We start from the raw sequence: 72,089 nt of genomic DNA, 5'->3' as shown, positions 1-72,089 counted from the left end.
CCCCCACCGCCCGCCCGCCCGCCTCCTCCTCCTCCTCCTCCTCCTCCTCTCCCCGGGCCTGCCCCCCTCCTCCTCCTCCTCTTCTTCATCCTCCTCCTCCTCCTCCTCCTCCTCTCCTCCACCTTCTCCCCGTGCGCTTCTCTTCTCTCCCTCCGTCTCCTCGCACCCCTCTTTTTTATTTTTATTTATTTTATTTCATTTCATTTTTTGCACCGCCGCGTGTCTTTATAGAAAGGTGACCCGGGGAAAGGAGTGGTGGTACTGGGTGGGGTGGTGGTGGTGGTAGTGGTGGGAGAAGAATAAAAGGGAGGGGTGGTCTAAGAGACAAATAAAGAAAAGAAGGAAGGAAGGAAGGAAGGAAGGAAGGAAGGAAGGAAGGAAGGAAGGAAGGAAGGAAGGAAGGAAGGAAGGAAGGAAACTCAAAGCTGTAAGCGATGCAGAGATTTCTACGCTGGAGGCCCCCGGGAAAAGCAGCTGGGAAGCGGGGGTGGGGGAAGAAGGCAACGGGGCTTTCCCCCTTTATTTCTTTCTTTTAGCCCCTCCTCGCCAGGGCCCGCTTCGGCGCCAGGTTCTGCTTTAACTTTGGGATGCAACATGTGTAGCGCGGAAGCCTGAACAACCTTGAACGGAGACAGATGGGGGGCGGAGGGGGGAGAGAGAGAGAGAGAGAGAAGCTAAGGTGGTGGTGGGGGGGGGGGCGCCTGAGCGGTGAATAAAGATCGGAAAGAAATTTTTTGGAAGGGAAGGAGAGGGCAAAAGATGTTGCTGGTGCTTCCGCGGGCTGCTTGGATTTTTTTAGCGCTTGTTTGATTTCCCGCAGGAGGAAAAGAAACGGGGGTGGGTGGGTGGGTCGGCGGGGGGGGGGGAAGGGGGGCCCGAGAGGCTAGGGGAAAAAAAAAATAACATTACAATATTTTTAAAAACCAAAAACCAAAAAAAATCAAGAAAGAAAAATACAGACCATCTCTTTTTCTCTGTGTATCTCCAGAGGCGGAGAACATTTTGCTCCTCTCTTCAGTTTCCTGGTTTATCCTTTTCCTCAGGAGTTGTCATGAAAAGGTAAGCTGGATTTAATTATTTAATTCCTCGTTTCCCCCCCCATCCCCCTCCTCTTTTTCTGTATTGAATAATGTACCTTCCCCGCAGCCAACGTCCCGGTGCTTTGGAACAGAGTCGCAGCACGGAGGTTTATTACTTTGGGGGGTGGGGGGTGAGCTCCTGCTCCATCGCTGCCTCTTTGGGGGGCCTTTTTTTTCTTTTGGTGGGGACAGGGAAAGAGGGGAACCCTTGGTGGGAAAGGGTTTTCTTTCCCTCCCTTTGGAAAGGAAAAAAAAAAGCATTTCCCCCTCCACCCTGATGTCACAATTTTGTCCTCTGCCTTTTCTGTGGGACGGACGACGTGCCCCCAGCCTGAGGTTTGAGTTCAGACTTCTAAAAGCGTATTATTGCCTCCTCTTACCTGCCCCCAGGGGCTTGGTTTGCAGGGGGAAAAAAAAGAATGGGTGACGGCCCCTCCGTTAGTCCCCTTCTCTCCTCTCCCCCCCCCCCGTTTCTGGTATTCATGTGTTGTGTGTGTGTGTGTGTGTGTGAGAGAGAGAGAGTACCCTCACCCATGGTTTGTTTGTGGCATTGAACATCCAGACTGCAAGGGTATGAGATGCCAAAAAAAAAGGTGTGTTTTTTTTTAACCTCATTACTGTATTCTGAATTAATCCATATGGGTCTGGAGCTGCAAAAGAATCAGAAAGACCAGAGATGTACACTACAGAGACTTCACTGCAGCCTCTGCCTTTTCTTAGCAGAGAAGGGAATCTGTATTGGTGAAAAGGGGGAAAAAATGCAGCTTAACTGAAGGGCATCTGCTTCCTTCTCCCCTTTAGGAGAGAGAAAAGGAGGCGGGGAGGGGAGGGGGGGAAATGCCCATTTGATTTCACCCCCAAAGAGTTCCTTTTCTCTTCTGGTGCTCAGTGGCCTCCGGGCAGGGAGGGCAAAGGGTGGCCGACACGAAGGTTGAAAATTGGGAATGATCCCCTGGGCCCTTTGGGAGTGGGATCCAGGAGCAAGGTGCTTTGAGTTTTAGAGAAGGAGAGATGGGCCTAATGGTTATGGGGCTTGGGCTGAGCCTGGAAAAGAAAGGATAGTGAGGAAGAGGTGTCTCCTGAAAGTAGTGGGGGATAGTGGTTAAAGTGGCATCCAATCCCGGCATCTTTAACTCTCTGTTGGGGGGGCTTTGTAATTAAAGTAACAGAGCATCCTCCCCACTGCAAGATTCGTTCACAAAAGGGAGGGTGACTGGGGAATTGGAGCGTTATAGCTCCAGGGGTGGGTAATGCTGGGTTTTGTCCAGCTTCCAAGACGCGCACAGTCACAAACACGCATGCACACACACACACACACACAACATGCGTATGGCAGGGCCTTAATTAGCTGAGAATGCCATTTGATGCTGGGATTGGAGGCGGAAAAGAAGACGCCCCCCCTTGGGGTCTGCTAGAGGATTCCACTTGAGGGGGTCCCCCAAACAAAAGGATGCTTGGATGAGAAGCTGGCTAAGGTGAGCTGGTGGAGCTGGGCTAGGGTGACCCTTTCCATCCATCCCCAAAGGTGGAGGAACCACACCTCACATCAACAGGAGGAATGGCAGCCAAGGGCTGCTCTGATGGCAGGTCTTGGGGTCTGCAATGGAGACAGAAGTGCCCAAAGGAAAGCCAGGTGTGGAGGGCTTAGGAGCGTTCCTTTTCCAGTTCTCTAGGCAGCAGACTGGCTCCTAAAGACGCAACTCTTCCCCACATGAGCCGGGGTGGTGGTGGTGGAGGGGAGAGGGAGGTAGAATGCATGATTAGGTTGATTGGAGGTTTGTCTAAATCGGCCTCTTAATAAGAGGGTTGACAGGTAGGATGGGAATTAAGGGAGGGGGTTTTCGTGAACAGAATGGAAAAGCTCAGAGGCTGAGCTGCAGAGTAATTTATCTCCTGGTCATTGGAGGGAAAAAAAATCCCGTTGCTGGCACTCCAAAGCAAAAGGGCTAAGGGAGAATGGAAATCTGCTGGTTTTCACTTCTCCCTCCCCCCCCTCCCACCTCCACCCCCAGAAAGACAAACATGCAGAAAGTTGAGGCAGGGTGGGAAAGAAGCCAGGGCACCCCGTTGGTTCAAGCTGCATGTTCCCCCAAATGATCGCACTGCCTGGTTCCCCATTTCTTAGCTAATGTCCTACAGAAGTTTGGGTTCCCCAACTTCTTGGTTGGAAATCCATAGCTGACCTCCCCACCGCTCCCACTCCATCTACTGGAGCCAAAGACCTCTTTGTCTAGAAAGGCAGATAGTGGCCAGTTTCTTGGCCAACTCTCTTCGTAAGCTCTAAGCTCGCTCATCTCCAGAGGACAGGAGGGGCACTGGAGATGGCAGCCTTGCTCTTTGGCTTGCCTGGCCAGTGGACCTGCTTCTCTTGGGAGTGGGGAGGGGCGCGCGCGAAGAGGCTCAGTCATTGTGAGTTGGTGCCAAGATGCAGTGGAATTCTTGCAGATGTTTCCAAGGCATTCCCAAATTTGGGCTCGGGTCCCTTTTGTGACGCCCTCCTAGCTCTTGGCTTTAAAAGGCACCTGGGAAGGGTGTGTGGGTGAAATTGGAGATTTTTTTTTAAAAAAAACAAGACTGTGGGTTTTATAAAAGTTCTCTCACAATCAGTCAAATAAGTTGAGTGGCCTGCAACTCTTTTGGAACTCTTTGACTCTCAGCCATGGGCGGGAAGGAAAAAAAAAAAAGGCAAAGCGTGGAGAACTAAGAGATGGAGGAAGGGAACAAAGATGGAGTTAGGCAGGAGATCACAGAGATGGTGATGATGTCAGAGGTCACAGGTCAGGTGCCATTCTTTGAAGAACGATAAAGCAGAAGGGGCTGAACCAATGGGGGGAAAGGTGAGGTTTCAAGGTGTTGTCGGTGTTTGACGAATGATAGTAAACTGTTTATCTTGGCTAGCATGTTTACATTTGTCCTATTGAGAATGCTCTTTCATCCATTCTGTTGCTACCAGACAGTTTTTCTACACACAGCCTACGAGTGACTTGTGGAACCTGTTGTCACAGGATCCTGTCAGCAGGGTGTTAAGCTGGTCTTTAAAAATGGGGGGGGGGGGCGGGAGAGAGAGAGAGAGAGAGAGAGAGAGAGAGAGAGAGAGAGAGAGAGAGAGAGAGAGAGAGACTGTATTTGAGGGGTTGATGGAGGGTGGGTTCAGCCAAGAAGCTTAGGTAGCGGAGGCAAGCCATCTGTTAAATTGCGAGTGTGAGGGAGAAGATAAAATCACGCCATAATTACCACTGTGATTTCCTCTGGAAACTGTTTTCAGAATGTGTGTGTGTGGGAATCCCTAAGGAGATGCTGGCTTAGGCTGAAGGATGTGTGAACTCTTTCTGTTCTCACTACTCTTTCAGCCTTGTTTCTTTTGAGGGTGGGTATCTGGATAAGGCCCAGCGGCGTCACACCTGTCTTGGGTCCATGGTGCATCTTTTGTGCAATCTCACCAGCAGTCAGTGGCTACCCAGTCACCCGTGTGTTTCTGCCCCCTTTTCTCCTAGGACTGGAAATGGAGCCCCACCCCCCCTCCCAGCGGCCTCCATTGCAAAGGGGGCTGAAGCCATGTTTCCTTTGTTGAATTCTGGAGACTAGGCTCAGATGGATCGTTGGTCTGGGCCAGGCTAATGGTGACTATGATATCTGAGTAATTCCATGTCTGTGAATATTTGCATTTGGGACTCCACATTGCTAGGTGTGAAGTCCCTGAGAACACGTATTTGTGAGCTTTCATACATGGAGGCTGGCTATCCACCTGTGATGTTGCTCACGTCTTTGTGAAATAGGCAATTCCACACCTGTCTCTGTTAATGTGTTGGTGAACTCCTTGGCTTCTACAACAGGGACGCTGTTGGCAATGTCTCCTGACTGTTGGCTGTATGAAAGTGTGCTTGTGGCCCTGCATTTAATTTGGGCCTGAATTACTCCTCGGGTGTGGGCCTGTGTCTTGCACATGGTTTGTTCCTTTCCTCTGACTGTGTTTGTGTGGGCTTCTGACTATTTTGCTCTCCGATTATTTGCTTCAGTGATTGAACGCTTTCTTCACTGTATGTGATTCTGCTTTTTATACCATGAGTGTTGCCAGCATTAGGAGCTATCTCAGTTCAGGCCGGGTTGGGTGTCTGTTTTTGTGCAGTTGTTTCTCCTACTACAATGTGTATCTTTCCTGATCCCCTGTATAATCATGCAAAGGTTGGCTGTACATTTAGCTTAAGCCCTTTCCCCCCATACGTTATTCCACTCGTTGTTAAACTATGAGTCTCCAGATGTCAGATTTCAAAACTTAGCTGGCCAGCCCATCTAGAGGAGTTGTGGAACGCATAGCAGTCTTCAGCAGTTTCCCTTGTATAACACAGTGTGAGTAATCTAGTCAGAGGGCACCTTCCTCGATATAGTATCCACCTGAAATACTCAAGGATGATTATGTTGGATGTGAGTGACCAAACCGAGCTGGAGAACCTCGTATGGAAGGACCTGAATGAAGGAGAATGGCAGCTTCTGTTGGTGCAGCTGATTTTCACTTTAAATAATTTCCTTTCTCACCAGAGAAAGAGGCCACATTGAGATTGTCCCATGCTCCCAATGTACAACTGTCAGCTCTTTCCCTGTTATTTGTGGTGTTTTTCTCACCGATTCATACCTTGAGAGAAGATGTTGACTCGGGTGGAAGTGTCCTAGTAACATTTATTTTATTTTATTTTTATTTTTATTCCATTTATATCCCGCCCTTCTCCGAAGACTCAGGGCGGCTTACAAGCTTACATACCTAGTTTGGTGTAGTCCTTAAGGGATTCCCACATATCCAGTTTACTGGGTTACACGAATACATACAAGCTTTGATGTTCTTATGGCCATGCTAAAATAGTATAAAAGTTTCTATGCACCCAGCAAATATGGAATAAAGAAACTGAACAGAAAGAAATATAGTTACTGCCAACCTGTGGTGTTTTAGCCCAGTCTTGTATCACGGCTCTCCAAAATATATCCACCGAGTGGACTTATTTGTATAGGTAATATCTTTTTCCCCTGCTTGCTATATTTACTAATGTCCTTATTTCTCCATTGAGTACTATATTTTTATGTTAGTTTTCATCAGCTGTATTTCTGAAGAACGTAGCATTACCCTTTTGATTAGTAACACACATATATATATATCTTATGATTCATGTGTGTTGAATGGAAAATATGCGCAAATATTCTTTGCCACTCTGCCCAGTTAATTGACATTGTGAAGAACATGCATAAACGAACAACCTGAACTAAAAGTTTGTACATTGTCTAGTCAACGTGCAGTGTCTTCAGGTTGGCTGGTGATTAACAGGACTTTTCATTTCATTGACAGTAGGCATATTTTCCACTTAGAAAACAGGCAGTGTTATTAGCTAAGTGTGACTAGTCCATATTTTCTAACCTCCCTTTATGCATATTGACGGGCTGGTGTACCCAGGTCTCTTTCTACAATTAAGTTGTTATTTACAGTGTTTGGGGGAATGTGCACAGTGGCTAGAATTTATCACGTACATTTTCCCCCTCTTTAACCACATATTTGGAAGATAGATGCTTTGTCAGTAGAGTTCTGATTTATATCTACATATTTTTCCCCTCGGTCACTAGAGAATTTTAGATGCATGATTTCTGACTGTTCCTGCTCGGAAAAGCTGTACTTTCTTTAGCCTGACCTATACTGTATTTTTGTATCCGTCCTGCAGAATACATAATGGAATTTATGTTGGGACTTTGGGATGCTGTGCCAGGCTTTCAAGTGTCCTGTGTGTAACCTTGTAAGAAGATGTGGTTATCCACGCTGTGTGCACTGACATAACAATGCCTGTGTTGTGTTTGTGTAGCCTTTCAGCCTGTAGCTAGTCATATTTTGGTCTTTATAGAGGGATGCACGCACAGGCACAGGCTAGTTTAAATATGTGTACTCCCCCTCCTTGAGCGAACAGTTCATAAATGCCATCAGAATGCCTTCTTTCTTGCTCACTGCACTTGCACAAAAACCTAACCTAGCATCTAAGTCCAACTCTTCCCCTGCATCTTCTGTGCAAATGAACATTGCAAACTGCCGTCGGAGACTCGGGATGCAGGAATGAGAGCGAGACCCATTGAAGCTCAGCACATCTGCAGGGCATGAGGCGGCCGAAGGCTGCTTAGTGAAAACCGTGTTGGCATGTGCATGTTACAACCGTTTTGAAACCCAGACTCTGCCGTAAGTGCTGGTTTATGAGACAGTGCCCACTTTCTTTCTACCTGCTTGGCATAGGGTCCACGGTGCTGCTGAGTCTTCCTTCAGCTGCTAGACCTGTGGATCTCTGCTGGTCCTCTTTCCGTTGCTTCTTCTCACCCTGAACCATTTTTTCTGGTGTGCACATGGTCTGTATCTGTATCTCCCCCCCCTCCAAACCCCCCTTCTCTCATTTATCTTTCACTGCCATCAACCCCCCACCTGTTCCTCGAAGCAGAAACCTGGAATGGCTGCCAATGCACCCCCCCTTCCTCCAGATGTTCCCGTTACCAAAACAAGCCACTAATGGACACTTATGAAAAGGTCTCCCCCCCCTCACACAAGGGGAGAGCGGAGAAGGCAGCAGCAGGGGGACGTGGTCAAAATGGCCAGCCACAGCTGTTTGAGTGAACCTGGGGTCCAGGTTCCAGGAAGCGGGCAAAGATCAAAACAGCTGGAAATGGACCTTGCTGAGGGGAGAGATGAAAGCAGTGATTTGAGTAGGCGTCTTGTTTTACCTCTGCATGGAGGCCAGTGCTAGAAGATTGGAGCAGCTGAGAGCGGCAGCATTGGCAGATGACCTGAGGACTGCTAGTTTCAGCTTGATCTGACCTCATCCAGAACTCAGCCACAGCACACTTGTCTTGAGCATGTGTAGAGAGGTCCCCACCCCTCGTTTCTGAGCAACTGCAGGTGCACCCCCTCCAGAATTAGGGGACAAGAATTGTGGGCTGAGGGGATCTCTTTCCCAAGCAAATTCCAAGAAGGCTTTATTTTATTTTGGGGTTTTAATGAGAGGGGGCTGGGTTGAAATCTCATTTTGTTGGTATGGTTCCGACCCCAACCTCTGAGCGGCTTCATCTCAGGTGAGTGAAGTCTGCAGAAATACACCCTACAGATGCCAATCATTATCTCCATCTTCCAGAGTCAAGACTTAAAACGCGGTGGCTAAAAGATAGGAAAACAAGGGGCTTCCATAGTTGTGAGCAAAACGTTTAAAGCAGGGAGGAGGAGGAGGAGGAGGAGATAGAAAAAGCAGGACCCAGAGATACGGATGTGGCAAACCAAAATAATCAAGGTGTCAGCAGAGATTCTGTGCTCAAAAGCCTGGAGAGCGTGACTGTGTGTATGCTTGTAGTTTTTAAATTAATTACAGCAGTGGAGAAGACTGGGGGTGTCACTCGATGGGATTAAGGGTTTGTGGAAGGTGTGAAATTGAGGCACAAAATCCCCAGACCCCCTCATCTCTCCTCTGGCCTTGGGAACCCGACAATTGGTTCCCCTTCTAATTCTTTCCCTTTGCGGGCTGTCTGAGTCCTCTCCCCCTCCCTCCCCAATTCCTGCAACGATCTGGGGGATTTTATCCCTGCAAGCTTTGGCAGGTGGAAATGAAACTTGCCGGCTTTGATTAAACCTCTCTGAGGCTTGTGTGTCTCGTCCAGGCAGTGTGGCTGAAAGTGAAGCCAAGTGTGATGATCCTAGGGGCTGACCTCCCCCCCCACACACAGATACTTTTTAACCCTGAAATGGGGGCATCTCCCAAGTATAAATGCAGATGCCAAGGAATGAGGACAGGTGGGCTGTAATTTAGAAAAATGGTATAAGTTGAGATGGCTACATTGATCAGAGAAAAGATTTTTATCTACATTTATTGGACTGGAAACAGCTTATAGACTTTTTTCTGTGAAAAATGAACTCCTGATGTATGGTTTGCTGATAGATAGGAGAGGCTTTAGAAAGCAGAGTGTTATGTTGTAACCACAGAGTAAGAGGTAAATTTATAATTGTACTTATAACTGGCATAAAGAAGCTTGCAAGCTACTTCTTTGTAGCTGCTTTCTTTTCTATTTTTCTTTTTATTTCTTTTCTTTCCTTTTTTTTCTTTCCCTTTCCTTTTTTCTTTCCTTTCTTTCCCTTTCTCTTTGGAACCTATCTCTTTCTTTTCTTTTTAATAATAATAATAATAATAATAATAATAATAATAATAATAATAATAATAATAATAATAATAATAATAATAATAATAAAGTTGGAAGGGACCTTGGAGGTCATCTAGTCCAACCCCCTGCTCAGGCAGGAAACCCTATACCATTTCAGGCAAATGGCTGTCCAGTCTCTTCTTAAAAACTTCCAGTGTTGGAGCATTCACCACCTCTGGAGGCAGGTTGTTCCACCGGTTAATTGTTCTAACTGTCAGGAAGTTTCTCCTTAGTTCTAGGTTGCTTCTCTCCTTGACTAGTTTCCATCCGTTGCTTCTTGTCCTGCTTTCAGGTGCTTTGGAGAATAGCTTGACTCCCTCTTCTTTGTGGCAGCCCCTGAGATACTGGAACACTGCTATCATGTCACCCCTCACCCCTCTCGTTCTATACCAGTTTGTATCTTTATTTTTTTTTAAAAAAAATCTTTCCTAAATTCATGTGTAAAAAAAAGTGAATAAGAGATAATATAAAATTGTCAATAATGATGAAGAAAGCAGGTAGAGTATTTGTCTTGGTTTGCTTAAAACCAAACTGTGAGGTCACCCTCTGAAAACAGCTGGCTGGAGATGCAGAGAAGCAACAGGAAACCTCTTCTGCATTCGACAAAGAATGAAGAGGTGGCGTTCTCTGCCGTGGTTGATGACAGCAATACAGTTAGAAGGTTTAACAAGAGATTTTTAAACCTCCCATAGAAGGGACATCTGTCAGAAATTATAAAGCCAGGTGGATGAAATGGAGCTCCTGTGTTCAGAAATGGTGTATCTCTGAACATAATTGGTTGTGTAGGGCAAACAGAGGGAAGTTGATGGAAAAACATCTGGTTCAATATCTTGGATCTTAAACTTGATGGACTTTTGTTTTGAGCCAGCAAATGCTACAGTCCCTCTCTAACTAAGACATTCATCCCAATGGAGTACATGATTTATAATCTGGTTAATGAATTTACCCACTTTCTGGGTTCACCAGCACACTGGATCATAATAACTAATCCAGAGAGATGCCTTTGTAAATGAGGTTCTCAGCGATTGGTAAACTGATGCACGCAGACATGCATCCTCCTAACTAAGGTTAAAATTAATTTGTTTGTGTGATTGATTGTATGCCATCCAGCGGGTGTCGACTCCTAGCAATCACATAGATAGATTTTATTCATGACAGTTTGTCCCGAGCCTGGTCCTTCAGGTCGTCCAATGGCGCGCCCATTGCTTTTCTAATGAGTTCATCCATCTTGCTGCTGCTCATCCTCTTCTTTTTTCCCCTCTACCTTTCTCAGCAATAAAACCTTCTCCAGAGAATTAGGTCTTTACATAAATGTGTCCAAAGTAAGATAGATAACTTGAATTTGGTCATTTTTGCCTTGAGTGACAGTTCTGGGTTGATTTGTTCAGTGATCCATTGTTCGGTTTTCTTGGTGGTCCATCGTATTCTCAGAAATCTTCCCCAATCCCAATGTTTGAAAGTGTCAACACTCTTTCTGTCCTAACAGAATTTAGCATACTGTGTTTGAATTGATCTTGTGTGAACAGATCAACCTGGATTCCCACCAGCTTAGCCCAAAAGAGAGTTTTGGAGTTCAGTGGGGCTGTCTCTTTGCCATCTAACACTCAGCCTGAGTTCCCATGTCCTACATTAGAGCAGCAAGGTTGCTGTCCAGGACTGACCCACAGATTCCTATACTTTTCTAGCCTTTCTTCCCAACTTCATTTGGGATTTTTTTCATAAGGAAGAAAAAAAATCATAGGAGAAAACATAAGGAACCAATTGCTAAGAAAAGTGTTTTGGTCTCTCTGCTGCCCAAGGCCTGTGGACTAAGGGCTATTGCAGATGCAGATGGAGACAGGTGCCTTCTGGTTTTCTTAACTTGCCTCTTGTAGCTTCAGCCTTTCAGATTCTGCCAGTGAAATATACAGTCTTTTCCTTCCAGTGTATTTCTGTAGTATAATATAACCCTTGGCTTGGAAGGGGACATTAGACCATCTGGTGCTCACTCCAGGAATTCAGATTAATGCAACGAAAGCATCCAGAGAGGTGGCTGTCTAAACCAGCGTTTTTCCTCAAACTTAGCAATTTTAAGATGTGTGGATTTCAATTCCGATGCTGGCTGGGGAATTCTGGGAGTTGAAGTCCGTAAATCTTAAAAAAGTTGCTGAGTTTGAAAAACGCATCAAATGAAAAGGGAGTCCATCTTCCTCTTTGGGATGTTGGGTCATGATCCAACTACAGGTAGTCAGTCCTCAACCTACAACCACAGCTGAGCCGAAAGTTTCTGCTGCTAAGCAAGACAGTTGCTAAGTGAGGTGTTGACCCATTTTATGACATTTCTTGGCCACAGTGATTAAATGAGCCACTGTCGTTTGTTAAATCGGTAACATGGTTGCTAAGTGAATCTAGCTTCCCAGCTGACTTTGCTCGTCAGGAGCTCGCAAAAAGTGATCACACGATCCTGCAACTGTCATAAATAGGAGTCAGTTGCCAAGCATCTGAATTTCAATCATGTCACCATGGGGATGCTGCCACGGTCATAAGTCAGTTTTTTCCAGTGCCATTGTAACTTCGAACAGTCACTAAATGAAATACCTGTACTCTTACTATTGAGAAGGTGTGGGTTTTTTCCCCCCCTCTTAACATCCATTTGGCATTGATCTTCCTGTGTCTTCAGTCCTTTATTCTGCATTCATCACTGCAGGGTGAAGGAGAATTGAGATGGATGAGTGGGGAATAGCTCAGAAAATGGAGTGGAATTTCTGTACTGTACATGTTGTAATTCAATTCCTGGTCTGAACCAGAAATCAGAAAGAGTCCGTAGTACTTTTCAGGCTCACAAATTTTATTAAAAGGCATAAACTCAGTGGAGGCTCACGAAAGCTTATGCCCTTTAATAATATCTGTTAGTCTGAATACGTGCAGCCGAATCCTGATTTTTGACTATCATAAACTCACACAAACGTCCTCCCACATGGTCTAAACCAGGATTGTTATTTTTTTTTTTAAAAAAAAGATAATTCAGAATGCCCAGGCCAGGTATTTCAGATGAATGACACTGACCTTTTGAATTCCACCCGCCTTTGCCTTCAAGTGATGAAGTACCTCCTATATACCCTTAGTATTTTGGCAGCATTTATGCTTCTTGCTGCAGTGTTAACTAACAGCATATTAGTTTTGCCAAACATAACAAAGCCACAGTTGTATCCTGCACCCTATCAAGAAGGTTCTGCAGAAATGCACCTGAAGAATTCCTAGGTTTGCAGAGACCCCCTTGGGAGGCACATGCCCAACCGAGGCATCGCTCCAAATAATGGCTGTTCTCCAGCTGCAGGTTGGACCCCAGGTCAAGCTGCCACACCCTAAGTCAGCTGTCTCTTTTAATCTCAGCTGAGCGCCATCGGCCGGGCCTGTGTGCCAGGCAGAGAGGCCCTCTGCCCAGATGGGTGGCATTCAACCAGCCATGTCTTACACCTTGAGGCCGTGTTCTTTTCTGCGTTCTTCCGGCTAATACACGCGCAGAAATACAAAGCAAGGAAAGGGACAAAAACACAGCACGACTTGGGGCCCGAGGGGAGGAAGAGAAAAGGCAGGAAAAATCAATATTTCCAGTAGGAAGTAAAGAGAGAGTGGTGGGGTGGGAGTGGAGAAGGAAAGAGAGGGAAAAAAAGGCTCTTGAGAGATGGGGGAAAGAGGCGGGGTGAGGGAAGTGGGAAGCAAAGATTGAGAATAATGGAGCAAGAATTAGGAAGGTCTCTTGGTGAATTGAGAAATCCATGCAAACATGTGAGTGTAAATACAGACATTAGCAACTCCGGCTTTCCTTTCATTTTAGCTGGAACCTCTCTAAGCCGGTGGCAGGCTAAATCCAGATTGAAAGTGAATTATTTTTTCACAATTTTTAACCAGCTCTTCCTCGGAGGGTGCCAGTTGAGGGCACATCTTTTTCCCCTTGATCTCACAAAGATTTGGAGGGGGAGGATTAACAGAGAGGCAGACCAGTCAAGAGTCACCCCAAGGACCCCTGGGCTTCTTCAGCCTCCTTCTCCAATCTATATGACACTATCACAGTCCTTCATCTCACACATTTAAGAAGTTCAAGGAGACCTGGAATCTTTTGTAGCATGATGAGGAATTATCCCTTCTTGTTTGTCTGTATAATCTCTCTCTCTCTCTCTCTCTCTCTCTCTCTCTCTCTCTCTCTCTCTCTCTCTCTCTCTCTCTCTCTCTTTCTCTCTCTCTCCCTCCCTCCCTCCCTCCCTCCCTCCCTCCCTCTTTTCCACTTACCTCTGAGTAGTCTTTCTCAGCCTCAGCAATTTTAAGATGGTTGGACTGTAACTCCCAGAATTCTCAAACCACCAGTCCACTCTTAAAGTTGTTGAGGTTGAGAAACATTGCCCCAGAGAGATAAGCTGACTCTGTTTCAATTTGCAAAAGATTCACAACTACCCCAGTAAGAAAGCCTATGATATAATTCCCATTTTACGAAGAGGGCATGATGGAGTTGTGAAAAAGCAACTTTCTTGAGGCTCTAGGCATCTACAGCAGCGTTTTATTTTATTTTATCCTTCTAATTTCTATGGCCACCCATCTATTCAAGGAGCTCTGGGAGGCGAACAAAATAAAAACCAGGGTTTCCATTCAACCTTGGCAACTTTGAGAGGGGCGGACTTCCCTGAATTCCCCAGCCTGCTCCCAGAGTTTTGGATGTTGAAGTCCACCCCTCTCAAAAGTTGACAAGGCTGACAAACGTTGCATTAAAGCGAGAGAAGTCAAACAATTGAGCCACAGTAAAACTACAAAACACATAAGGCCATATCAGAGCCCCCATCTTGACTTCAGTCCCTGCGAAGAGCTAGGTCTTCACGGCCTTGCAAAAGGCCAACAGTAAGAGCTGTTTGTATTGTGTAGGGTGGGAAGCTGTTCTGTAGGCCAGGTGCCAGAATGGAGAAGAAATTGACTCTTCAGCTACTCCCTCTGTTCCTTCTGGATGCAAGTTGCCCCCTTCCCCAGCCTTGCTGCAAGAGACTCTTCTGATCACTGCTGCCACTGGTTCTATACAGCTGCATGCCATTTGGTGGTGGCCAGCAGCAGAACCAGTCTATCATCTGGCTTAACACATTAAAAGGCATACGAAAGAACTCTCTCTCCCCACCTCTCCTTCCAGGATATCCTGACTTACTATTATTATCCCTCTTTATTGTGACTCTTGTCCCTTCTACCACCACCACCACCACCACTGCTATTCAGGATGGCCTCCGGATACAAAAATAAGGATTCCTCCCCCCACCCTTCCCCCCCCCAAGTGATGGAGTGACAGAAGCAGAAAAGGGAAAGGCAGCATGGAGGCAGCTTGGGGATGTTGGTCTCTGCTCGCACATGGCCCTGATGAGCTGGGCAGAGTGCTGTTTTTTGATTGCGCTCCCAGGAATAGAAACACTTCTATGATTGCAGAAATTGCTTCCTCCTCTGCAAAGAGGCAGAAGAGATGGGTGCTTAACCGCTTCTCCATTTGGGATCGAACTTGTAGACCCGTCTCTGCAGTTCAGGTCTCATTCTTTTATGCCCCTGAAGGAGATCAAGAAATCCCAGATTGCTCTGTGTTCCATCTTAGGTAGACAATTTAAGGGGTCTGCTTAATTTATGCAATGCTGTCAAAACACCAGGGGCTGTTTTCTCCCAATGTTGGTGTGGTCTATGGTGCATTTCTACAACTTGTATTTGAAGGAAGAGGTTCGGTTTGCTTCTAAAAATCTAAACATAAGCAGTACATTTGAGAGGAGAGAGAGAGAGAGCTCACACTAGCACACACGCTTCGCCTGTGGTGAGAGAAGGCAACCTTTCCTGAAGTCACTTGTAATGATGGGTTTGACAAAGATGTACAGAGGCTTGACACAACCTTCTGTGTATTTCCCAGCAGATTGCACTAGCAAGGTGCTGTCTGCGTATGTGGCTAGGGACACGGACATATCTTTGTTGTGTATATATGTGACATACATGTCTGTCTGGTGTGCCTTTACTGAATACTGTGTGATGTTGATAATGGAATTCTGAATTGTAGCCTTGGCACATGGAAATGTACGGAATTCATCTGAGTGCACCTACAGGGGTAGGCAACCTTGGCTCTTTTAAGACTTGTGGACTTCAACTCCCAGAATTGAAGTGGCTCAGGAATTCTGGGTGTTGAAGTCCAAGAATCATAAAAGAGCCAAGGTTGCCTACCCCTGCCCTATACTGTCACCTATCCAAACAAGACATGGTAGGATGTTGAGCCTTGCAACTTGATTTCCCAGGGCAATATGTATTTTTCTCTTGAATTGTCATCTTTTGTTTACATTGTTCAGAAAGCATTAATATATTTGTTTTCATGTTTCATTCCAGAATGTGATGTATTATTTTTCTATTTTTTAAAGAATTTGGTTTCTGGTGGTTTTGTCTGTATATGTGTGTGTTTGTGGGTGTGGTATACCCTACACATAATTAAAGCACTGCTCTAAATGTCAGGCAAAACACATCTGAGAAGAACTTCTTCTAAAAAAAAACACCTTTACCTTGAATTAAATGTTTCCTGTTTGCAGAGTTGTCTTATTTTACATCATTTTGCATAGAACACTAATGATGACTAGCCTCTTAATTGTTGCTGAAAGTCTATTTGATTTGCCCCATTGTCACTTCCCAGTCCTGTAAAGAGAGAACCCTTTAACTGAAGATTGTATAAACCTTCTTCAGAAGCTATAATCCTAATAGTGGGAGAGCCAAGGGGGGAAAAACCCCAAATTTAAATGTAATTTAATGAAAAGAAAAACATTATTTTACCCATATATTTAATAATTTTATCTATGTAACACATTGATGGCATTTGGGGGGGGAGGGAGATTCAAGGATTTGAGAGAAGTGAAGGCCTAATTTTTGGATTCTCAGAGCTGGCAACCCTCCTTTAATTATTGTTGCTTTGAGTTTGATTTTTTGGGTGCAAATGTAAAACAACTATTTTGCAATTTCTTAAAGCAACTAGATTGCTTGGGGGAAAGATGTAGCTGGTTTAAAGAGTTGCAGACAAATACTGGGCAAACCCCACTCCTTACTAGCAATGATGATGTTACCTAGTTTGGGTAATGAAAAGTCTGCAAGAAAACAACCCAAGTTCAGAGAGCACCCCAGGGACCCCCCTCATTTCAACCCTGAACTACAAATAGTCTCCTTTATTGAGACAAATACTGTGTTTGCATTCTGAAACATTTCATAGCATCTTTTTGGAACTGAATCCAAAGACCAGCCTAGCCTTAGTAATTGCTGGATAATATAGCACTGGTCTTTAAGCTGTGATTCCACCTGGCTGTGGCAGGTGAAGGACTGGGATTTGGGGCCTGACCTCTCTAAATCATTTCCATTTAAGCTGCTGCTGTAAGTACTTAAGAACAAGTGCCCGAATGTTCTTGTTTTCTTCATCCTCTTCATCCCCTTTTCTATTTCTGCCATTGATTGATAGGACTTCCTTACTGCACTTGTAATTTATCTGTAGCGCTTTAGGGGTATGGCTATTAAAACTAATAACATATTCAGTGTGGCTTTTGATTTTAGTCCTGCTGATGGAGAGGCATTGCCTCATCAGCATTAACGTGCTGTGGCATGGTACTGTAAGTCCACCTCAACCATTTTTGAGAACCCATTTGCAATTGCTAATACAGATGAACCATAAAATTCCACGTATCCTCCTCATCCTCATTTTAGCCGTTGTCTATCCACTGCAGGATGAAGGCCTCTTCTGCATGTTTCCAACCAATACAGTCCTGAGCCTTCTTTTGCTTGCTGATGTCACCGATCCGTCTTGCTTTAGGCCTCTTTCGTGGACACTTTTTATGAAGTGCGATCCATTCTATGACTGCCTTAAGGGGTCCACCTGCCATCCGTTCTTCTTGCTATATGACCAGCCCATTTCCGTGTCAATTCTTTTACTCTCTTGATGATATTATATACTTTTTTTTCGGATATATCAAAAAATAAATATGTAAAATATAGAATATAAAATCCCACATATATTTCGAATAAGAAAGCAGAAATTTAAAATATAAAAATATCAAAAATTAAATATGAAAATATGAAATATAAAATTCCACATATATTTTGAACAATGAAGCAGAAATTTGCTATTTAGGGTGGACCACATATAAGGCCTTTATCACACAAATTCTTTTTTTATCTATGTATATAGGCCCAGTACCATCTTCCTTCCTTCCTTCCTTCCTTCCTTCCTTCCTTCCTTCCTTCCTTCCTTCCTTTCATCCATCCATCCAATTATTTATTTATTAATTTGCATCCCTTGGCTTTCCACTTTGGCTCATATTTAAGCCATTAACCAAATGCATCGATCCAAAAAAGTTAAACACATATTAATTTGTATGAAAATTAATAAAATCACCACACAGAAGTCAGTTAAGAAATACAGGTCTGGCAGAAGAGATGCGTTCGGAGGCCAAAAGCAGTTTCCAAGGTTGTTGATAGCAAAAGCATCTTCAGAGGAGCCTTTGCTGATTGCAACAGCTACCTAGATCATTAAGGGAAGAGACTTGTTTTGATATTCAGACTCTAAATGGTGCAGGGCTTTAAAGGTTAGAACCAATGCCTCAAATTGTGGCTGGTGAGCAGCTGGATACTAGTGCCAGTCTTTTAGCACAGGTACCAAGTCCTTCAGAATTTTGTAGCAGTCAGCAGTAGCCATCAAATCCACCCAGTTTCATTTCTCTTTTCTGGACAAAAGAGTTTCATGTTGTCTTGGTAAATGCTATTTCTCTGACACCCCCCCCCCCAATTTACCTATGGTTTAAACCACCACAGTTGGGATTACACAAAAGGGCAGAATGAGATAATAATAATAATAATAATAATAATAATAATAATAATAATAATAATAATAATAATAATAATAATAATAATAATATAAAGTTGGAAGGGACCTTGGAGGTCATCTAGTCCAACCCCCTGCTCAGGCAGGAAACCCTATACCATTTCAGGCAAATGGCTGTCCAGTCTCTTCTTAAAAACCTCCAGTGTTGGAGCATTCACCACCTCTGGAGGCAGGTTGTTCCACTGGTTAATTGTTCTAACAGTCAGGAAGTTTCTCCTTAGTTCTAGGTTGCTTCTCTCCTTGACTAGTTTCCATCCGTTGCTTCTTGTCCTGCTTTCAGGTGCTTTGGAGAATAGCTTGACTCCCTCTTCTTTGTGGCAGCCCCTGAGATATTGGAAAACTGCTATCATGTCACCCCTCACCCTTCTCTTCATTAAACTACACATACCCAATTCCAGCAACCTCATAGTACCATATAAGCAATCTCCTTTGCTCCCTTTAGCCAAGCTTTTATACTCAATCAGCTTTAGTTGACCAGTTGCATCTTGGTTTGTTTTAAGGCTATTTCGGTTCAGACGGTAAATTCACCGAGAGTTTTATAACTTTGTAAACTGCGATCTTTTTGTGAGGCCTGGAACTGTTACTTGGAGACAAGGTATAAATTTCCCACAGACAAGGTATAAATTTCCCGAGGAGCACTATTAATACAGGAGTAGAAATATCTGGTTAGCTGTTGCAGGACTTCTCTCCAAGAAAGCCTTTTTGCCCACGCATTTATGATGGCACCAGGCCATTGTGTATGCGTGGGCAAAGGGTAGCTTTCATTTCTTGGAGAGGAAGCTTTTTCTCTTTCTGTAATGCTCAGAACGGCTCGGTGGCATTGAAAAGGATCACAGACATAAAACAACAATAGAGAGCAAAAACAAGCAGGAAATTCCTGCTTAAGGATCAGGGTGACGGAGAGGCTGGAAGAGGCAAATCTATACCCAGCTTCAGTACAGGTAGTCCTCAACTTACAACCATAACTGAGCCCCAAGTTTCTGTTGCTAAGTGAGACATTAGTTAACTGAATTTTGCCCCATTTTACGATTTTCCTTGCCACAGTTGTTATGTGAATCACTGCAGTTATTCAGTTAGTAACACGGTTGTTAAGCGAATCTGGCTTCCCCATTGACTTTGCTTGTCCGAAGGTCACAAAAGGGGGAATCACCTGACCCCCGGACACTGCAACCGTCATACGTTGCCAAGCCTCTGAACTTTGATGAGGTGACCATGGGTTTGCTGCAAGGGTGAAAAATGGTCCTAAGTCATTTTTTTTTCAGTACCGTTATAACTTTGAATGGTCACTAAATGAATTGTTGTAAATTGAGGATCAGCTGAATTGAGGAGGACGGCAAGGCGGGTGCAGGTTTGCAGATTTGCGTGCCTGAGATGGAGTGGGCATGATATGCTAGGCATGTCTCCATACACCTGATCCTCTCCGGCGAGGGAGGGAAGTTGTAGACTAGGCATTTGTGGTTTGGACCTCTCTCTAACTACCACTTCCCTGTCCCTTTCTCCTGGCACGGGTTCCTCCTACCTGGATTCCCTCCATCACTGAGCACGCCGTCCTGGTGCCAGTCCATTCCCCAGCTGCTGGTATCACCATTTCCCAGGTATATCCAAAACCTGAAGGAGTGGAGAATGATGAACCCACTCTGTGCCAGAGAGGTGTGTAATGCTTAACTTGGCAGCAAACCCCTGTTTGGAATCGGCTCAACATTTCTGGTGAATTCAGCAGCGGCTAAAAACCCTTGTGAGACCCTTTGCCTTGGGGAATGAATTGATCTCTGCCAGTGTTTTTCAACCTTGGCATCTTGCAGATGTGTGGACTTCAACTCCCAGAACTCCCCATCCAGCCCTCCTGACTGGGGAATTCTGGGAAATGAAGTCCACCCATCTTCACGTTTCCAAGGCTGAGAAATACTGATCAATTCTCAGAATTGCAGTGAAGGGGAAGGGATATTCCAGAACAGAGTTCTTCATTCATAAGGAAGAAGTCAGACTCATGGCTGTTGTCTGCATGTCAACAGTCTCCATCATTAGGTTGTTGCTACACCCTTCTTTATGGCAAGCTCTATCTGAATACAGAGAATGCAGTCTTTGGAGCGAGTAAGTCCAGGTGAATTCACCACGGGCCAAGAAGCATCGCAACAGTTGACGACAGAAAGTGCTCCATCACAACCAGAGAGGAGGCTGAGAATTAAGAACCCAGACAGATGGAGATTGTACCTTCATCCAATTATATTTATCTTCCAACGCAGAAGTTTTCTGATCCGAATCCTTAGAGCTGTCACTTCTTCATGCTGGAAAGGAGTTGCCATACCAAATACAATTTGTTATTGTCGTCAATACATTCCCACAAACGATCTAAGCTGCTCCCTTCGCTGCCTGTCCTTTAGCATGCGAGTTCAGACATTCTCTTAAAAACAGATTAATGTGCGTTATGGTTACATTCCTAACGAAGGATCATCCAGTTCCACATGACTGGTGATCTGAGCATTGATTTGAGAAGAGGATTAACAGGTGCAGTCAGAAACCAATTAAGGGAGGCTTGACAGATTCAAACTGGAGCTGAAAAAATTGTAAAGGTATCAAATGATAAAGAGAAAGATGCCTAAGCAAGAACCATCGTATTGCGCAGAGCCAGGGTGGTAAGAATGAAAAAGACCTTGTTACACATCGCTATGAAGCTGTGGGCTTAGGTCCCCAAAGCAGGACTTTCGTGCCTATGACAGTGTTTCTCAACCTTAGCAACTTGAAGATGTGCGGATTGCTGGCTGGGGAATCCTGGGAGTTGAAGTCCACGCATCTTCAAGGTACTACAGCTGAGAAACACTGGCCTCTAGCATTGCAGGAGGTAACTGGTAGGTCAAGTGTGCTGGGCACATCCGGATGTGAATTGAGTTCTTCTGCTGTGGATGAGATCTGCATGGTTAACCTTTTCCATCTGTTGCCAAATCAAGAGATTTGGCAATCATCTGATGCAATTTTGCCCATTTTACTGCAGGGAAATATCAGTTGGCACGGTTGCCATCAGTGGGGCTTTATTTTGTTGGGTTTTTCCCCCCTACCGCGACCAATTGAATGTGCCAAGTGGCAGTGGACCAGGAGCAAAAAACTCGCTCTCACACTGCGGACTGCATCACAATAATACAGTGAGCCAGAGGGCCGGAGCTCATTTGCATAGTAGAGCAGTCCTGAATTAACATAGCTGGCATAGGATTTTCTTGAATGTGGCAGGTGGTGGCCATATTATTATACATTATAATCTCCGCGGCACTTGGTATGTGTAAAGGATTTTTACAATATCTGTCAGCTCTTCAATTCTCATTGCAACTTTATGGGCAAGGGAGCCAAAATCATTTTTGCTCGTGAGATGAGAAAGCTTCTTCTATCAGATATTTCATGTGGAAATGATGGATGGTCATTCACCACCACCTACTACCCCCTTAGGGTAAAAAAAACAAACAACACCCCGAAAAAAAAGAATAAAGTATCGTATCCGTAATATTTATTTATTTATTTACTTTCATGTTGTTCCTGGTATCAAAATAGGGTTGAAATGTACATTTTGTGAATGCAGATTCATCTTATGTAGCAGCGGATTTCTTTCAAAATCAGTTGATAAAAAAGATATGCCTTTTACTTTTATCTATGCTATAAAAAGAAAAAGTGGTCAGAAGTTTTCTTTCTAGCCCAGCCCATATTTTTAGCTTCCTGATAATTTGAAAAACTCTTTCTGTAACATATTTTCTGATTGTTGCGGTTAGAAGGTTCCTCAAATCTGAAGAATCCACGAATGCAGTGAGTCCACGACTTAACGATTGCAATTGAGCCCAAACTTTCTGTCGCTGAGTGAGACGTTTGTTAAGTGAATTTTGTCTCATTTTACAACATTTCTTCCCACAGTTTTTAAGTGAATCCCTGCAGTTGTTAAGTTAGTAGCACGGTTGTTAAGGGAATCTGGCTTCCCCATTGACTTTGCTTGTCAGAAGGTTGCGAAAGGGGATCACGTGACCCTGGGACACTGCAGCCGTCATAAATATGAGTCAGTTGCCCAGCGGCTGAATTTCGATCACATGACCACGGGGATGCTGCAGCGGCCGTAAATGTGAAAAATGGTCATAAGTCACTTTTTTCAGTGCTGCTGTAACTTTGAACGGTCACTAAATGAAATGTTGTAAGTCGAGGACTACCCATACATTGAATGAGTGCTCTTGTTTCATAATTAAAGGACATAGGAAGGAAGAAAGTAACCGTAGGTACTAGTAAGTTCTTTAAGCCACACATAAGAGAATACATGTTTTCCACCAATGCTGATTTTTTTCCCTTCATTCAATAAACTGTACTGTTTTATTTTGAGAGTTGTTTTCAGAGGTTTTTGTGTTCTTACGAGCATCCTAAAAATACTTCGTGTAATTTATGAAGCAGACTTGGAAGATGCTTCTCCAGTGTCTATAAAGTGTTTGTGCTAACGATCAATTGGGTTTGGCAGATTGCTTTGAGGCAAATGGAAAATTCAATGTAAACCATTCTGTTAATAATAAATAAATAATAATAAATAATAATAATAATAAATAATAATAAACCTTTATTGTCAAAGTACAACATGTGTACATTGAGATTAGCTGAGCCTGCCCCCCCCCCCGCTCTCTCCTCCCAACACAAAGTGACAACAAACCCTCCATCCCAACACAACATGTGAACCAACTACACCACACACCGGCCTCCCAAGTCAATTCTGCATAAGTTCACAGAGATTATGTCCCATTTAAAAGCCTAACAGCCCACGGATAAAAGCTATTTTTCAGCCTGTTGGTACGGCTGGCTATATTCCTATATCTCCCTCTCCCTCCCCCCCCGTCCCTCCTCCCCCCTCTCTCACAGAGAGGGAGAGAGAGAGAGAGAGAGAGAGAGAGAGAATTGATTCAGTTCTTGTAGGCTGCATGTTTGGGTGTGTGCGCGCCTGGTTGTGTCCTGTGCAGTGGCGTAGCGTGGGGGGTGCAGGGGGGGCCGGCCGCACCGGGCGCAACATCTGGGGGGGGCGTGCTCGCACTGAGCTGCTCAGGGAGCCCCAAGGGCTGCACAGAGTTGGCTTGGCTGTGCTCTCGAGCTGCTCTTTCTTGCAAAGCGAAATGAGTCCGGCAGGTGAGATGGGCGGCCACATAAACTGAATAAAATAAATAGAAGCGCCCAACTCTCCGCCCAGGCTCAGGCCAACCGCAAGCGCCCCGCAGGCGCCCTGGCAGGTTTGGCCGAGCGAAGACGGACCCGCTGGCCGGCCGGCCTAGCTTCGTGCGCATGCGTGGCTTTATTTAGCGGGGCTCACGTGCGAGCTTGAATGCAGCGGCTCTTGCAGGTCGGAGCCCCGCCCAGCCGCCCTCGAGAGGGACCCGGAAGCATCCCGCATGCGCGTGACTCTTCTTGGAAAGTCTACGCCGCTGCGGGGCGCGTCTTTTCAGCAGTGCCGTGATGTCACCGCCCGCCCCTCTATTTCCGCTTCCGGTTGCCTTGCCCCGGGTGCTGACAACCCACGCTACGCCACTGGTCCTGTGTATGTCCTGCGTACAATCTAATTCACTTTTGGTGAATGTGGGTGAAATGTCAGGAGGAAAGGAAATAATCAGCAGCTTAAGGTTACTGATATCTCACAACGACTCTTTGTGGAGAGCTGTGTGGGTAAGTGGCCACATAGATAGTCTGTTTCAGGGTAAAAGTGGTAATAAAAATTAGTAAAGGCAACATAGGATTCTTTGTAATATTTTACCTTGCGATAAGTATTTCCCTTGTGAAGGAGTGGCTTGCCAGGCGCACAGAGTGAGAGAGACAGGCGGTTAATTATAGTTTTAAAACTGCCCAGCCGCCAGTTGTCTAACATACCAAGGGACTCTCTTGGCTGTGAAGCACCTGGATGGTAAGGATAGAACTGGGGAGGTCAAGGATGTGTGTGTGTGTTTAGCCTCTGCCTTTAATTTGCAGGTTTCTGCTGACCTTTTTTTTCCTTAGCTGAGGTGAAAATAATCCCAGTTAGATACTTGCAATTTGTAGGCACAAAAGGGTAAATCCTCACTCCCTTCCTAGGACATCAGGGAGTTTAAGGATTGGTTGACACACCCACACACACAAAAGAAATCCTCCTGCCATACACAACCTTCCTGCCTCATTTCTTAGTAAATCAGTAGCTTCCACTAGTAATTCAAGAGTTTGGGTGGTAAAGCATCATAAAAAAATATCCCAATGATTAGAAGTGGTTTCTGCATAGTTCATATTAGAGAGAAAATTTATGAATAGCAAGATTATACGCTGCAAAGTTTCCTGGGTTGTGTTTCTAAATATAAATGGGAATTTCATCTTTGAAGGGCTTCTTGTCTCATACAGTATATTAAAAAAATGCCCTGCCCTTAAGCAGTAAGTATTTATTGATATCTTTTCTCTTGAGGACGAAAAGTACAGTCTCCCTTTATTCCCCCCCCCATAACTATCCTGTGAAGTAGGTCAGGTTAAGACCGAGTGACCCAGCATCAGCCAGACGAGATCCATGACCAAATTTGGTAGAGTGTTGGGTAGGAACGATGGTAGGAACACAAAGGCATGTTTGAAATCCAGAGATGTGGCTTTTGTTTTGTGGGACTTAGCCTTCTGTTTCTGAAGCAGCATTTCACAGTGTCTGAACGTCCACTTTTATGCAGTGAAAGAAATGATATTATGCGCAGGTAATCCTCGATTTGGATGCTTGGCAACTTGCACGTATCCACAATGGTTGCGGCATCCCAGGGACACGTGATCGCCATTTGCAACCTCCCCAAGCAAAGACAGTGAGGGAAGCCAGATTGACTTGGCAAACACATGATTCCCTTAATAGCCATGGTAAAAAAAAAAGTTCATAAAATTGGGCGTGACTCACTTAACTTCTGGTCCCAATTGTGGTCATAAATCAAGGACTACCTCTACATAACCATAGCTAAGTGGTTATCAGTCCTATCTCATTTGAATCAATTCCATTGAGCTACGCTCAGTCCATGTTACGGTTAGCTTGATTTTCTTTATTTGGCCCTAATCTTATCCACTGCTTCTTCGGAATAGTAGAAACGTAGCGAAGGACTGACAACTGACATTCAGACTCTGAATTGGGCTCAATAGATCTGGGTGAACTGCTCATTTTTAGCTGGAAATGATGGGATTTCAATCATATACAGGTTGTCCTCAACTTACAACCGTTTGTCTACTGACCATTCAAAGTTACAGCAGCACTTATGACTGTTTTGCACAGGACCGTTGCAGCATCCCTCATAGTCATTTAATCAAAATTTGGATGCTCAGCACCTGCCATGTTTTTATGACGGCTGCAATGTCCTGGGATCGTGTGATCCCCCCCTTTTGCGATCTTCTGACCAGCAAAGTCAATGCGGGAGCCAGATTCACTTAACAGCCGTGTTACTAACTTAACAACGGCAGTGATTTGCTTAACAGCTGTAGCAAGAAAGGTTGTAAAGTGGGGCAAAATTCACCTTAACTGTCTTGTTTAGCAACAGAAATGTTGGGCTCAACTGTAGTCATAAGTTGAGGACTACCTGTACATCTACAGGACTGGAGTTCAGAAGGGCTGACCCTTCAGGGGAAGAGAAATTGGGAAATGTGCAGTTTGGGAGAAAGAGTTATGTCATTTTGTATGATCAACAGGAGGAGAAGGATATAAAGCAGAGGTGGGGAACGATGGCCCTTTTATGACTTGTGGACTTCAGCTCCCAGAATTCCTTAGTCATCTGTGGGAATTGAAGTTCACAAATCCTAAAGGGGCCATGGCTCCCTACCTCTAATATAAAGCAGGGGTCTTCAAACGTGGCCCTTTTATGACTTGTGGACTTCAGCTCCCAGAATTCCTTAGTCATCTGTGGGAATTGAAGTTCACAAATCCTAAAGGGGCCATGGCTCCCTACCTCTGATATAAAGCAGGGGTCTTCAAACGTGGCCCTTTTATGACTTGTGGACTTCCAACTCCCAGAATTCCTCAGCCAGGCATGCTGGCTGAGGAATTCTGGGAATTGAAGTCCACAAGTCATTAAAAAAGGCTAAGTTTGAAGACCCCTGATATAAAGGAACTGGGCACCATCAAGCTGCCTTGGGAGAGGAAGTCTAGACTAGCCCAAACAGCAGGCCAAATTCTTTCCATTTGAGCTCTGAGGACACAATTGGCCCCCTGTCCCCTTTGATCTTCTGCTTCTCATTCCCTAGTCTCTTTCTTCTTCCAACCTTCTACAGGGGGAACTTAGAGGTCCTGCGAGATGAGCCTGCCCCCGGGCACCCCCGCTGCTAGGATGCTCTTTGTTATGGCTCTGGCCTGTGCCAGCCCTTTCCTGGACCTACGGCGACGAACCATCAACATCCCCATTATTTTCAGTGGCTCAACCTACACACCAGAAAGTGCCCGGTTCTCACTTGAGGATTTTCGCAATTTCTCCATGGAGATCAACCCCATCCCTGTCGTTCTGAACGACACCAACCCTCGTAGCCTAATTGTACGGCTCTGTGATGTCCTCTCCTCCTTGCACATCCATGGAGTCGTTTTTGAGGATGACACACGAACGGAGGACGTCGCCCAGATCCTGGACTTCATCTCAGCACAGACCTCAGTTCCAATCATTGGCATCAATGGAGGATCAGCCATTGTTCTTACTCCCAAGGTAACATAACTTTCCTGGGCTTATTCTGCTACCTGAATATACATGGAAGCTTGGTCACTTGTTTAACAGAAATCTGCTTATTCTATAGGCAAAACAATTTGGAAAAAGGGCCCTTAGGAGATAATTTAAATGCTAGATGTGCAGAAATGTGTATATGTGGGGGAAGGGATTTGGTAGGGATTAAGAAATACTAGCAGAGTTGAAAAGATCAATATTACCAAGGTATAATATAATTAGACTACATGTTCATTCTCCAGCATGATAGATGGAGAATCCACGAATGGGTTAACTCTGTCTTCCTGCCCAATTAGACTAAGTCAGTCAAACTTGCCACGCCTCTCCTGGGCCAGGACACCTCCCAGTCACGACTTAGTCTGTGCCCAGAATAGACATGGTAATTTTGGCTCCCAGAATCTTGCTGAGTCAATTCTTCTGAGTAATTAAGCAGGTCGTATATGTAGGTGGATCAGGGCTTGTATTGCAGGGGTGTGCCAATCTCATTCCCTGTCAGTTCCCAGGCGTATCACTGCTCACTCCACTCGTAGTGCTGCAACTTCTGCGGCTTGGGCAACACAGGCGTCCATTGAGGACATTTGTAGGGTGTCCATTGAGGACATTTGTAGGGCGGCGACATGGTCCTCGCCTTCCCCTTTCGTGAGGCATTATAAACTGGATAGGTTAGCCTCCGCAGACGCCTCATTCGGCCGGAGAGTGCTGCAACAGGTAGTGCCACAGGGTGGGACACAGGCCCAGACTGATTCCCTCCCATAGGGACAGGGCAGCTTTGGGATGTCCCATTCGTGGATTTTCCATCTATCATGCTGGAGAAGGGGCGTTCTCTTACCTGAATGCCTTTTCTCAGCATGATGATGGAGAATCCACACCCACCCCTTAGTGTCCGTCAGGTGCTGTGTCAGGGGTATGGGAGCCAACACGTCGGACTGTCGTCATTTGCTTCGCCTTCGTCATGACTGGGAGGAGTTCCTGGCCCAGGAGAGGCGTGGCAAGTTTGACTGACTTAGTCTAACTGGGCAGGAAGACAGAGTTAAGCCATTCGTGGATTCTCCATCATCATGCTGAGAAAAGGCGTTCAGGTAAGGCAACGCCCCTTTTCTGTTACAGATAGGAGCTAATAGTTCTAACAAGATGATCTAATTCTGTTCATAAAGACTTTGGGAATTATTTTTTGTGAAAGACAGGTTGCTGGGAAGGCCTGGGTTAAAAGCAGAACTTAAAACTGAACTTTTATCTCCTCAACTGAAAACATTTGGAAATTTGTAGACTAGCTAAAATGTTTAAAAATACTTCAAATGTTTGTTGGACATGTAATCAAAGACCAGGTACTTATTACCATATCTAGTGGTCATGTCCTAAAGCAAAAAGGTTTTGGCTTAAGATACACTTATGGTTAGAAAAGATGATTAAAAAAACAAATAGAATTTAAACCAGAATTGTTTCTCTTAGGAATGATAGGCCCTAACTATGACAAGGAGAGCGGATACTTAATGTTACATGTATTGACAGCAGCGAGAATTATGTATGCCCAATATTGGAAAAATGAAAAGTTACCGACTGAAGACGTATTAATTAAGAAAATATTGGATTGTGCAGAAATGGATAGATTAACTTTAGAGATTAAAGAGAAAGAACATTTAGTTTACTATAGAACTTGGAATAAATTTTATCAATAACTAGATAAGCGAGTTAGAGAGAAAGGAATGTGATATGCAATTTTGAATTTATTTGAGTAAGAATGACATCATACATTGAAAATTTAGTATTGTTTTTGATATTTTATTATACCTATCAGTGTTATTGTTAGCTTTATTATCTTTATTTATGTACATTTACCCAGACAACATGCTGTTTGCAAAATTTTGAATGTTATTGGGGGAAAACCCCAACCCTCAACCCCAACCCTTCCTCTACCCTATCCCAAACCCCCATTTCCCTATCCTCCTTTTTAACCCTATAAAAACTAATAAAAATTTAAAAAAAAAACCCATTTGGAAATTTGTATGTTTTATTTGAATCTGGATAGAAAACAAGGGAAAAACTCATTTTAAGATTGTAAGCTGCCCAGAATTACCTTGTGATAACGTGGGCGGCCAATAAATTTTACAACTAAATAAATATGTAAAACTGTTTCTGCTTTTCAGCCTGATCACTTTTGTCCTTTCTAAAACCCCTAGGAGAAAGGATCCACATTCCTGCAGCTTGGTTCCTCCACCAAACAACAGTTGCAGGTGATGTTTGAGGTCCTGGAACAATATGACTGGACAGCATTTGCCGTCATTACTACCCTGTTTCCTGGCTATGAAGACTTTGTAGATTACATTGAGGTCCTGACCGACAGCAGCTTCATTGGTTGGGAACGCCGCAGCACTGTGACCCTTAACCTTACCGATGATCCAGATGGAGCCCGCCTGAAACGCCAACTCCGAGAAATAAATGCCCGTATTTGCCTTCTCTACTGTTCCCGTGAAGAAGCAGAAAGCATTTTCCGCGCCGCTCGTGAAGTCAAACTTACTGGCCCTGGGTATATTTGGTTCATGGCAGGTGCCAACTTTGGTAGAACTGCCTATCTGCCTGAGGAACTGCCCGAGGGTCTGTTCATGGTGCTTTCAGCAGGATGGAAAGATGATCTTTACCACAGAGTACAAAACGGTGTGGCCATAATTGCCAAAGGGGCTGAAGCCCTCTTCAAAGTCTACGGCTCAATTCCAAAATTCAACAGCGACTGCCGGGCACCCAATCTCACCCAATTCAACGAGAATCTCCATCGGTTAGCAGGGAAAGAGGCTGGGGAGGGCGTTTTAGGTGGGAGGGTAGTACAATCAAGAGGAATCTACTATTCCCTTTCACGAAAAGCTGTGACCTGTTCCCACCCTGTGCCTTTTTCTCCACTTTCATTCTTTTCTTGATTTGCACATTATTCCACCCATTTAATTCCACAATCGGATGCCTCCCAGATGGGTTGGCTACAGCTTTCACCTTTCCCAGCTGGCATCGGGTTGTGTTGTATCCAAGACAATTGGAGAAGGGTCATCTTAAGCAATAAAAAGTCTTGCGTCGTGCATACATTTACAAATGGCATAAACCTGAATGGACCACAGTTGTATCTTAACCCCCTGGAGTCCACCTCTATTCCTCTGTTATGTCTTTGAGCATAGCCATACTACACCTCCTCCTTGGCACTGCAATATTGCTTCCCTAAGGGTGTTCCAAGCTGTATTTTTACCTTCAGATCCAACAGCTCTGATAATCCTCTTTGTAGTCTCCAGAATAAGGGATGCCGAAGTGGCTTTGGTTGCTTACTTACAAGTTTCCTTCTATTTATTAGTTTCAGTCCCATTCATGGAAGCAGCTAGTTTAATTCTAATTTAAGGTAGAGCACAGGATAAAGACAGGAGCACCTTCCTTCTTCTCTGGTCTGATTTGTTTCTCTGGGCCTTCTTTATTTTCACATTGTTTTTATCTGAAGTTATTCAAATGGAGGAGAAATGTAGCACAGGAGAAAAGGCAAGGAGAATATTGAAGCCAGACCCATGCCAGTTCATGTTTTCCCCATTGGCCAATAATAAGGGGATAGAGAGGGGATAGATGTAAAACCTGGACAAGAAGACAACTCGTGGTCAATAATGAGTGGCACGTTCACACATCGAGACAAAACCATTTGACTGCTATGTGGAACAGACGTAAGGTGGGCAGATGTACGGGATTAGCCGTGGGTACAGCAAGTTGAATGTTGACATTCCTTTGTATTGTTTCTAAAGTGGGTAGAGAATATTTATTAGTGGGAAAAGTTGCTTGGATTTAGCTGAGGGGGCCCAAAAGTCAGCTAGCTTTTCTGCAGCGGTCAAGGAATACGGCAGCTGTCAGAACCTACTCCAATCCACATCTTAGGAAAGAAAAAATCTTGGGGGACAAGATTGTCCTAGCAGGAACTTTTACTAAGATGTAGGTGACAGAGGATGTAATAGACAGGATCTGAAAACTGTCTCACAGATTGATATTTTTAAAGTGTCCCCGAGCAAGACCCCACCCCTCAGTCCATTTGGTCAGTCCCGGATCAGTCAAGTCTCAGGTGTCAAACCCCTCGTGGGAAAGGGAGAACCATCAGTCCATTCGCAACACAATTACTCCCTCCCCTTCACATTCCATCCGGAGATACAAGCCAGAATTCCCCACCACCACCTTCCTTGTTTGCTAGTAAAACAGAGAGGGAGAGGATTTCCTTTCATGGGCAAGAGCCAGAATTCTCCCCACCCCCTTTCTTAGTTATTCGAAGTTCAGAGGGAGAGTGTTCCTTTAGTGGGTCTTTTTGCGATGGCCAACAGGCAGGCTGAATAAACAAAAAGTTACATCTAAGGGAAAGAGATGGGGCAGTAAACTCCCGTCTTCTCTTTCCTCCTTGGGAATGGCAGAATCCGGTCAGGGGGTGGGGGTGAGATTTGGGTTTGCACAGAGAGGGAGTTAGAAATGAAACATAAATGGATTCTGACAGTAGCTCTGTTTCTTTTCTCTGCAATTTTACCTGTTCCCTTCCTTCCACTTTGTACTCCCAAACTGAAATCCGCACACACGTCATCCATCTTTACTCAAGACTGGCTTTTTTCCCCCTTGGTTTCTTTTAGAAGCCTAGTCCGCATCTTACCGAGTTTCTCTTGTCTCAGACATTGGATAAAAGTCTTTGGTGTCAGGCATGAGTATAGGAGAGAAAGTAGGGGTTAAAGACACAGATTGGGGTTGTCCAAAGTGCTTCCCTTCTGCCTTTTCACACAGATATTTCATGAATGTCACTTGGGGTGACAAGGACTTCTCCTTTAACGAGGACGGCTACCTGATCAATCCATCTCTGGCTGTAATCTCACTTAGCAAACATCGGACTTGGGAAGAGGTGAGTTTAAGGAGGGGGGGTAGGGGTGGAACGAGCTGTAGGTTGGCAAGAAAGATAATTGGAGGACAGGAAGGATTAGAGAAGAAGGAATATGGAGTGAAGGTGACTTTGGGGGAAACATGGCACGTGTGAATTTGGAGTTGGGGAAGCTTCTGAGAACTAGAAACACAGAGAGAGCCTTCTGGTCTCCAATCTGTCCCCTGTCATTCACTTCTGCGTTCCCGACAGAGAAAAGAGACTAAAGAATTTTTAATTACTCACACAAACAAGCTAAATCAAACCACTATGTGGCTTTTCTCCAGCAGAAGAATGTAGTGGGCTGATGTATACAGTCCTGACTCCAGCTTTGGAAATTGCTGAGGCTGGACACTGAGCCAAACTAAGCTGCTGAGTGATGCCAGAGGACAAGTTTCTTGTCTACCCAATATTTTTTTAACCTGTGTCTTAGTCGGATGTCCCCAAAGGACGTTAGTTGAAGGATGAGTGTGATTTTAAGGGAAAGGGGTTGATGGGAAAATTCCAAATGTAATGTAAGAAGCTGAATTTGGGAGCTCTTTTTTTTTTTGAAAGAAATGTCTGCTTTGATGGATTGAAACAATTCTTGTATATTAAATGAATTTGGCGTCCCTTTAGGGGTCTGGCAGGACTATGAAGATTGGGGGTGTGTCTAATCTCTTCTCTTTGCCTTGGGAGGCAGGTGGGACGGTGGGAGCGACGGATCCTGAGTATGTCACGCTATAGGAAATTCCTACAACCCGTGGATGACAACAAGCACTTGATGGTGGCAACTTTGGAGGAGAGGCCCTTTGTAATTGTGGATGACATTGATCCTGCCACTAAGACTTGCATCCGTGACTCGGTGCCCTGCCATCACCCTCTCAACCTTACTGACAGGTATTTTTAATATGCTTGAGCAGGTTTCTCATAAGCCTGGCAGATTATTCTTAAACTTTGAATCCTGTTCTTCCTGAAAAATATCAGAGTACCTCATGGGACTTATATGCTTCATTCCAGCTAGATCCTACCTTTTTCCCAAGGAACTTGGAGGTCTACAGGTTGTTCTCTTTCCCAGCTCCATATTTCTTATCAGTTTTATTTATTAATTTGTATCCCACTTTATTATTTTAATAAATAATTCTAGGCAGTGAACATACTCATACTTCTCCCTCCACCTGTATCCCTCAGAACAACAACCCTGTGAGGTGGGTTGGACTGAGAAACAGAGGGACTAGCCCAAAGTCACCCCATCAGCTTTCATGTCTAAGGTGGGACTAGAACTCACAGTCTCCTGGTGATTGGCCCAAAGTTACTCAGGTGGCTTCCCCAAAGTCCCAGTCAATGAAATTTATGACTGGCTGAGGAATTGGGTTCCACACTAACCACTATGCCATGCTCGTTCTTAATTACTTTCTGCGATGTTCCTAAATCACTCGCTGAGTTTCTTTTCCCTTGCACGGTTCACAGCAATCAGTTAAAGAAGAGATGTTGTAAGGGGTTTTGCATTGACATCCTGAAGCGTTTGGCGAAAACTCTGGGATTCACCTATGACCTCTACCTTGTCACCAATGGCAAACATGGGAAAAAAGTCAATGGCATGTGGAATGGCATGATTGGAGAGGTAATTGGGGAACGAGGGGCTTCAATTTCTGCACAAAATCTTAGAAATGCAGGTTATTCCTATTCCTGTTCTCAGCTTCTCCCGAACACTAGCTATTCTTGTTCTTCTTGACTCTTAAGTTCTTCTCTATGGTAGCTCTCCAGTTGCAGCCATTCGTTTAGCATCCATTCAAAGTTAAAATGGCACTGGAAAAGGTAACTTGCATTCCTACTTGCACTTACAACAATCACAGCATTCTCCACAGTCCCATGATTAAAATTGGGGTGCTTGGCAACCGGCATATATTTACTGTGGCTGCAACATCCTGGGGTCATATGATCGCCATTTGTGACCTCCTCAGCCAGCTTCCAACCAACAAAGTCAGTGGGGGAAGCTGGATTTGCTTCACAACCGCATAATTCACTTAACAATTGCAGTGGTTTTGTCAAGGTTCCGACTGACGAACCGAACCAAGTAAACATCTTTGAGGCTTGTTGAACTCTTAATGTAAATCTTTATTGAGTACATCATTTCGGCATGCACACAAGCAGAACCAGCTCTGGAAAAAACCCACCCGATCTCATACAGTAAAAGTATAGAATTCCCCCTCCTCCTCCTTTGTCAGGTCATGTTGCCCAATTAGGAGGAAAAATGTTATGAGAAAGTGTCTCTGGGTCTGGCCAGACACCTGGTGAACGGTCCTTAGTTCTCACCGTCTGCTTTCTTGATATTTTGAAGTCTGCATTATGATCCCTTTCCCTCCCCCAAGTTCATTGGCAAGCTGAGAAGCAATAATTGTCAGACCAGCAAAAACATGCTTCGAGCTTGACAGGTTTGCTTTATAAGCATGGCAAAAATAAAATAAAATAAAAGGATGTAAAATTGGGTGTGACCCATTTAACCATCTTGCTTAGCACCAGAAATTCTGATCCCAATTGTGGTCATAAGTCAAGCCTTCCTGGATATTGTACGGAAGAAAGGGACTATCTTAACAATTCACTGACAGTGACTGCTCATCTAATCTTCATCACAGATTATGGGAAAGCTGCCCCTGCCACCTTAAAACCATTTTTTCCTGCTTCTTATATTATGCCTTTAGACAGTATTAATCTTTTCACCTGGGTCACAAATCTCAGGATGTTTATTTGTCTCCTGCCTCAGAAACACCAGCCCACTCTCTCCCCTTCTGTCTGTTTCTCCATCAGGTGTTTTACAAGCGAGCTGACATGGCAATTGGATCCCTGACCATCAATGCAGAAAGAGCTGAAGTCATAGATTTCTCTGTGCCCTTCGTCGAGACAGGCATCAGTGTCATGGTGTCCCGCAGCAATGGAACTGTTTCACCTTCTGCCTTCCTAGGTGAATGCTCAGGCCGAGATTTGAGCAAAGGGAAAAAGCATTGGGGGTGGTGACGCCGATGGGACAAAGAGCTTGCAGGTCACTCTTATTCCAAAACTTTGCACCAGAATCAGAGATGCAAGACCCTTCAATTATCCCAGAACAAGGGCTTAGTTAGTCTCAGGGAAAGCACCAGAAGGCAAGACAAGAAACAATGGATGGAAACTGATAAAGGGGAGAAGCAACCTGGAATTAAGGAGAAACTTCCTAACAGTGAAGGGACGTGGTGGCTCAGTGGGTTAGGATGCTGAGCTTGTCGATCAGAAGGTCGGCAGTTTGGCGGGTCGAATCCCGAGTGCCGCGTAACAGAGTGAGCGCCTGTTACTCGTCCCAGCTTCTGCCAACCTAGCAGTTCAAAAGGACGTAAAAATGCAAGTAGAAAAATAGGGACCACTACGGTGGGAAGGTAACAGCGTTCCGTGCGCCTTTGGCATCTAGTCATGCCAGCCACATGACCATGGAGTCGTCCTTGGACAAGCGCTGGCTTTTCGGCTTTGAAACGGAGATGAGCACCGGCCCCTAGAGTCGGAAACGACTAGCACGCGTGTGCGGGGGAACCTTTACCTTTACCTTTTTTTCCTAACAGTGAGGACAAATAACCAGTGGAACAGCTTGTCATCAGAAGTTGTGGGTGCTTCACCACTGGAGGTTTTTCAGAAGAGACTGGACGACCATTTGTCTGAAATGGTATAGGGTCTTCTGCTTGAGCTGGGGGTTGGACTGGAAGACCTCCAAGGTCCCTTCCAGCTCCATTCTGATTGATTAAATACCAGAATAACAAACCTGGAAAGGACCTTGGAGGTCTTCTAGTCCAGCCCTTGGCTCAAACAGGAAACCCTATACCATTTCAGACAAATGGTCGTCCAATCTCTTCTGAAAAACCTCCAATGTTGGAGCACCCACAATTTCTGGAGGCCTGTCATTCATCTGGTTAATTGTCCTGACTAGTGAGCTTATGTCCTGAATGTTTTGTTACCGTCTTTAACTTGGTATCGGTAATATGACTTGGAGGCTGGAAAACGAAGAGGTGGGACGAGCATTTTAATTCACGAAGGAGGGGTTTTGTTTTTGTTTCTTGTCTGTGTGTCAGATGGGCACCCACCCCATTTCTCTTTCCACAGAGCCTTACAGCCCTGCTGTTTGGGTGATGATGTTCGTCATGTGCCTGACGGTCGTTGCAGTGACTGTCTTCATCTTTGAATATTTCAGCCCAGTGGGCTACAACCGCAGCCTCAGCAACAGCAAACGTGAGTATACCACTGCTACAGGGAGAGAGGGAGGGAGTGGAAATTTGGGCTCCCTCTGGAAGTCAAGCAATGCATCTTACTGGTCTTTGAGCCTTCTCAGGTCAGGTTAGCTTTTGAAAGTTGTTTTCTCCCCCACCCCCGTTCCCCCATCTGCTTTCTAGGCACTGGAGGCTCCAAGTTCACGATTGGAAAATCAATCTGGTTGCTTTGGGCGTTGGTGTTTAATAATTCTGTGCCTGTGGAGAACCCCAGAGGCACCACTAGCAAGATCATGGTGCTGATCTGGGCATTCTTTGCTGTAATCTTCCTTGCCAGCTACACAGCCAACCTGGCTGCCTTTATGATCCAGGAGGAGTACGTTGACACGGTGTCTGGGCTGAGTGACCAGAAGGTGAGAAGAAGGGAATGGGGAATGGGGTTCATGAGGAAAAAAGTGCAGACCTGCTCATCTGCTTGGCCTTTTATCCCCAGACAGATTTATAGACACAGTTGCATTGTTTCCATTTCACGTTCCTCATTTCTTGGGCTTTCCCCCTCTCCTTCATCTTTAAAACAGTTTTGCTTTCTTTAAAATAAAACAAGACACTAGGTAACGAAACTTGATCTTCAGTCAGGTTAAATGGATTGACAAATCTGCTATTTTTAAAACTGAGATGTAAATGAAGGTTCTGGTGACAGAAAACTCCTTGTCAAGTCCATTGCTCCGATATTTGACTAACTTAAACATCAGGGAGAGGTATGCTACTGGTACAGTTTAAGATTAAGAGTAGGGTTGCATCTTTGTTTTTCCTTCACTGTCCATTTCCCTCTAGCGTTTCCTGAAAGAAACCAAGATTTATTTTATTTTTTACATAGTCTGCTTGCATTGTCTTAGATCTGAGCTCGGTGAATTGTCTTGCAAAGCAGCTTGTCTTCCAAGATAACCTTCCTTTGATTGAGCCATTCAGACTTTGCAAGGGTTATTTTAAATAGTGTTTAGAAGATGTATGTACCTGCCTGTGATCAGGCCAGCTCAGCAAAGGGAAAACTTGCTCTGTATTCTAAAGAGTGGCTCAGGAAATGTCAGTCAAAGAGAAGACGGAATTATCCAGAAGAAGAAAGGAAGGCAGGGACCTATAAAGGTTTTTCTTTCCCATTGCAAAAGGCCAGAAAGTTATGAAGTCTATGATTGCTGGAGAACTATTTGTAAAGACCTTGATGAAATTAAATTTCAGACTTCCTGTATAGAAAGCAAATGTGTTCATCATATTATAGTTTGCACTACCCAGCATGTGCTTCCCTTGAATTTGATAATCTTTCCTTTGGAGAATCAGAACAAGCCCTGATGGTGTGGCTATCTGAAAAACAGAAGAGCTACCAACTCTACATCTGCCACAAATCCAACGTGGATTTGTATTTTTTAAAGTAGTATACCCTCCTGCCTGTCCCATAAAAAGGCATCTCGGTAGCCAATGCAGGTAGTCCTTGGTTAACAACAACAATTGGGACCAGCTAAGTCATGCGGTCATAAAGCACAATGACACATTTTGTGGCCATGTCACCTCGCGATGGCGATTTCAACACTTCTTGGTGTTGTTAAGCAAATCCTATGCCACCATTGTGAAGAAGTCACATGGTCACTATTTGTGACTTCCTGTAGGAAACCAACAAAGAAGTTTCATTTTTTTTATTGAAAAGTTTTAAAATACATTTTAAAAACATAAACTCCCTCCCTCCCTGGCAGTCAAACCATCTGTTCCTGGTGCTTTACCCACTTTTAATTGTTTAATTGCTAAAATAATTTCTTCAGCATTTATCAATTGATTCATCCCTTCCCTTTGCTCTTGTGTAAGTACAGGGATATTCACTTCTTGTAAATATCTATCTATATCTAAACCTTGAATTCTATCCCCAGCATATAACTTAGAATAAAATTCAACAAAAGCCTTTTTAATATAATTCTGCTGAAACACCTCTTTTCCCTTTTGTTCTATCTTATCTATGTTACATGACCTTTGTTTTTTCCTTAACAAATAAGCTAGCCACCTACCCGGCTTATTAGCATTACAAAAAGTATTGTGTTTAACATACTGTAAATTGCCACTTGATCTGCCATCAACATATTAAACTGACCTCTTAACAAAGTAATTGCTTCCTTCACCCTCTTATCAAATGGGTTCAAAATTAGAGCCTTCTCTTTCCTCTTGATTCCTCCTCTAACTCTTTACGCTTATATTCCAATCTACATCTATATTTATTATTCAAATATATTAACACTCCTCTCATATAGGCTTTACTTGCATCCCAAACCATTTCAATAGGAGTACCCTTATACATATTTATATTAAAAAATTCTTTCATCTATTTTTTACATTCATCCACATTTTCTTGATATCTAAACAAATTTTCATTTAATCTCCAAGACCTCCTATCTTTCCTCTCCTTATCCAATTCCAACCATACTGGACTATGATCTGATAAAGTTCTTGGACATATCTTGATCTTCTTAACCCTAGAAAAAAATCATTAGTAGTTAATACAAAATCAATCCTAGAAAAAGATTGATGTTGATCAGAAAAAAAGGTAAAATCTTTTTCTTCCAAATTTCGTTCTCTCCAAACGTCTCTCAATTCCAAATCATCTTTCATCTCAAAAAAAGATTTAGGCAATCTGGCATGATTTGGAGTACTTTTAAAAAGACCTTTTTATCTTTCTGTGTGTCCAGCACGCCATTCCAGTCTCCCATCAAAATACACGATTTATAATCCCATTGAATTATTTTATTATGTAAAAATTTATAAAATTCTTCTTGTTGTTGATTAGGTGCATATAGTCCAACTAAAAGTATTTTCTTGCCTTCTATTAAAAGTTCAATTATAACATATCTTCCTTGTTTATCGGCTTCAATTAGATTGGCTGTTAAATTCTTTTTTACATAAATAACTACTCCATTTTTCTTATCTGAAACAGATGCACTAAACTGTACACCCAGTCTGGAATTTATCAAATATTTTTGGTCTGATACACGAATATGCGTTTCCTGTAAACACACAACATCATTTTTAAATTGTTTCAAATACTGAAATACTTTCTTTCTCTTTTGCGGGGAGTTTAATCCATTAACATTCCAGGTTAGAAACTTTGTCGCCATCTTTTGCGACCTGAAGCTTTCGGAGCGCGTCTTGCAAAACCACAAGCACCTGCCTCTTCGGTCTCGCTCCTCCCACTGCTTCACTATAAGTAGATTCTTGAGATATAATTGTTGATTTCTGTTCTTCTTGTTCTTGTCTCATTCGTCTGGTTGCAGCCCGCGTCATTCTTTGTTCCTTAACCTCTTCTGACGATGCCAGGGGCCGCACAATTTCCAAAGTTTGCTGAAGTTCTTTAACCATCCGCGAGATAACTTCTTCATCTCCCTGTATACTCTCCATTTGTTTCTGTCGCGCTCCATCTTCCTTCCTTCCTTTAAATTCTGGGGATGGCGGAGAACCTGCTTTCAGTATATTAGAATAAAAATCTCGTGCCTTCAAAACTGTATTGAGACGATATCTCGTACCTGAATAATTCACCACCAAGCCTATTGGTATCTCCCATCTGAACTGAAGCTGGCGTTTCTTTAATTCATCTGCCAAAAAAGTAAATTCTTTCCTTTTCCTTAAAATTCTTGGTGGAATTTCTTTCAAGATTAAAACTTCTTGATCAGCAACTTTAAATCTATTCTTATAAAAAGCTTGAACAATCACATTTCTGATCGATCTCTTTGTAAAATAAACAACCACATCTCTAGGTAATTTTCTTTGCCTGGCAATCCAAGAGTTAACATGAAATATTTTATCTATATCCCCTGTAATTTCTTCCGCTTGGCACCCCAAAATCGGTTCCAGGGCTTCTGCCAGTAACACTTTCAAATTTTCCTTTGGGTCCTCTTTCAATCCTCTTATCCTCAAAGCAAACTCCATATCTCTATATTGTATCATAACCACCTCGTCCTCAGTCTTATCCATTTTATTCTCAGCTTCTGACATTTTAGCATCCAATCTCAAATTATTTTGATACACCTCTTCCACACGTTCATCCAAATGCTCAATGCAAACTGCCAGTCCCTGAAAAGCCACTAACATGTCCTCTCGTATTTCTTTATTCTTCTCATTGATAAGTTCAGATATTTGCTGAGATTGATTTTTTAAAGCATCTTGTAAATCTTTTAATGTTAATGCGGGTGCAGGTGCCACGGGGGGTGGCATCAATGCCTGTAATGAAGAATGCTGAACTGGTGATGCACCAGCACTTCTAGGAACAGAAGCTTTAGCTGGTTTAGAAGCCATTTTGACACCCAATTAATTTTTGTTGCGCACTTTCACTTTTCCACTCGGCTTGCAACTTTGTTTCTCTCCTATTAAATATCCAAATCCTTAAATTCACTGTTAGACCAATTTCAAATATTTTGCACAGAGTGACTTAAAAAAACCCACAATTTCTTCCTTCTCAGTCTTTATATTTTATGATATATTCCTTGTCCTTTTATTTTTCACTGACAATTCACACCTGTGCCATCTTTCTTCCTTTCTTTTAGTATAAACCGGAGTTAAAGATCATATACTTGCTGTTTCAAAATTCTCCTGCACAGCTCTGCCTGCATCCAAGTAATCCAAAATACAATGTTGATTGTAGGGATGGTTGCAGCGTCCTGCTCTGTTCCAAAGCCTTGGAACAGAGGAGTCCCCAAGTCCGGAGCTAATTCAGGCTCCGGGGGAGCTCTCACCCTTCAACCCCCAGAATAACAATTCTAGGGGAGCTCTACCCCTACCTGAATGCTCCCCCTCCCCTCTTCTCCCGAGGGGGGGATTTCCGAACCGCGAAACAGCTGATTGTTGCTGTTTTTGCAGTTCAACGGAAAAAAACAGGGCTGACGGTCGAAATGGCCGCCATCGATGGAGCCTTGCCACCCGGAAGTCCCAACAAAGAAGTTTCAAATGGCAGCTAGGTGACCATTGTAGGAATGCTATAACAGTTGAAACATCTAGGACTGATTATAAGTGCCACTCATTCAAATGCAAGTTAGAATGGCCATTGAACAAGTGGTTCTTAAGTGAGAACCATTTGCTCTTCATTTCAAACATAGAGGTTATATGTTTTATATGATTATATGTAGGGCTTTTTTTGTCATAGAACACTCAGAATGGAGTTCCGGCACCTTTTTTGGATGGAACCTTGTAGGGTAGGCAAGGCGGGTTGTATGACATGTGTGAGTTCTGGCACCTTTTTTTTTTTTACAAAAAAGCACTGATTATGTGATTATATTATATGATTATATGAGAGAGGGAGGGAGAGGGAGGGAGAGAGAGAGATTACACAGACATAATAATAAGTATTAAATTTGTATGTAATTTGATTGCAATGACACTAGTTGGCTCACAATAATAAAAGAAATTACAATAAAAGATTTTGAAAAATGGCAAGCCAGACAGACTGGATGGAAGGAAGCAAGGCGTCTTGTTCCCCATGTTTGTGTATTAAGGTGTAAATTACCTAAACCAGTGTGTTTCTCAACCTGATGCCTTCAAATGCTTTGGACTTCAACTCCCATCCTTCCTTTCAGCATGGGAACTGAATTCCAGTACCTTTGGAGATTCAAGTTACAGGAGATGGACACGCTGTTGGACTCATCTGTCACATTTAGTAGCTCCACAAGGCCCTCTACCAGAAGCCTTGTTGATACCCAGCATGTATTGGATGTATTTATAAACCAGGACGTGGCTGATTATCGCCTGGCAATTAGCCCCTGACGAACAACCACAGCTGTGGGAAGGAGGGGGCCACGCAAATCGGACCAGCTGTAGCATGGCAGCCTGGTTCCCATTGAATCTCTTTCGTTAAGAGCTAACAAGCTGGGGTGTAATTAATAGGCATAATTAATGTCCAACAAGAAACGCAATCTCAGATAAATATTAAACAGCTCAGTTTAACAAATTCACACTGGGTGGGGAGGGAGGGAAAGTTGGTAATTGGAAGTAGAGAAAAGAAAGTTTTGCAAAATGTGCCTGAAATGGGCATTTCTGGATAGATTTCATACTCTGAATTAAGCCACGCGGAGCGGGTGGCTTTCTGCCTTGGCAGGCGTATCTGGGACTGCAGATTTAGTGGTGTAAAATTCCACAGCGGAGGCCTGTTAATGTCTTACAACACAACAGTGAAGAATCTTTCGGTAGCAGCTAGAAACAAACAGATAAAATTGGAGATGCTAGCTTTGAAGGTAGCAGCATTGCTCTTCTGGAGCTTGCTGTGGTGAAAGGCACCGGTTTTCGTTCTTTTCGTAGCCATGGGCAACCTGAAGTCTTGGTCCTCTGGCCTCATTTCAAAGCCCCCAGCAAGCCTTCGGCTCACAGTATGATCAAGAGAAATGTGCTCCTCTCCAGAGGTGAAAGGCAGAGGTGGCTGGGACAATAAAAGAAGGGGGGGGGAAGGGAAATTCTTGTTTTCCCCCTCTCTTTGGCTCCAGCCCAACTATTTGCTGGTCTGTGACCCTCCCTCATGTGGCTGTTGAAGGTTAAAACTTCTCCAGCAGTTGCTGCCTGTTAAAACAGAAACCTTGCCTTTGTTTTTCTGTCAAAAGTTGCGCAGTCCATAAAACCTAAGAAGCCAGTTCATCTCGAAGGTAGCACAAGCCTCTTCGTGTTTTTAATCAGAAACCTTTCTCCATCTCTGCATCTTCACCTTCTCCTGCCATATATTCTTAGCCACCTCCATTGGTCCTTTCTCTCCCCCCCCCTTCCTTGATTATATCCACAGTTCTGTCAAACTGCGGATAATCTGCGCCCATCGCCTTGTTCCTTTCCAGCTTTCTCTGGAGGCATTTCTCCCTCTAACGCAGGCTGGCTCAGGAATTCTGGGAGTTGAAGTCCACAAGTCATAAAAGGGCCATGGTTCCCCACCCCCTGCTCTAATGGCTCCTCAGCCATTTGCCACCGAGTAGCCTTTATCCATCATCCTCATTTAAAAGAATCAATCCCTTTGGCGCGCTGACACTCTGACTTTTTCTCCCTGACTAGGGATGGGTTTCAAATCGGTAGTTTCCTGTGCCATGCTGAGGAAGGGTCCAAGGGCCCCCACAACAGCAGTCTCTTACAGGCAACCAATTTGATGAGGGTTGAAACGTGACAAGGATGTTATTTTTTCTACAGCTTTCTGAAGAACAAACAGGCTGTCCCTGCCCTTGATCCTTCTAAATATGTCCCGGTCTATTTCCGTATTGTTGATCTCTGTGCACCTCTCTGTCAACTATCATTTTCTGACAACTGAATCCTTTTGTATCTAGAATTATCTTTCCATGGCGTCCATCTATTTCCAAGACTATTGGAGGCCTCACTTTCACCCATTGGCCTGCTTGCACTTAGCCTTCTAAATCATTTGCCCTCCTCTTCTTTTGCATAAAAGACAAAGTTAACTGTTCACCCCAGAGTTTAAATATATATCCATATAAATAGCTTGAGTTTAAATCCATGTATACATACATCTTGAGTTTAAATATATGTATGCATGTATCTTGAGTTTAAATGTATGTATGTTTAAAATGCATGTATGCATGTATCTTGTTTAAATGTTATGTTGAATTTAAATCTATGTATGTAGTATATATATGTATGTATCTTTATGTATGTACAGTGCATGTATGCATGTATCTTGAGTTTAAATGTATGCATGCATGTATGTATGTTGAGTTTAAATGTATGTGTGTATGGTTATGTATGTATCTTCAGTTTAAATGCATATATCCATGTATGTATGTGGAGAGAGAGAGAATCAGCCTTGAAAAGCTTTACCTAAATTTTGTGCAGCCTCAAACTATCTGGAATTCAGGATCTCTCTAGGCTTCTTCTAGAGACCACTTTCATAAGTATTCTTAACTTTTAAGCACCTAGACTGTAAACCTGGTAATTGATTACAACCTGTAGGGTTAATAACCAGTTGTGCTGCATGAAACTGACGTGGAGAGCTATTATGAAATACAAGGTAGATTCAAAAAATAATATTTAGAGCAGTGAAATGCAATCAACAGTGTTTATTTTTCTTTCTTCCTGACTGTTACTATGTGACTTGCGCTTGCACATACCGTATACGGCTGTTTTTTCTGCTAAGGGGATACAAAAGCTTATTTGGCCTCACATCCTTGATTCTGAAAACCTTTTCCCAAAGCTGTTTTTAATTACAAAATGATATTGGAATTCAGTTATACCTGCTTATATGTGACAAGTGAGGAGCCCCTGAGAGATGCTTTCAAGAAATACTAACATTGTTCATCTAGATTGCGGGCAGAGCTTTGATTGCCAGAAAAATTAAATAAAAGGAGACACTCTATATCCTTGGAAATATCTCCTTGATATTTCTCAACATTCTTTCTAACCCTCAAAGTCCTTTGGTTAGAATAAAATACAAAGAGTAGGAAGAGAAATCAATATATAAATATATATTGTATATTTTATATACATTGTAAATAGGTAAAGGAATCCCTGTGAATTTTTACTGTGCTAGTTGTGTCCAGCTCTAGGGGGCGTTGCTCATCTCTGTTTCAAGGCCATATATATACACGCACAATACACATACACGCATGGGCGCGTGTACAGTTGGCTCAGCAAGTAAGAGGCTGGGCTTTTTGGCTGGAACAAGAGGCTGGGCTTGTTGGCATACCAGGCTAATTAAGATTAATAAATTTTAAAAAACCAAAAATTTTCATCAGTCCAGCAATGAGCTGTCCTCCTAATTATCCATCTACCAGCCAGCCAGCTCTAGGTTTACATGACCCCTGACCTAGCAGGAATCTCCTGATATCTAGAAATCCTAATTTTTTTTAATATGGTGTCTATTGTGATCAGGGCTAGCCAAACATCATGTATTTCACTCAGCCAAAACACAGAAGCCTTCAATACTCTGATAGGATTAGTCTCTTCTTTTCTGAGTGTGTTTCCATTTCCAACGATGGGCTGGCAATGCCTGTTTCATTTGTCTACTTTCCACAGTTCCAGAGACCCCAACACCATTATCCTCCTTTGAGATTTGGCACAGTTCCTAATGGTAGCACTGAAAAAAATATTCGGAACAACTATGGAGAAATGCACGAATATATGGGGAAGTACAACCAGCGCAGTGTGGAAGATGCACTTCAAAATCTGCAGACAGGGTAAGTAAAGGGGGAATGGCAGCAAAGATGGGTATAACATTGGGAGAACTGGGGTAGGGAAGACAAGATTGTTGTTGTTCTCCCCCTTGTGTTCATTTAGCCACCTTAATTCTAATACTGTCTCCTGTGACCTAGAGTATATGGTCTATATGGTCACTCACATTCCAACTGGTGTTGTCAGGTACAAAGAATTATTTATTTATTTATTTAATTAGATTTGTATACCGCCCTTTCCCCAAGGACTCAGGGCGGTTTACAGGGTAATTAAAACAAGAAATACAAAAGTTAAAAGCAATTAAAAAAATTACAACAGTCCCTGAAAAAGTAAAAGCCCCCAATTAAAATAATTAAAATTAAAATTCTCAGCCTGGGTCAGAGAGCTCGAAGAGCCAGGTCTTCAGGTCCCGGCGGAATGAACGAAGGTCGGGGGAATCAGGACCAGACATTAAATTCCAATTAAGAAGATTCATAAGAATCTAGTCAACTACTGGTCAGCACTAAATTGGTGCTAGATAAGAGTTAATGGAATTCAAGAAGGGCTGGACTTAGACCTTTGTAGGAACTTAAGGACTCCAGGCTAATTACTCACTTGACTCCACCTCCAGATTCTGCCTGCTCTTCTCTTACAGGTGTAACATCTGAAGTTCTTACCGGCAAACACATTCCAGCAAGTTTTAGATGTATCTCACATGCACTCCATTGATTGGCTACGCTTGGAGTGCAGTCATACACCCTGAAAAAGGGGGCATGTTTCGCCCTGCTTTTGCAACTCACAGCTGCAAAGGGATATTAATTGCTGTGGTGATTGCAGTGTGACATTTGATTAAGCAAGTGTCATGGGTGCCTGTTGGATGTGGCTGGTGACATGGCTGACTCTCACAGCCATATTATTTTGTGACCTTGTAACACAAGTTTGTTAATTAGTTTTTATTAAATAAATCTTAGTCAAGTCAATAACATGAGTTTTGGTCAATTAATCAGTGAGTCGGTTGAAAGACTCATGTGAAAAAGGAGCTGTAAAGGCAATATATATATATATATATATATATATATATATATATATATATATATATATATATATATATATATATATATATATATATATATATATGCACAACTGGGATAGAGAAAACAACGTCTTAGACTTGTTTCTCCCATGCGAAAGGACTGTCTCTTCAAGGACTTGTATTACTTAAAAACTAAAAAATGTCAAAGCCTGCTGGCTTATTTATTTATTTAATTTTTATTTTGCCTTTATTGCTTTATAAGTAACTCAAGGTGGTGAACATTTATAGTACTTCCTCCTCCTCCAATTTCCCTCACAAAAAGAACTCTGTGGGGTAAGTTGGACTGGCAGAGAGTGACTGGCTCAAAGTCACCCAGCCAACGGGACTAGAACTCACAGTCTCCTGGTTATTGGCCCGAAATCACCCAGCTGTCTTTCATGCCTAAAGCGGGACTAGAATTTATAATTTCCTAATTTCTAGGCCAGCACATTAACCCCTATACTAGACTGGCTCTTACCATTTTTATCAGTGGTACATGATTGCTTTGGGACAATCACAATATTCTGAATCCTTTCAGTTCAATCTGCAAATCTTCTGAATACAGTACTTACCTGAGAGTAAGTCTGTATTTATGTTTAAAGAAATAAATAAATCTGCCAAGGCTGGGTGTGACTTCCTTGCATCTTGTCATGAATGCATGTTAGTCCAACTGTGCCTACTACTAAACAGGCTTCCCACTGTTTGTCACAGCCGCGCTTTCTCTGAATGTCTATGAATTCTTGCTGATTTCTTTTGGAAAGAAATTAAATAAAACGAGTCCCACCCCATGTGGAACCCCGTTCTAAAAGAATTGTGCAGCATTACGCTTTTTAGTAAAACTGCTACGGAGAATTTTTCATTTGTGAATTTTTTGCGACTTAAATATAATTTTCCATAATACAGGAGGGATTAGAGCTCAGCCTCCTTTGAGCAGACGTATGGGTAGGGTCTTCGTTGCTATTGGAACAGCTGTCAAGCCTGCTATCAATTTAAAAAGCCAACTGGCTGGGTTATATTATAAATATATGATTTACTATTTAATCCTATATACCAAGATCACATTCATATATGCTACTAATTAAGACAGATTAACAGCTACCCCATGATTCTGCAGAAAATTATAAACACTCACACACATACATTAGTCTCACTAGTTTAGTTAAAAGTGAGTTTTATCCTGAAGGGAATTTGTTATATTATTTGTATTGCTGTTTAAACTCCTGCAGACTTATTTTGATTTTGTTTGCAGCCCACTACCATTTCTGGCCCCATCCCAACTTCAAATCCAGGCATCACATTGTTGCTGTGATGTGCAAAATTATTGAAGAACAGTGTTTTCCAACCTTAGTAATTCTAAGATTTGTGGACTTCAACTCCCAGAATACCCCACTCTTCTCATTTCTAGCTGGGGTATTCTGGGAGTTGAAGTCCACAGATCTTAAAATGGCTAAGGAAGGTCTCTTTAGAAGGAAGCAAAACTGTAGACATCTCCCCAGCCTGTAATGAGTTCACTGTAATAAGAATATCAGGCTATTTACATGTATAAATTCACTGTAATAAGAACATCAGGCTATTATGCATATAAGGAACTACAAGTGGCATTATTGTAGAACTAAAGTATTTAAGAGGAGATAGATGAAAAGATGGAGGGGTATATATACATCAGTGAATCGATCAAATTGGGGGATCAATGAAGAACAAGGTTATTGTGTAGTGGGTCCGACGCAAGGAAGAGATGCCAGCCGGAGTACGTGTTCAGCTCTTTATTGGAAGGAGGATAGCGTACTGAGGGATGAGGGTTACCTGGCCTCCTTAAATACCTAGCCAGGTAAGCGGACAGCCAATGGGGTTGGCCCTAGGTTTCCCTGGGTTTCCTGCCAAAACCGTTCAGGCCAACGCCCCCTGGTGGCTGTTGCTATGCAGGTGCCTGCATACATAACACCCCTCCCCCCTTAGAGAAGAACCACATAACAACGATAACAAATTGCAACTAGCTACATCTATGTACACTGTATGTCAACAACAAAAAAAACACAATGCAACTGTGTGGAGGTCACTTGCACACATAGTCTGCCAGGTAGGCAGGTGTCCTGTGGGGCCGGGTGGACCGTCTGGGTGTGGCTTGGCCCTGGGCTTGGACAGCTGGTTCTTGGGGACTTCGTGCTGGGTTGAACAGAGCTGGGTTCAGGAGGCCCTCCTCCTCTGGTTCCTGCTCTGTGTTATTTCTGGTTGGGCTGACCTCTCCTGGGGTGTGGCTCTCCTGTTGGGCGTGTGTGGTGCGCTCAGGGACCCTTCCTCTGAGCTGGTCGATGTGTCGCCTTATGTGTCTGTCCCCCTCCACTCCCACGATGTAGGAGAGGGGTCCAGTTTTCTCAACCACTGTCCCTGGAACCCATGGATGCACTGCCCCATAGTTCCTTACCCAGACCAGGTTCCCCACGTTGAGAACTCTGTGTGCTGGTTATGATTGCGATGAAGATGATGATGGTGGTGGTGGTGGTGGTGGTGGTGGCCTAACCGTCTTGGCTGCTACTCGGTCTGGGTGTAAACGGTCCAGCTTGGTGATGAGACGTCGTACCCACCGCAGTTCTGCTGGGCTCTTCCCGGTAGCAACGCATGGTGTAGTGTGTTGGGCGAGTAGGAATTTCGCCAGTCTGTGATGCCAGTACCCGCTAATGATGTGCCGGAGTGCCTCTTTGGTCGTCCTTACCATCCGTTCAGCTTGCCTGTTGGTCGATGGATTGAAGGGCGCGGAGGTGGCGTGCCTAATGCAGTTCGCCTTCAAGAACACCTGGAAATCATTAGCAGTAAACTGAGGCCCGTTATCAGACACAATTACGTCGGGGAGGCCGTGTGTGGCAAAGAGAGCTGTGAGCACCTGGATTGTCCTCCCTGAGGTCATGTTGGGAACCGGGACTACCTCCAACCACTTGGAGTGGCTGTCCACTACTACTAAGAACAGTTGGCCCTGGAATGGCCCTGCATAGTCAATGTGGATGCGGGACCAGGTTGTGTGTGTGGCCTCCCACCGGTGCACAGGTGCGTGTGGCATCTCTGGCCTGGATCTCTGGCACGTGTAACAGGCCTTGACCTGTTCCTCAATGTCCTTGTCCAACCCTGGCCACCAGAGGTAGCTTCTGGCCAGAGCCTTCATCCTAACCACCCCCGGGTGTCCCTCGTGTAAGGAGTCCAATACCTTGCCCCGGACTGTGGTGGGGATGATGACCCTGCATCCCCAGAGGAGGCAACCCCTGTGCGTGGAGAGCTCGTGACGCCTGGTGAAATAGGCCTGGAACTCAGGCCCCGGGGACTTGTCCTGCCACCCTGTGCAAACCCATGAGTGTACCCTGCTCATGATGTTGTCGGTGGCTGTGTTACTGGCAATGTCCTTGGCATGGAGAGGGCATTCTGGTAACTCCTGCAGGGCTAGGATCTGTGTTGCTGGTGCTGGGTCTGGTTCGGAGGTGTCAATGGGTAACCTACTTAAGCCGTCTGCGTGGCCCATCTCCTTCCCTGGCTTGTGCACCAGCTTGCAATTGTAGGCTGCAAGGAAGATGGACCACCAGAGCATTCTGGGGGACAGGATTTGGGGCGTCTGCCTGTCCGTTGTGAACAGGCCTAGGAGTGGTTTGTGGTCCGTGTAGACAGTGAATTCCCTGCCATACAGATAATCGTGGAATTTTTTGATTCCTGCCACAATTGCCAGGGCTTCTCTGTTGATTTGGGCGTAGTTTCTTTCTGCTCCAGACAGCGTCCTAGAGTAGTATGCTATGGGAATTTGCGCCCCATTGGGCTCGAGGTGACTGAGTACTGCGCCCACACCGTAAGGGGATGCATCGCATGCGATGCATATGGGCTTTGTCTCAATGAAATGGGTTACTGTGGACTTATCCGACAGTAGTGCTTTTAAAGCCCTGAAGCTTTGGTCGTGGGTGGGAGTCCAGACCCATGCTGCCTGTTTGTCCAGTAGCCTGTGGAGTGGCTCTGCAATGGCTGCCTTGTGTGGGAGGAATGCGTGGTAGAAGTTCAGCAGGCCCAGGAATGCCTGTAGCTCTGCCTTTGATTTTGGGTGTGAGTGCTAGTTTGATGGCCCTCACCTTGGACTCTGTGGGGTGGATTCCCCTGGAATCTACCCTGAATCCCAAGAATTCTGTGGAGGGAACACCTATGCTGCATTTCTCCCTCTTGAGTTTGAGGCCAGCTGAACGCAGCCTGGACAGTACCTCCCTGAGCCTACCTGCTGTTGTGATTCAGGGTCAGCCTGTGGGTTCGGCAGTTGGGTTGGACGACTCAGAGGAGGAGGGGCATGTTGAAGAGCTTGCTGAGGGGGTTGGAGAGCTTGCTGAGGGGGTTGGTGAGCTTGCTGATGAGAGCCCTCAGCCAGGCCCCTCCCACCTGGTCATGACGGAGACCCAGCTGTGTGAGCCTGACAGCATGGATGAAGATGACCCACAGCTGGCCCTGTTCAAGGACGCCCGACGCAGGAGGCAGTCAATCAGGAGTAAACAGAGGAAGGCAATGGGGCACCTCGGAAGGAGGCAGAGAGAAGCCACGCCCTGAACTGTATAAAAGGGGAATGCGTGGGAGGGCTGGTTTGCTGAAGGCAACCGCTTGAATAGTTCCTGTTTCATAGCTCCTGTTTCATGGTTGGTGTCTTGTTTTGCTCTGTTTTATGTTAATAAATTTGGCAGGCTTAATTCCAGCCTCTTGCCGTTTGTAAAGGGGTTGTCCCTGCCTTTTCTGCAGGGCCGGTAGCAGGCTGGTACAGAACACCTGCCAGCTCTTCTGCTGATGCTCCTGCAATCAGGATGTCATCAAAATAGGGGCAGACTCCTGGGATGCCCCTGAGTGTCTTCTCCATAACTTCCTGGAAAATGCCAGGAGCAACGCTGACCCCAAACTGCAGCCTGTTCACCCGGAATGCTCCCCTGTGTGTTACTATGGTTTGAATGTCAGCGGTTGCCCTAGTAACCGTGAGTTGCTGGTACACCTGAGCAAGATCGAGCCTTGCAAAGATGGCACCGCCTTGGAGGGAAGCGAGAACATGGCTAACCTTGGGGACCGGGTAAGCGTGCAGGTTCAGGGTGCGGTTCACCGAACACTTGTAGTCGGCGCAGATCCTTATTTCCCCATTGGATTTGAGGGGGGTGACGATTGGGGTTTCCCACTCCCCCCATCTACGGGCTTTAGGATTCCCTGGGCCACCAGCTTATCCAGTTCGTGCTCAATTTTGTGTTTGAGTGCGAAGGGGACTCGCCGCGGCCGGACCCTAACGGGGGGAACGTTCGAGTTGAGCTTGAATGAAATGGGGGGCCCTGTGTACCTGCCCAGCGTCCCGTCGAAGATGTCTGCGAACTCCTTGCAGACAGCCTCGACGGAGTCCCCCTGGATCCGGTGGATCCCAGAGACCGTGATTCCCAGGGCCTCGAACCAGTCTAGGCTGACCAGGCTGGCTCTCCGGCCCTCTACCACTACAACCTCCAGGTGCTCTTTGCGACCCTTAAACCCCACCGAGACGGTAGCCTCCCCCTTTACCTTGACCAGCGAATTCTGAAAATCGGTCAGGGTTAAATTTGTAGGCCGTAATTTAATCCGCTGCTTGCTCCGGCTATTTATGTAGTTAAGGGTTTCGTCCGAAATGATCGAAACCGCTGATCCGGAGTCAAGCTCCATGCTGCAAGGGACGCCTTGCAAGCGGATTGTTAGTCTAATTTTGGGTTTGAGCAGCCGGCGGCTACCCGTGTGGTTAATGGCCAGCCGGCTCTCAACAAAGCCAATTTGCGTTTTGGTCGGGGCCCCAGTACCTTCGTTTGCAGCTCGTGGATCTCCTCTCGGGGGCGGCGGCTACAACAGACCGTGGCTATGTGGCCTGTTTTCTTGCAGGCCCGACACATGGCCGACCGGAACCTACAGAGGCTGCGCACATGGTTCCCACCACACCCTGAGCACCTCTGAGGGTTGGCGTTGCTGGGAGGCCTGGGCTTGTCTGGGCGTCTGACTCGCTGGTCGGGGGTCGACCTCCGCTGGAGGAGGTCGATGTTCTGGTTGTCCTTGGCTGTGGCGACCTGCCGGTGGATGCTGGCTGCCTGGCTGCCGGCCCGGGTCTCCTGGACTTCTTGGATGGCCTCACAGGCCGCTTCGTGGGCCAGGATGGCGTCTTCGGCTTCCTGGAGCGAAACCTCCTCTCTCTCGAACAGGTGCTCTTGCAGCCGCCTGTCTCGTAGGCCGCAAATCAAACGGTCCCGTAGCCGCTCCTCCAAGTTCGAAAACTTGCAGGCGACGGCAGCTTCCCGTAGGGCGGCGAGGAATTCGGCACCGGACTCGTCGGGGCGCTGGTCCCTTTTTCGAACTGTGACCTCGCGGCCACTTTGGAGCGCCGGGGCCTGAAGTGGGCGTTGAGCTTGGCCACGAGGTCCCGGTACGCGACAGTGTTGATGACCTGTGGGGCGAACAGGTTCACAGCGATCTCCAGGAGTGCTGGTCCCCCGATACAGAGCAGGGCTGCCGCCTTCGCGCCATCCTCCGAGATCTGATTGAACCGCATGTACAGTTCGGCGTGAGCCAGGTAACGGGCCCCTGTCTCGGGGTGGCGGGTGTCGAATTTGTGGGGTTGTCCAGCTCTTGCCATCGTGGTGTTGGTTTGGGTCTTGAGTCGCGGATGTGATAACCGGCGTGGTCCGGTCGGCTGGCGGTCGTGGGGGGGAAGAAGGAAGGAAAATGCCTTTCCCTTCAGCTCACGGAGCGCTCCCCCAGTGACTTCAGCTCCTTGTTGGCAGCAATCCCACCTTTGTCGCCACTATTGTTTAGTGGGTCCGACGCAAGGAAGAGACGCCAGCCGGAGTACGTGTTCAGCTCTTTATTGGAAGGGGGATAGCGTACTGAGGGATGAGGGTTACCTGGCCTCCTTAAATACCTAGCCAGGTAAGCGGACAGCCAATGGGGTTGGCCCTAGGTTTCCCGTCAAAACTGGGTTTCCCGCCAAAACCGTTCAGACCAACGCCCCCTGGTGGCTGTTGCTATGCAGGTGCCTGCATACATAACAAAGGTGGAGGACAGGATTTATTCTAACAATAAATGACTTTCTTACTGGCTTATGAATTGTATTCCTATTGCTTTAAATCTCTGCCTTTTTTTTACTGTTTGAGGGATATTAATCAGTCATAAAGAGCCAGTTTGGTGGTTAAGGCATCAGGCTAAAAAGTAGAAGACCTTGAGTTCTAGTTCAGCCTTAAACATGAAACAGCTAGGTGACCTTGGGCCAGTTATTCACTCTCAGCTGAACCTACCTCACACCGTTGTTGTTGTGGGAAAAATAGGAGGAGGAAAGTGTGTTTCATAGGTTTGCCACCTTGAGTTATTTGTAAAAAATAATAAAAATGGAAATAAATAAAATAATATTTATGTTATGCTGTTAATTGACATAGATTGAGGTTTAAGATAGACTCAGCTAGGCTACCAGACCAGTCTGGCAGATTATTTGCTAGCTTCTTCCTTCTGGCCATCTCTAGACATGGTTTTCAACCCAGTTAGCTTATCTAAACTACCCACATTTTGCCTCTCAGGAAAACAGCTCTGCAACTTTCTAAGCATCTTATCAAGCCAACTTACTTTTAAGCTTTGTGGATTAGACTCCAAGAAAACTTTATATTCTTTCAAGATTCAAAAATGTGTATGGGGTTCTCGGTGCTCTTGACACAGCCTGGTTGGTTTTTGTTGTTGTTGTTGTTGTTGTTTTGCAGATGTTTCATGACCCAACTAGGTAACATTATCAGTACTAGGTGCATCATCAGAGCTAGCACCGATGATGTGACCTAGATGGGTAATGAAACATCTGCAAGGAAATAACCAAGCTCTGAGAATGTCAAGGGGAGCACAGTTCAATCCTGAGCTACAAATGTTAACTTCTGTTGAAAAAACAGGTGTCTGGTTTATTTGGAACAAATACTTAGATTGGTTTCAGAGGAAAGACATCAAATGCGCAGATCCTTGCAGCCGACCTTCCCTGAGGCGCACCTTTTATGGGTTCCCCTCAACTCATCTCAGCCTGCCTTTTTTTCCCCGCCTGCAGGAAGCTGGACGCCTTCATTTATGATGCAGCTGTCCTCAACTACATGGCCCGCAAGGAAGAAGGTTGCAAACTTGTCACCATCGGAAGTGGGAAGGTCTTTGCCACGACAGGCTATGGCATTGCCCTGCAGAAAGGGTCCAAATGGAAACGGCCCATTGACCTGGCCCTGCTTCAGTTTCTCAGCGATGGTAAGATTTCACGGATCAGGTCCAGGTTCTAAGGCAGGGGTGTCAAACTGCTGGATGCATCATGCTGAAACCACGCCCATCCCATTGCCGGCCATGGGAAAAAAAGTCACGATACTTCGCGACACGTCACGTGACGTTGCGAGTTTGACACCCCTGCTCTAAGGAGACACACCAGAATTAAAGTGGGTTAGAAGCAAATGATGAATTGGGAGGCGGAAATAAATGCTGAAATGGACTTTTTGAAATATATCAGTGCTTAAAAGGAAGAGTATGATTCATTAGGCTAAGTGCATACTCTCAAGTTAGTGTCACTGGAAAAATGTATTTTTTTAACTATATAGCCCCACTGAACTGTGAAGAGGTCTAGAATGAAAGTACCAAATGTGATTCAGAGTACCTGTAAATGTAGCATGTAAGTAGCAGGTCAGGAGCACCTTAAAGCAAGGTAGGCTCCATCTTAAGATTGACGAATTCAGGAAAAGGTACAATGACTTTAAGGTGTTCCTGAGAGATGCTATAAGTGGGCCCCTGCATGCTCTAAATCAGATGTTGCCCTTTGGAGCCAAATCTCCATGCAGCCATTTCCCAAACTACATAGCCTAAATTGGTAACAGCTTCCACTGTGGGGCATCTGGCATCTATTTCTAAGATATATATTTAAAATAATTCCTAAAATTTTAAGTTCAAGGCTTATGCATGGTCCACGCTCTCTTCTCAGATTGACAAACAACAATCTACTTCACCTGTCTGCCCTCAGGTTGGATTAAGTAGCATCACTGTGATAAGAGAAAATATTTCTTCTCAGCTAGAAATGTGCTGTAATGCTATTTTTCAGTGCACTTTTTTTTAAAAAAATACTTTTTATAATACCTCTTACATACATAATAAGTAGTTATAGTTAGTTAGTTATAGTTTATTTGATTTATATACCGCCCTTCTCCTTGGTAGGGACTCAGGGCGGTTCACAGGGCATATATCAAAAAGAGAATACAAAAATTAAAAAAGGAATAGTACATTCAAAGACAAAGGTATAGTTAATATGAAAGAGGAAGGAAAGGAAGGAAAAGGAAAAAAAGAGAGAAACATGAAAAGAGATATTAAAAATGGTGTCCAATTTTCCTCTCAGCAGTAATAATAATACATACAATTCTAATCAAATCTCTCTCTCCAAGATTTCATCATCATCGTTATTCTTTTTAATCATCAAAACCATAAGTCACAAAATCATTTTCTTTTTCATGCAAAAAAAAAATCCATAAAGGGTTTCCAGTGGTTGATGAGTGTCAATAATAACCTTTCTCTAATCAAAGAAGCCAATTTGGCCATCTCAGCAAATTCTGTCAATTTCATCTGATATCCCTCCATGGTGGGTAATGCTGAAACTTTCCTCTTTGTGCAAATGATAATTGCCACAGTAATCATATATTGAAATAATCTTCCATGGCTTTTTAAAAACCCTTTATCCTTTATCAGTCTCATAAGGAAAGGTTCTGGCTTCAACTGAATGTCTAAAATCCTCTGTTTGTATTGAAATCCATTTTTAAAAGCTTTTTTACACATCTCCCAAGCATGATAAAATATGCCTTCAAGTTGTTCACATTTCCATATATTTGAAATACCTTTATACCTTCTAAATAATTTCTCTGGTGTCATGTACCCATAATACATCATTTTTATAAAAATTAACTTTGAGATCATAACAATGTGAATTGCAACCTTTTTGACCGTATATTGATAGATTGATTCATTTGTATATATCTTCTTTAACCTGCTTTTCTTTCATTTCAAATTTCAAGAAAAGTTTATATATTTTAGCAATTACATGTTCATCATCAGTGCACAATTGCACTTCAAATCCTGTCTTCCTTTTCTTTATGCCATAAGTCTTTCTATCCATTTTAAATCTTTTTGATAACTGTAAAAGGGAAAACCACTGACAACTATATCCTACTCCATTAGTTGCTCTCTTGATTTAATGTTAGATTAAAGGGGTTGCTGACTCTCCAATAATTTCTAGTATGTTAACTATTTATCTTTGCCTGTTGTTTCTCTTATGTAAAATGTTTCTTGTACTGAGATCCACAGAGTTGTTTTGGGGCACAGGCTTGGTTTATATCTATTCGATGTTCTCAGTATGGTGTGTCAAATGAAATGACTTTTAAAATCCACATTAACTTTATTGTAGCATAAATATATATGCCATCCATATGTCAGGTCCTGTACTTCTAATCCTAAAAGTCTTTTGTTTCTCAGCAATACCCATTTTTTTCATACAAACAAACGCTCCAAAATATAATTTCAAAACTGAAAAACCCAATCCTCCTCTTTCCTTTACATCTTTGTTAGCACTCTGTATTTAAATTGTGTTTTTCCCCCTGCATAAAAATCTAGATATATATTTTTGCCTTTGCCTGAATGGTATATCACTTGTCAAAACAGGTATTGTCTGAAACAAAAACATTCTAGGTAAAACATTGATGTTTATCACAGAAATTCTCCCCAAAAGTGACAGTTTTAATTTTTCCCACCTTAACGTGTCCTTAATTTCATACCATGTCTGAACATAATTTATTTTGAAATAACATACAGTTCACATTTGTCACAGTAATACCCCAGGTATTTTACTTTTTCTCACTGTTAAAATTCAGTTTTCTCCATCAGTTCTATTTGATCTTCTGTTTTCATGTTTTTTTGTTAACATCTTCTGTTTTGTAAGCTTTAGTTAGCACTGATGATTTTTAAGACACACTAATTATTTATTTATACTTGGAACAAAAATTGTCAAATATAAGATTGCATTTTTCTTCTGTATTGAGAGGTCTATGCTTAGTTTCTTTCAAATGAAATATTACTGGTAATATCAATTTGATTTACAAGTAGAGCATAATAGAAGCAAATGGATATTCCTGCAGCAAGCAGCAAATGCACTGTTCACGCACTGAAAATTAAGGGAGAAAGAACAAGGCATTGTGTTGTGCTGTTTGCTTCAACTTCAGCTAGCAAAATTCAGTTCTATTCCAGTTTAAAAATGCAAACTAAGTTTTTATCATCACTTCTCAAACATTCATGATACTTGCATTTTTCAGTGCTGCAGACTCAAATTCATTATAGCTGATGAAAATCTTATTTTTAAAGCAATTGTTTATAGAAAGAGGCCCCTTAGTGGCCTCCTCTATCCTTCCAATCTTGGCATTTGCACCATTCCCAGATATGCCAGCCAGTTAGTCCTTGAGTTACAACCATTCATTTAGGCTGTTCAAAGTTACAATGGCACTGAAATAAGTGACCATTTTTCACACTTACGACTATTGCAGCATTCCTGTGGTCACATGAACAAAATTTGGATGCTTAACAACTGGCAGGTATTTATGGGGAAGCCAGATTCACTTAACAACCGTGTTACTAACTTAACAACTGCAGTGGTTCACTTAACAATGGTGGCAAGAGAGGTCATAAAAAGGAGCAAAATTCACTTAGCAACTGTCTTGCTTAACCATGGAAATTTTGGACTCAATTGTTGTATGTTGAAGACTACCCGTAACCTCTCTGGTCACACACCAACTTCATTGTTCACAGCAGAGACAACTTCTGCCTCTGCCGCTTCAGTTTTGCAGCGTGTCTAAGCTTCAAATTTCCCTTGGGTGGGAAGTCTCACTTCGTTCCGAATCCCCAACAGCCCTGGCAACATTCCAGGGCTGCATCATGAAGTATCACGGTAATCCTTTGCTAGTCTTTTCCAGGGTTACTCTGGTTATTTAGAACAGGGCTTTTCAGCCAGTGGTACGGCTACCACCTGTGGTACATTGGCACCTGGCAGGTGGTATGCGGCCATCCTAGAAAAGTGGTAGTGGGGGAGGGGAATGAGCTGAACTGGTGGCAGCACCACACAAGCCTGAGCGAGAGACGGCTGGAGCTGCAGGGCTGTCAGGGCTGAGCGGAAGCGCCAGGATCAGCGCTTCTTCGGGGCTGTCAGAGCTCAGCGGAAGCGCCAGGATCAGCGCTTCTTCGGGGCTGTCAGGGCTCAGCGGAAGCACCAGGATCAGCGCCAGGCGCCAGCTGGAGCTCGGTGCTGATCCCGGCGCTTCTCCTGAGCCCAGAAGAAGCGCCGATCAGCTGGAATGTTGCAGCATCTCCAGGGTCTTGTGATTTACCTTCAGATGCTTGGCAACTGATTCATTTTTTCAGTGCCATTGTAACTTCTAACAGCCACTAAACGAACTGTCGTAAGTCGAGGACTACCTGTACTGTATCACTTTTTTCTTTTTTGTTGGTCATCAATTTTTTGACACCTTGCTAGGCGACTGGTGGTACTCGGATGTTGCCATATCCTAAAAGTGGTACAATGGGTGAAAAGGTTGAAAAGCCCTGATTTAGAAGACATTAAATAAATAGGCAGAACCTTTAAGTTCTGATAGGATGCGTGGCCCTGATTGGATGCCGGTTTCTCTGTTCAGCCACTGGTCAATTGAGGTTCGCTGTTTGCTGCTGAGGTTGAGAGGAGAGAGGAGAATTACTGGCCAGCATTAAGAAGAGTAGATGAAAGTTTGAGGAGTGGAAGTGAGGCAGTGTGGAAGGGCCTTCCAATATTGCTCCGGTCCTGAATCAGCTCCCCCCCCCCGGTTGTGTTTGTGAACACCACTGGCAGATTTCTCTAGCCCTCCTGTATACAGGCTGTCCTCAACTTACAACAGTGACCGTTCAAAGTTGCAACGGCACTAGAAAAAGTGACATGTACGTTTTCCACAGTTACACCCTTTGTAGCATCCCCACCGTCACGCCATCAAAAGTCAGATGCTTGGCAGCTGGTTCATACTTATGACCGTCGCTGTGTCCCAAGGGATCCCAAAAGATCCCCTTTTGCGATCTTCTGACCAGCAAAAGTTAATGGGGAAGCCGGACACCCTTGACAACCAGCTTACTAACTTATCAACTGCCACGATCCACTTAGCAACTCTGTCAAGAAAGGTCACAAAATGGGGCAAAACTCACTTACTTAAACCAATGTCGCCCTTAACAACAGAAATTTTGGGCTCAGTTGTGGTTGTAAGTCAAGGACTGCCTATGCTGCTCATGCAACCAGAGGGCAACGCCTTAAGGAAGGCTGTGCGAGACGGTCAGCGCTGCTTGGTCATTTGAGGCCTTGGCAATCAATTTCTGTCCAGAACAAGAGGATTTGCATTTTATGGCAGGAAGGAAAGGACAGGGGAGAAGGACATCTGCGCAATCCTATCATAATGGTTTGTGACAATGACTTTGGGAGACGAGAGGAAGAGCTGCAGACTAGACAACAGCCAGTCTGCTAAAACAAAAATCAGACTCTGAGTGAGGAGAACGGAGAAAGCGTCTCAGAAGGGATCCTCCTTAATTTTCAGCAGAGGAAAAGTACAGGAGGGGAGAGACACTTTCAGACCTGAAAGACTCTTTTGCTGTCACTTTACAACAGGGGCCTTCAAACTTGGCCCTTTTATGACTTGTGGACTTCAACTCCCAGAATTCCTCAGCCAGGCACCCGTGCCTGGCTGAGGAATTCTGGGAGTTGAAGTCCACAAGTCATAAAAGGGCCAAGTTTGAAGGCTCCATTTGCAATAAAGGAAGCATTAGTCCTCACAGGTGTTGCTTCTTGTCTGGACCACCTCAAAGGGCCAACAGCAATCTTTTTCTACCCACTGCCCTTCTTTTGTTTCAGATGAGATTGAGCTCCTGGAGCGCCTGTGGCTGTCAGGGATTTGCCACAACGACAAAATTGAGGTGATGAGCAGTAAACTGGATATAGACAACATGGCAGGGGTCTTCTACATGCTTTTGGTAGCCATGGGGCTGAGCCTGCTCGTCTTTGCCTGGGAACATCTCATTTACTGGAAACTGCGCCACTGCATGAGACACACGGGCCGGCTGGACTTCCTACTGGCCTTCAGCAGGGTGAGTTGGTAAAAGAGGCTGTAGTTCCCATGTACGCCCCAGAGCTGTTTGCTTCCTTCTGCATGAACGTCTTCCCAGTTTCTCTTACTTCTCTAGAGCTGCAGGAATTCAGTGATTGCATTGCTCAAATATTCCGAGGAGTAATGGATACAGAATTTTTTAGAATTTTATGGTTGTTGTTTTTTGTTGTTGTTTTTTTTAAAAAAAACCATGTTCCTGGAGGCTTGGAGGATATGTGTGTGTACATAGGCAATGAAATATGGAAACTCATAAACAAGAGCAAGGAGGTCGTCGAGATTGCAAGTATGACTGTTAGGTCTGACATTACCTAAGACTAAATTATGCAAAGGAAATCAACTTACACAGGTTTGCTTGCTGTATATCATTTGTTCGGAACATGGAAGCTATCCTACTTGAGATAGGAATCAGCTGTTTTTAGGTCATGCATGCCTGCTTCTATTTTCCTCAATCCCATCTCTTTATCTGGGCGTGTCTACGGATAAACATAAATTGAGTAATACCGTGTTTTCCCGAAAATGAACCCTGCCCCGAAAAAAGACCTATCCTGATTTGTGGGGGTGGGCCTAATATAAGCCCTATTCTAAAAATAAGCCCTAACTAGGACCCCACCCACTCTCTCCCACCTTGCTGCCACAGTGGGGCAGGAGGCCGCGTGGCAATCTCACCACTGCCGCCACGACGAGGCAAAGCAGGTGGGGAAGGGGTGGAACTGCCCCACGCGCCCTGCACCCGCTTCCTTCAGGCCCCTTCTAGCCAGGCCATTCCTTGCTCCCTTTCACTCCCCTCCTGAGCCAGACTGCCATGCTACCGTACGGAGGATGGGTGGGGTAGGCCTGGTCCCCTTCCGCCATTTCTGAGCCAGGCAGGAGTGACGGCGAAAGGCTCCGCTGCCGCTGTGTGCCGCTGGAGGGGCTTTCTTCACGCTCTGCCCCACAGATCACCTGCCCGGCAGCAGCCGCCAACTCTTTCTCCACCAACAGTCCTGTGGCTTCCGCCGTGACTGGGTGGCACAAGCCTTCCCTGCCGCCTCCCTCCGCCACCCCTCTGTCGCCATCACTGGAGAGAATGGAGAACGGGAAGCGGAGCGGCTCTGCGCAGCGATGCAAAGCAGAGAAGAGCACTTGCTTGCCGCCCTGCATTTCAACACTAAGCTGCTTTCCAGCTCTGGCACATTTCTCTCCCGCTGAAACAGAGTTCGTGGGACTAAAAAAAGTTCAGTCAGATCTTCCAACTTCTCCCGAGATCTTTTTTCTTTTTTTCGCAAGAAGTTGGAAGGTCTGACTGAACATTTTTTCAGTCCCACGAACTCGGTTTCAGCAGGAGAGAAACGCGCCAGAGCTGGAAAGCAGGTTAGTATTGAATTTTTTTTACTTTCGGGAGGAGAAGCGGCAGGAAATGGGGCTGCCATTTGGAGAACGGAGACGTGGGGCGATGCAGGGCAGTGAGCAAGTGCTCTTATCTGCTCTGCATCGCTCCACAAAGCCACTCCACTTCCCGTTCTCCGTTCTCTCCAGTGGCAGCGATGGAGGGAGGCGGCACCAGAGACTTGTGCCACCCGGTCACGGCGCAAGCCATGGGAAAGTTGGCGGAGGAGAAGAAGCCACCGGACAGTTGATCTGTGGGGTGGAGTGTAAAGAAAGCCTCTCCAGCAGCGCCTTTCGCCATCACTTCCCTCCTGGCTCCGAAACAGGGGAAGGGGACCAGGCCTACCCCGCTCCTCCTCCATACGGAAGCATGGCAATCCCGCTGGGGAGGGGAGTGAAAGGGAGCAAGAAATGGCCTAGCTGGGGTGGCGGCTGAAGGAAGCGGGTGTGGAGCATGTGGGGCAGCTCCATCCCCTCCCCCACCTGCCTTACCTTATTGTGGCAGCAGCGGTGCGATGTGCCACGTGGCCTCCTGCCACGAGTGGACGCAGCAGAAGTGGGCTAGCAGCCATGCAGGCTCCTGCTGGATGGGCCTGTTGGTGCCGCCGCCATGAGGCAAGGCAGGTGTCATGAAAAATATAAGACACCGCCCAAAAATAAGACCTAATGGCCTCTTTTGGAGGCAAAAATAATATAAGACAGGGTGTTACTTTCAGGGAAACATGGTAGCCCCACCTTTGAAGCCTACACAGCATGTTTTGGTCACTAAATGACATCTCTTTTCTAAGGAAAACCTGGCTGTAGTAGTCTTTAGCAAAAACTAGCTTGCCAACATAACTCGGTTGTTAGCGCCTTTAATGTTAAAAAAACCCAACCCTAATTCTCAACGTTGGGGGTTTTTTTTTAAAAAATGCACTTCTTTTTAAATTAAGGCATGCTGTCGAATAAATATGTTTTCATTCAACTTGAGGGGGGGGAAATTTGGCTGGCTTGTTTGAAGAACTGGAGGTGGCGACGTGCTGATTTGTACGTCTATCAAATGCAGTGACACACTGAGAGAAGCCAGATTCACTCCCAGAAGTTGGGGCTGGGGGGGGGAGAGGAAGAAATGCATCAATCAAATGTTAATGTGATGTTAATCGGCATCCTACAACTCCATGCCTCTAATTTAAAAAAAAAGAAATCTAGATAGTTGGTGACTGATTTCTAAAAAGTTGGGGAGAAGGAGAAAGAAGAGGAGTTATGTATTTGATTTTAAAGCCTAGTTTTAAGCTTTCATAAAAGACCACTAAAGGACGCCTAGGGGACATCAAGCTCTGATGTGATTTTAGAGGAAGAAACGATTACAGGTAGTCCTTGACTTACAACCATTCGTTTAGTGACTGTTCGTAGTTACAGTGGTGCTGAAAAAACTCACTCATGACGGTTTTTCCCACTTTTGACCGTTGCAGGATACTTGGCAACTGGCATGTATTTATGACAGTTGCAGAGTCCCAAGGTCATGTGATCACTATTTTTAACCTTCCTGGGGGCTCCCAAAAAGCAAGGACAACGGGGGTGGGGGAAGCTGGAGTCGCTTAACCAGCGCAATCCAAAAAGTTGTAAAATCAGGCGTGACTTAACTTTCACTTCCAGCTGTAGTTGCAAGTCAAGGGCTGTCTGTAGTTTTTATTTGCACGTGTCCATCACTTTATAAAAACCAATTAAAATTGCTGTTGTCTTGTACTGAAATTAAGTTTAAAAATGGTGGGAGAGACTCCAGTTCATCCAAGTGGCAGAAATCCAATCTAACATTTGATTTCTCTGCTTGCTCCCACTGATCTCTTGTAATCCTAACTGTCTAACTGGATTTCTTCCATCCCTTCTGCTCTTCTTCCTCTCTGCTTCTCTCCATTTATTAGCCTGGTGGTCTTGCTCTGCAGCCAGATATCTACACTGAAAGGCAAATTCAGCAACATGAGGGGATGGTGTCTTATCAGTAGCAGGAGGTTATTTGTAGGGGGAAATTATCTTTGCAATAGTGGTGAATATTATCTAAGAAAGAAATTATCTTACTTAGGTTCAGGGTGGGATTATTCACATAGTGCTCCCATAACCGAGTAAGAGAGAAGATGGAAAATTGTAGAGGTCACTGTATACAGACCTGGCTGGGGAATTCTGGGAGTTGAAGTCCACCCATCTTAAATTTGCCAAGGCTGAGTAACACTGATATGGAGGACACCCTTGATAGACAGAAGGAAGATGCAAGTTGACAATCAAATTGGCTGGAGCCCGTATGAGTAGTCCTTCACTTACGACTGTAATAGAACTTTCCCATTACAGCTGTAAGTCATGACGATTGTAAACCTGGCCACCGACCTTTTTTAATGACCTTGTTTTATGGTGGCCATTAAGCAAACACCATGGTTGTTAAGTGAGCCACTTCTTTGCTATGGCCTGGTTTTGCCAAAAACCTGTATTTGCTTCCAGTTTTCAGCAAGAACATTGTAAAACACGGTCGTATGAATGGGGTGCAGCAACTGGCCATACATGCAGGCACTGGTGGGATTCAGCCGGTTCGCACCACTTCGGCAGAACCGATAGCTAATTTTCTGTTGCCCAGGCCTAGAACGGACTTCCGGAAGCAGCATCCACAGAGAGAACCAGTTGTTCACGTATTTGAATCCCACCACTGCATGCGGGCCAGTTGCCAAGCATCCAAAATGTGGTCAGGTGACCATAGGGACTATAGGTCATCAGAGCTTCAGAGCTGAATTGTAAGTACCCTGGGGAGGTCTGTTGGTACTTTGAACAGTTGCTAAGTGATTGATTGTAAGTCAAGGACTACCTATACCAGGGGTAGGCAACCTTGGCTCTTTTATGACTCGTGGACTTCAACTCCCAGAATTCCTGAGCCAGTACGGCTAAGCATAGAAACCTCTCCCTTTCCCCTCAGCATGGCTGGCTCAGGAATTCTGGGAGTTGAAGTCCACGAGTCATAAAAGAGCCAAGGTTGGCTACCCCTGACCTATACCAAGGAAGATACAAATAGTCCTCAACTTATGACCACAACTGAGCCCAAAATTTCTGTTGCTAAATGAGTCATTTGTTAAGTAAATTTTGCCCTGTTTTACAATCTTTTTTTGGCACGGTTGTTAAGTGAATCACTGCGATTGTTAACGTTAATAACAAGTTTGTTAAGTGCACCTGGCTTCCCCATTGACTTTGTTGATCAGAAGGTCACAAAAGGTGATCACGTGACTTCGGGACGCGGCAACCATTATAAATATGAGCCAATTGCCAAGCAGACAAATGTGTCAACAGTCATAATTCTGGAAACCAGTCATAAGTCACATTTTTCAGTGCTGTTGTAACTTTGAATGGTCACTAAATGAACTGTTGTCAGTTGAAGGCTACCTGTACTTTAAAAATGCTCCCTCCCCCACAAATTCACATGACGATAAAAAAGGGAGGAGGGGAAGTGCATTCCAATTTACAAGATCCTGTCACTATAGCTATTCTAGAAAAAGTAGATCTAGGCCTGGGGTAGGCAACCTTGGCTCTTTTATGACTCGCGGACTTCAACTCCCAGAATTCCTGAGCCAGCCATGCTGAGGGGAAAGGGAGAGGTTTCCAAGCTGAGCCATGCTGGCACAGGAATTCTGGGAGTTGAAATCCATGAGTCATAAAAGAGCCAAGGTTGCCTACCCCTGATCTAGGCCTACAGAATGTCTGTTTCTTAATCTGGTCTAATTTATAGGGCTGACCAAAGTAAAGAATTCCAATTCTTCTGGAATTCACAGCACTGCCTTGGTACATCTTGAATAGGTATCTTATGCAAGGGTTCATTAGGCTGACGCTTGTCAAACTGGGGATTTGATATAAAGAGACTCAAAAAAGACAAATTGGCCGAGGAATTGGATGCTGAATTATTGTGTTCAGAGTAAAGCTGTTGGGTGGCAGAGGTGACACAGGAAATGGACAGGTGGGGAAGAAGTGATACGGTTGGTGAGAGGAGTCATCTGTATCTCACTGAAATTCTCAAGTTGCACTTAGAAAAAGATAATTGTGTAAAACTGGGGAGCAGTGATTTGTTATACTGTTATTATTGTTGTGTAGGGGACGTGGTGGCTCAGTGGGTTAGGACGCTGAGCTTGTCGATCAGAAGGTCGGCAGTTTGGCGGGTCGAATCCCGAGTGCCGCGTAGCAGAGTGAGCGCCTGTTACTCATCCCAGCTTCTGCCCACCTAGCAGTTTGAAAGCACGTAAAAATGCAAGTAGAAAAATAGGGACCACTATGGTGGGAAGGTAACAGACGTCCTCGGACAAGCGCTGGCTCTTCAGCTTTGAAAGGGAGATGAGCACCGCCCCCTAGAGTTGGAAACAACTAGCACGCATGTGCGGGGGAACCTTTACCTTTACCTTTACTATTATTGTTGTGTATGTCAGGAGCTATTGCAGGTAGATAAAAAGGTGTTTTAACTTGAGGGAGATCCCCAGCTCAGCTAGCTTGGCTATTGTTTCCCTTATCTGGGCAATCTCTGTGAAGGCAGGCATTTTTTTCAAGCTATTCAAAGATAATGCTGAGAACACAACTTAGAATTTTCTTGATACAGAACTAATACAGATAGTTCTTGACTTAAGAAGAGCTTGGAGAACCATTTGTCTGAAATGGTATAGTGTTTCCTGCTGGAGCAGAGGGTTGGACTAGAAGACCTCCAAGGTCCCTTCCAACTCTGTTATTCGGTTACTTATGAATGGTTACTTATGTGACTGTTCAAAGTTGTGGCAGACTTCCACCCCACCCCCCACCCCCCATAGTCATGTGATTACATTTTGGGTGCTTAGGACTGGCCCACATTTAGGACTGTTTGTAACATCCCACAGTCATGTGACTGAATTTTACAACTTTTTTTGCCGGAAACTGACGTTTATTTCCGGTTTTCCACAAAAAGTGCTTATTGGGTACAATGGGTTTGCTTAATGACTGCCACAGAAATGGTTATAAAATCAGGGATCATCAGGGGGTGACCTGCTTTAGCAACCACTATGATTTACGACTGTAATTCTGAGCTTTAACTACAGTCATAAATTGAGGACACCTGTATTTTATTGTCCTACCTGCCCAGGTGTCATTTTAGGGAGCGCTGTCTTGTTCGCAAAATTTCCAGTGCATTTTCTACATTATACGGTAGTTTTGCCTGCTTGCTAGACGTAAAAAACATAGCTGTAGTTGAAGAACCTTCGTGTGTGTGTGTGTGTGTGTGTGTGTGTGTATTTAACTATTTATTTCTCCCATTTCTTCCAGGGCATGTATAGTTGTTGTAGCAGTGAAGACCCCAAAATACCAGACCAGCAGCAGTTGCCCATCCTGAATCACACCTACGGACCATCGCGAGGGGCAGCCCCAGCCCTGCCCAGTCCTCCTGGGCCTCCGCTTCCCTGTTCCAGCTTCCTGCCTCGTGAACGGCGCATTGTGGAACGGTGGCGTCATGCCCGTAGCCCCAACTGTTACAAGGATTTGTACCCCCCTACACCTGCAGAACTCCCTACCACGAAACCAACACGCCACAGCCTCAAGAGTCCTTTCTCCGATGGCTTCCACCGGTTCTATGGCCCCATCGAACCCGAAGGGCTTTCAGATCATGTCAGTAGCAAAAAAATGGCACCCTGTCAGCTCTCTCCCCCACAGCCTTCCCGTGGGCTGGAAAACCCTCCGTCCTACTTTGCTATAGTGCGGGAAAAAGATTCTCCAGACATGCCACCGGTGGCATCAGGTTGGCAACGCAAATCTCTCCGGGGTTTGTATGAAAGTTTCCAAACAGGGAAAGGGAATGGCCGAGCTTCTGAGGTGAAAAAATATGACGGCCCTACAAGCAGTTATCCTACTAAAAGCCCTTGTGAGTTGGAGAGAGGCACCTCCCGGTCTTTCGGGAAAGAGCGAAGCCGGTATGGCTACACCCGGCTCTCCTACGAAGATGAACGTTCCCCGCCGGTCCCCCGTTACCGACATGCTGAGGAGACGTCTCTGCCACGAGCTGAGCCAGAAGCTAAATGCCCAACCACGTCAAGCCGCGAGAGGAGCTCCCGGGCTCACATCTGCCGCAGCCATTCTCACCCGCTTGCTGTCGGTGCCAGTTTGCACAGCCAAAGTCATTATGTGGACTTTTCAGACTCTGATTCCGACATCTGTGAGAGGGATAGTGATGGCCACAGCTGCTGGTACCAGTCGCCAGATTATTTCTGCACCTACCCCTCCCGAGAGAGGCAGCTCTTTGCCACACACAAGCCTCTGCACTACTGGTCGGCCGACAAGTTGGCCAAATGCCACGGGTGTCACGGTCCTTGCCAGCACTGCCTGAGCCTTGAAATGCTCCCGCCACCCACTCCGCCTTGCCGCAAGGAAGCCTTGCATTATTTAAGCTGCTCGGAAGAGCATTTGGAACGCCGGCTGGACTGGGAGCATCGACACTGTAGCCACTACAGTTGCCTAGTTCCTCGGCATCGCCACGGCTTCCACCGACGCTGCCACCATCATTCCTGTGAGCTGGGGCCAGGCGGTGGAGTCCTCCACCCGACCTCCCGTAGTCTGGAGGACCTGAGCTCCTGCCACATGATGCGCTGTGGGGCTTCCCATCGACACCAGGGTGGCTTCTCCCCGGAGTGGCTGCCACGCCGGGTGAGTCGAAGCGGGGAGCTTTTTGCCAGGCGTGGTTCGGCCCATTTCTCCAGCCTGGAGTCCGAGGTATGACCAGCGCCAGGTGGGGCGGGCGTGGGAGAGGGGTAGAGAAAGACATTTAAGATGAAATAACAGAAAAAAAGACTGAATTGTGGTTGAGACTCCGAAGGTGGAGATGGCACCGTGGCCCAACTCCAGGAACAAAGGCAATACCACGAAGATGGCCACGGAGAGGGGGATGCAGATCAGGGCCACCAATGAACCCACCAAGGGCATGCTGCCATAATGCCACCAAGAAGAGATGGCACAGTGTCATATATCTCCCTGCCACAGAGAAGGGGAATTGTTCAACCAAAAGAGTATCACAGATAAAAACCACAGTGGGGACTGGAACCACTAATATTCTCACTTAAAAAAAAACAAAAATCAGAAGGGAGAACAGAGACAACATCTCAGAGAGGGGCAACACTCTGCTACTGCGACCCCAAGTGCCACCAGAATAGCCCCCCTGACAAAGCACCCAATCCCTTGCACCAGCCATTTTGCAGCGGGGGTGGGGGTGGGGGTACAGGGGAGCTGTTCCCACCTGCGTTTCCATAACAGACCTTTTATATCCAGAAAAAGGGCTTTCCTGCCACTCTGTGGCACTTCGGTGGGGTGGGGTCCTCTGGTCGGTGGCAATGGGCTACTGCAACAGCAGGGCTGCTCCTCTTTGAACAAGAGCCGAGTGAGGGTGCCAGCAGGTGGGGGCGAGTCCCTGCCCTCCCACAGATTGGCAGCTGGAGCAGCCAGTGCCATCTCAGGCTCCAGGGCAGGGGGGTTGGGTGGTGGAGGGCCTCCCCCACATGACTGTTTGGACCTTGCGGTGGGAAAGGATGGTAGGAGACAAAACTGTGACTTTGTTCAAACAGAAAACTGTGATATTTTTTCCTGCGCATTTTCCTCTTCTCCCGCCTCACTTTCTTTGCTCTTCTTGTGCTTACTTTTTTTTATTTCTTCCCTTTCTCCATCGCATATATAAAATTTTGCAATCATGGGCTCCCCTCATTAGGGAGATAGCAACCCACGGCAAACAAATACCACCTCGTAGGCAGAGACGTGCAGACTCATCAATCTGGGTGCTGTGATGGACGTAAATAAGTAAATGAAACAATCGCAGCCGCCCCGCACTTCACCCAACCCACCCGAGTCATATCCAAAAGGGTCCCTTCTCACAACACCTGCGCCCCGTATCCACCAGTGCACTGATGCTCTCCACGTTAAGAGAGTGATTATAGAAAATGATAGAAACACAGGACTAGGATGCTCTTCAGTTGACCGAAAAGGGCACAGCGCTTCAACCGAGCAAAACAAAGCCAATAAAAGAAGAAGAAAAAAATCTGATGCAATAGATAAAATGCTGTACATGATCATTTCCATCTACTGTCTTAAGCCAACTGTGCTGGGCTTCTCTGTGCACACAGCAGGGGCAGAAGCGGAAGATGTGGATGCGATTGTATGACTTCCCCGTCCTTTCCTTGCAAAGGGGTAGTTGTGCCATTTTGTGTGGGAAACTGAATAGGTTAGTGCTCTTGCAGACATTTCTTATGCTTCTTCCCATACAAAAGAAGCACAAAATCACCATACGTACTTACACCCACAACTGGGACCAGAATTTTGTTGCTCAGCAAGGCAGTTGTTAAGTAGGCTCACCCAGTTTTGTGATCTTTTTGCCACACTTGTTAAGCAAGTTGTTAACTGAATCATACAATCATGAAGGGAATCCAGCTACTCCCATTGACTTTGCTGGTCAGAAGGCGGCTGGGGAGGTCGCAAATGGCGATTACATGTCCCCGGGATGCTGCAACGGTCGTAAATACATGGAGCCATGTTTTAGTCAAATGACTGGAGATGCTGCAACGTTCAAAAGTGAGAGGACTGTCATAAGTTACTTCTTTCAGTGCTCTTGTAACATTGAAGAGTCACTAAACAAACGGTTGCAAGTCAAGGACTATCTATAGCTAAGGCTGGTCAAAGGAATGGAAATTTGTCTTCAGAGCCCAAGATCTTGAAATAACCCCACATGAAATCTGACTTCAGGTGCCAAATGTACCAGATAAAACTAAGAAAGAGCCAGGTTGGCAGAGAAATATGTTGCATTTTCTCAAGGAGTGAAATTTTAAATTAAATGTCGGGAAAACTGCAGTATGACTGATAAGTAGGTGTGAGAGGAAGGAGCGTGGAATGGCAATTATCCAGGAATCAGCGAGGATTGAACGTGCTACAAAAAGTGACGTTATTCTTTGCTTCCACTGTTATTTAGAACTTTTCTCTAGTGTGATGTAGCATGTATCCTAACCAAGTTTGGGGAGAAATAAGATTGGATGGTGGTAGAGCCTTCTGTTACCATCAGGCCACTGCCAGATTTATGTAAAATGAGTCAAGGATTCTCAATTTTTCTGGCCATTTTTGGCTGCCCTAAGGACAAAGGACTAGCCATTCAGAAGTGACTACCAAGGTGGTATGGCCCATGTCCCCCCCCCGCCAAGACCTCAAATAGAATGGGCCATCTTGATAAGACAAGGACATCAAGCAGTGACTATAAAGAGTTAGGAGGGATGGCAGAGGAGATACTTTTGGGTGGGGAGGGCCCAGACATAGTTGTCACCAAAGTAATTTATTATAGCAGTCCATTTCCTCCTGACAACCTAATAAGAATCCATTAGGATGAGAAGTTTTTCCTTTGGGGGACCAAACGGGTGGGAAATCCACAGACATAAACAGAAGAAATATTCAAAACCTTTTTTCTTTGCATTCATTTTGTGCTGATATTACCTTTCTTACTAACCCCATTTTTGGTCATTTGGTTTGACCCTTCTTTTAACATCCAAGGGTAGGCAACCTTGGCTGTTTTATGACTCGTGGACTTCAACTCCCAGAATTCCTGAGCTAGCATGGCTCAGCTTGGAAACCTCTTTCTTTCCTCTCAGCATGGCTGACTCAGGAATTCTGGGAGTTGAAGTCCACGAGTCATAAAAGAGCCAAGGTTGCCTACCCTGCATTTTGAGGTTTATTCCAAGTTCCCAATTTCCCTTTCCACAAATAGGGCGATCAGAGATTCTGCCAAGGAAACACTTGTGTTTAGGGGAGTCAATTTTACCTTTATTTCAGAAATTTCACCACCACCACCCCAGCCACAGGCATTGTGTTTGCCCAACTCCCCTATCACTGTGTTTGAGCATATCTGCACAATTCTAGGCACGCTCAGTACTGTATTCGGTGTCAGGCCCAGAATTACAGATCCTGAACCTTCTTAATATTTCTGGTCCATATAACTGAAGGAAGGCAGTTCAAAAGATTAAGCTATGTCTGAAGATAGGGGTTTCTCCAGCTTTGGAGGTGGGAATTCACTAAATGGATCCTCCTTAAGTTGGCGGATTTCAGATTCTGGGGCTTGTTGAGTAGCTCCAATTAATCTACTGTTTTATATTTTCTAAATTGCTCTTGATGGAGCACTGCAGGGAGGGAGATGGTTTAAAAATTCTCATTTCCCAGAGTAATGCTTTGATTGCAAATGCAGCCATTTGGAGTAGAGGGCAGGCCTCATTTGATGTTTAATGCAGGTTTGTGGTCTGCTTGCCAAAGTCTGCCAAGCTTAGTAGGATTCTGGAGGAGGAGGAGGAGGAGGAGGAGGAGGAGGAGACGACGGCTCACTGGAGTTCCTGC

The 72,089-nt window shown here is 44.9% G+C and overlaps 1 protein-coding gene across 1 annotated transcript; it reads left to right on the top strand.

Annotated features, from left to right (window-relative positions):
• Positions 1 to 26,426: 26,426 nt before the first annotated feature.
• On the top strand, positions 26,427 to 68,456 carry GRIN2D (glutamate ionotropic receptor NMDA type subunit 2D; the record flags this gene model as incomplete). The annotated part of the gene is made up of 12 exons (XM_083376444.1): positions 26,427 to 26,825; positions 29,018 to 29,610; positions 31,611 to 31,725; positions 32,423 to 32,619; positions 33,190 to 33,343; positions 34,528 to 34,681; positions 35,842 to 35,967; positions 36,129 to 36,358; positions 44,961 to 45,121; positions 54,236 to 54,423; positions 60,110 to 60,342; positions 67,014 to 68,456. The coding sequence occupies 12 exons, from the start codon at positions 26,427 to 26,429 to the stop codon at positions 68,454 to 68,456; spliced, it is 3,993 nt and encodes a 1,330-aa protein (XP_083232570.1).
• Between the last annotated feature and the right edge of the window lie 3,633 nt (positions 68,457 to 72,089).

This window comes from Vipera ursinii, assembly GCF_947247035.1.
Source record: "Vipera ursinii genome assembly, chromosome: Z".
NCBI classification, from domain to species: Eukaryota; Metazoa; Chordata; class Lepidosauria; order Squamata; family Viperidae; genus Vipera; species Vipera ursinii.
This window is presented reverse-complemented; position numbering and strand designations above follow the sequence as displayed.